Raw genomic sequence first — 71,197 nt, forward strand, 5'->3', positions numbered from 1 at the left:
TGCCCTAATGACCGTCCAGCTAAGTGCCTTCTGTTTCTGAAATTCTTTAAACCAAGAGCCCAGACTTGGGGTGAGAAGGATCAGCATCAGGGAATTGTAAAGACTAAAGCCCTCACCACTTCTTTTCCCCTTTGACTCAGAAGTCAGCTATTTTCCTCCATAAGATGGAATCTGCCTCATCTGATGGAATAGTTTTTGTTTTTGGAGTTTTTGGAACGTGTAGGGGACAATTTCCTGGTGCAAGTGCTGGAGGAACCAACTAGGGGCAGAACTTTTCTTGACCTGCTGCTCACAAACAGGGAAGAATTAGTAGGGGAAGCAAAAGTGGATCGGAACCCGGGAGGCAGTGACCATGAGATGGTCGAGTTCAGGATCCTGACACAAGGAAGAAAGGAGAGCAGCAGAATACGGACCCTGGACTTCAGAAAAGCAGACTTTGACTCCCTCAGGGAACAGATGGGCAGGATCCCCTGGGTGAATAACATGAAGAGCAAAGGGGTCCAGGAGACCTGGCTGTATTTTAAAGAATCCTTATTGAGGTTGCAGGAACAAACCATCCCGATATGTAGAAAGAATAGTAAATATGGCAGGTGACCAGCTTGGCTAAACAGTGAAATCCTTGCTGATCTTAAACGCAAAAAAGAAGCTTACAAGAAGTGGAAGCTTGGACAAATGACCAGGGAGGAGTATAAAAATATTGCTCAGGCATGCAGGAGTGAAATCAGGAAGGCTAAATCACACTTGGAGTTGCAGCTAGCAAGAGATGTTAAGAGTAACAAGAAGGGTTTCTTCAGGTATGTTAGGACCAAAAAGAAGAAAGTCAAGGAAAGTGTGGGCCCCTTACTGAATGAGGGAGGCAACCTAGTGACCGAGGATGTGGAAAAAGCTAATGTACTCACTGATTTTTTTGCCTCTGTCTTCACGAACAAGGTCATCTCCCAGACTGCTGCACTGGGCAGCACAGTATGGGGAGAAGGTGACCAGCCCTCTGTGGAGAAAGAAGTAGTTTGGGACTATTTAGAAAAACTGGACGTGCACAAGTCCATGGGGCCGGATGCACTGCATCCGAGGGTGCTAAAGGAGTTGGCGGACGAGATTGCAGAGCCATTGGCCATTATCTTTGAAAACTCATGGCGATCGGGGGAGGTCGTGGATGACTGGAAAAAGGGTAATGTAGTGCCCATCTTTAAAAAAGGAAAGAAGGAGGATCCAGGGAACTACAGGCCAGTCAGCCTCACCTCAGTCCCTGGAAAAATCATGGAGCAGGTCAAGCCACTATAGGACAGTGTGGATGATGAGTGCCCTCTACTGGCTGGTTCCCCACAGGTTTGAGTTTCTTACTATTTCCCACTAATGGATTTAGGGACAGATTTTTAATGGTAATCAGGTGACTACAGATTGAAAAATCCTTCTATCAGCATTTTTAGGTACCCAAATGCCTCTACAAATTTCCACTTCAGACAGCTAAATTCAGTGCCCTGCATGGTGTCAAGTATCAGGGGATAGCCGTGTTAGTCTGTATCCACAAAAACGAGGAGTCCAGTGGCACCTTTAAAGACTAACACATTTATTTGGAAAGCCTATGCAGGGGACTGTAACAGGCAACAGAGTAGCTGGAAGGAGGCCACTATATGCCATGACAAAGGGATTTGCAGTGGTTCTCATGGCATCACCAGGTGATGGAATATTTCCCGAGTCGTCAGGAACTTCCTGGAACCCTCTTCTTGCAGGCTCCTGTTTGCAGCACTCCCTTTGAACCTGAGAGGCCAGAAGCAGTTATTTCCCAACAGAGCTGTTAATTCTGCTAGGGCATTAAAATAAAACATTTTTCACTTCAGTCCAGGGCCAACCTTGGGTTCAAAATGTTCTAAGGCACTTAACCCGGCACTCTGCACAGAGGTGAGCTTCGCTCACCTGGCTTTCAAGGAAACTGGGCTGCCAGGGTTAAGGACTCACGTAGATTCAAGTTTCTCTAGCAACCATACTTCATAAATATAACCTGGCGAAAACACACAGAGCCCAATCAGTTTTTTCCTATGCTATGATTTTCAACCTCAGTGTTGCAAGCTCTGTTTCCCACCATGGCATGGAGATAGATTTTTAATAACTTTAAGTGCCAGTAAACTATGCAAATAGACAACATATTTAAATAGGGTTACCATACATCCGGATTTTCCCGGACATGTCTGGCTTTTTGGGCCTCAAATCCCCGTCCGGGGGGAAATTCCAAAAAGCCGCACATGTCCGGGAAAATAGGGAGGTAGGGCGCGGCGGTGCGGGGCCGGCGCGTTGCTTGGCAGGGGCTGGGGCCGGGGGCGCGGGGCCGGCGCGGTGCTGGGCCGCCCCGGGGGTGCGGGCACTTGGCCGGGGGCCAGGGTCGGGACCAGGGTAGGGCGCGGCTGGGGCCGGGGGCGCGGGCACTTGGCCGGGGGCCGGCGCGGGCGCTCGGCCGGGGACACGCCACAGTGCTCGGCCGGGGCTGGGGCCGGGGTCTGGGGCGCGGGCACTTGGCCGGGGGCCGGGACTGGGGTCGGCGCAGTGCTGGGCCGGGGGCCGGCGCGGGCGCTCGGCTGGGGTCTCAGCACAGTGCTCGGCCGGGGCTGGGGCCGGGGGCGCGGTGCTGGGGCCTGGGCACTTGGCCAGGGGCCGGGACCGGGGCCGGTGCGGTGCTCGGCCGGGGCCCCAGCCGGGTGGGAGACACCGGGGCCAGAGCCTCTTGGCCTGGGCCAGCCGGCCGCCAAAGGGAGCCGCTCGGCCAGGGGGGCCGGACTGAGCTGCGCCGCGCCGTACCCTGCCCCAGCTTACCTGCTGCCTCCCTGTTTCAGGCTTCCCGCGAACATTTGATTCGCGGGAAGCAGGGGAGGGGGAGGAGCAGGGGGCGGAGCGTTCAGGGGAGGGGGCAGAGTTGGGGCGGGGCTGGGGGCGGAGTTGGGCAGGGCTGGGGCCGGGGAATGGCCGGAGTTGGGGCGGGGCCCCATGGAGTGTCCTCCTTTTTAAAAATTAAAATATGGTAACCCTATATTGCGTGAGGATAAAGTCACAGAGCTCAGCAATAAGTTGTGCTGTGTCATCATCAGGGATACTGTTCCTGACAGCTTGTAGCTTGCAGCTTGTATCCCTGTATCCCTGATGATGACACAGCACAACTTATTGCTGAGCTCTGTGACTTTATCCTCACGCACAATTATTTCAAATTTGGTGACAATATATACCTCCAGACCAGTGGCACCGCTATGGGCACCCGCATGGCCCCACAATATGCCAACATTTTTATGGCTGACCTGGAACAACGCTTCCTCAGCTCTCGTCCACTCACGCCCCTTCTCTACCTATGCTACACTGATGACATCTTCATCATCTGGACCCATGGGAAGGAGACCCTGGAAGAATTCCACCATGATTTCAACAACTTCCACCCCACCATCAACCTCAGCCTGGACCAATCTACACGGGAGGTCCACTTCCTAGACACCACCGTACAAATAAGCGATGGCCACATTAACACCACCCTATAACGAAAACCCACCGACCGCTATGCCTACCTTCGTGCCTCCAGCTTCCACCCCGGTCACACCACACGATCCATCGTCTACAGCCAAGCACTGAGGTACAATCGCATCTGCTCCAACCCCTCAGACAGAGACCAACACCTACAAGATCTTCACCAAGCATTCTCAAAACTACGATACCCACACAAGGAAATAAAGAAACAAATCAACAGAGCCAGACATGTACCCAGAAGCCTCCTGCTACAAGACAGGCCTAGAAGAGAAACCAACATAACTCCACTGGCCATCACCAACAGTCCTCAGCTTAAACCTCTCCAACGCATCATCAGTGATCTACAACCCATCCTGGACAATGATCCCTCACTTTCACAGACCTTGGGAGGCAGGCCAGTCCTCGCCCACAGACAACCTGCCAACCTTAAGCATATTCTCACCAGCAACCACGCACCGCACCATAACAACTCTAACTCAGGAACCAACCCATGCAACAAACCTCGATGCCAACTCTGCCCACATATCTACACCAGCAACACCATCACAGGACCTAACCAGATCAGCTACAACACCACCGGTTCATTCACCTGCACGTCCACCAATGTTATATATGCCATCATATGCCAGCAATGCCCCTCTGCTATGTACATTGGCCAAACTGGACAGTCACTACGCAAGAGGATAAATGGACACAAGTCAGATATCAGGAATGGCAATATACAAAAACCTGGAGGAGAACACTTCAACCTCCCTGGCCACACAAAAGCAGATGTAAAGGTAGCCATCTTACAGCAAAAAAACTTCAGGACCAGCCTCCAAAGAGAAACTGCTGAGCTCCAGTTCATTTGCAAATTTGACACCATCAGATCAGGATTAAACAAAGACTGTGAATGGCTATCCAACTACAGAAGCAGTTTCTCCTCCCTTGGTGTTCACACCTCAACTGCTAGCAGAGCACCTCACCCTCCCTGATTGAACTAACCTCGTTATCTCCATACTGATTTATACCTGCCTCTGGAGATTTCCATTACTTGCATCTGAAGAAGTGAGGTTCTTACCCACGAAAGCTTATGCTCCCAATACTTCTGTTAGTCTTAAAGGTGCCACAGGACCCTCTGTTACTTTTTACAGATTCAGACTAACACGGCTGCCCCTCTGATTATAAAGAGATTGCACTACGGTACTTGTATTAGGTGAACTGAAATATAATATTTCTTTTGTTTTTTTCCAGTGCAAATATTTGTAATAAAAATAAATATAAAGTGAGCACTGTACCCTTTGTATTCTGTGTGATAATTAAAATCAATATATTTGAATATTTAGAAAACATCCAAAAAGATTTAAATAAATTGTATTCTATTATTAACAGCATGATTAATCACAATTATTTTTTTTAATCACGTGATTAATTGCGATTAATGTTTTTAATCACTTGACAGGCCTCCTTCTAACCCTATGGTTCTATGAGTCCTTGTACCTTAATTACCAGCATTTAAACGCATCCTTTATTTTCCTGTGCTGAAAAGAACCAAGCACCTGATGCTGTTCTATCTTACTCCATGTTAATAACTAATTAGTGGGGTTACAGTGGTACAAAATCAGACTGAGATGAGAATCAGGCCCCAAACTCTCAAGTAAAAGGTGCACACACTCACATTTTCTTGTAATTTCAAAGAGATTAAATTATAAAACTAAGAGTTTTAATCTGGATTTTTAAATGATTGCTCTAATAACCACCCACTGAAATTGATGGGACTTTTACCATTACATCTAACTACTACTATAAACATTTCTAGACTATTTCAGCTCATTGTTATGCCAGCCCATGACTTCACCAGAAGCCCTGCAGCCCCTTCACAGGCTTTGTTTCTTTGTTGTTTTTTAACCTAAACAACTCAGCTTGTCCCAGTCTATGCGTCTTTAACTTCTGCAGCCAACAGCTGCGTGGAACCAACTGTGTTGGACTTGTTACCTTGGGCACTGGAGAGACCAGGCCTCGGCTCAACAGTGCCCATCTCCCCGTCAGTTTCACTTCACGGCTAGCACAGCCCTGTCACAAAGGCCAGAGAGGCCGAGTCTCCCTCACCTCGTGGAACCCATGCCTGCTTGGAGTGGTGCTCTGTCCCCCTCAAATGACACCCAGCCCAACTAGCGACTGATGAGTCTGCTACAGCTTTGGCTGAGAGCCACATGGCTTTTACCTCATGCAGTGGAGTCTCATGCACTGAGCTTCAGAGATCCCATGTTCTATCTGGCCCGCCAACGACCGGGGTCTGTCAGCATTACATTCACACCTTGTGCAACCAACTGCACCAATGCAAAGTGCAGATAATACTAGGGGCTTACACTTCTCAGTTTATATAGGCCAACCTCCATTCCACCTGCACAAGTCCCCTGCGTGCCCCCTTCCATCCCCCTCCATTTCAGGGACTCTCTGTCACTCCCTGCCAATTTCTCCCCTGCTAGGGATTCTATGCCCCCCATTCCCTCCTCCTCCCACATGCCAAGCAGCTCTGTGTTCCCCCTCAATCTCACTTCTTTCCATGCGCTCCATCCCCATTCCCCCAATGTCTGCAGCTTGTGTGCAGCCAATACCACCACTCATTTAACACCCACTTGGCACAGGTATACATACTGGCAGAAAGTTCCAGCCAGTGGAGAACCAGGCCCTTTCTCTCCATCTCCCATGCCAATACAGACCACCAGCAGATTCTGTAGTGAGATTTCAATCATTTCCCCCACATTATGAAAATTTCTCAACCATGATCAAACCATGGATGTATTTATCCAGGAGCAGCAAACTCCTCTGAGCCATGCAGCACATGTGACAAAGGGCTTGTCTATACCAGGAAGCTATTGCAGAATAAGGTACAATTTGAGTTTAGCGCTATCCTGGAATAACTCCCCATGTGGATCCTCTTATTCCAAAGTAAGAGTGCCTTTTTCTGGTTTAGCTTAATCCAAAAGTGGATTAAGGTAAATGCAGCAATTCCTGAATAAGAGTGTCCACCTGGGCTGTAGTCCACGAAAGCTTATGCTCTAATACATTTGTTAGTCTCTAAGGTGCCACAAGTACTCCTGTTCTTTCCACACAGGGAGTTATTTCAGAATAGTTTATTCTACAATAGTTATTCTGGTCAATTTCCCCATGTAGAAAAACCCTAAGTAGCTAAATCAAACCACTAATTTGTTGAAATACTTCACCAATGGGAGCTGCAGAACTCGCTCTCAGGGCGGGGGCAGTGCGCAAAGCCTCCTGACCGCTCGTGTATCCTGGGGTCACAGGGACATGGCAGCTGCTTCTGGGAGCAGTGCCCTGGGCTTAGCTCTTAGCCCTGGGCCCCCGCTGCACCACCAACCAGACTTTTAACGGCCTGGTCCGCACTGCCGACCAGAGCTGCCAGGGTCCCTTTTCAACAAGGCATTCCAGTCGAAAAACAGGCACCTAGAAACCCTAGCTACACATGGGTTAAGGTAAGTATTACTATGTCACTCGGAGTGGGAAGGGATTTTCCACACCCTTGAGTGATGTAGTTATACAAAAGTATGTAGTGTAAACCTAGCCTTACATGGGTTTAACTGCTTGACTCAGGGCTGTGAGGTGGGGTTTCCAAGTCTCACAAGATAATAAAGCTACACTGCCTTTCAAAACAAGCCCAAGCCACCCAAAACAAGCCAATCCCATTTCGATTGCCGCCGGGCTACGTCCACAGTGCCACCAGCCGACTGCCGGTACAGCCATAATACCACCAGACCCCCAAAAGACACACATGCACCCCAGTGGTGTAGCACATCACCAGAATGCCCCAAGAGTCACTGACCAACAATGGTGGCATGGTGCCACTCCACTCCCCCTCCCACAGCCCCTTGGAGCCCCCCACAACCTGCAGGCCCCGCAATGCCACTACCCAACCCTCCCCCCTGACTTGCCCCAAGTTGTGCTGCAGCCCCCCCAGCTTTGCCACCCCCTGCCTCCGCCCCCACACATATCTTCACAGCCTGCATCCCCCTACCCTCGCAGCTCCCCCTACAGACCTCCCCCCCACTGGTGCAGCTGCAACAACAGCACCAGAGATGCCCAACAGAAAGACCACCGACCACAGCTGAGCTTTTAATAATAATTAACAACAACAACAAAAAAGCACAAGCATTGCAGAACCGCACCAGGCAAAGGCAGGCAAATAGCAGGCTGCTGCTGCTACAGCCTGCCAACCTACTGCTATCAGCACCCCGCCCCCAACCGCCCTGCACCCAGTAGTACAGGCAGGAGGCAGCCCGTGGAGAGAGAGGAGGCACACCAAAGCAGGCACAAACAAGCACATACAGCAATCTCGCGGAGAGAGGCAGGAACCCAACCCAAGCTGATCGCAAGACAGAGCGTAGACATGCTTCCTTCCTTCCCTCCCCCAACCCTGTTCCCTCACTGGCCTGAGTTCCCTGTCAATCTGGATGACCTGGGGCATTGGCCTCTTCCCATTGGCCCGCGGGACTGTCAATCTCCAGATCCTGATTTCTTCCCATCCCCTTTCTTTTGGCGTTGGGACAAGGATTGTGCAACCGGGAGCCAATCACGCTCTCCGGCGGGAAATTCAAAAAAGAAGCAGCTCCCGGAAGAGCGCGAAATATCAACAAGATATTTAAAGGTTTCAGTGGTAGCCCTGTTAGTCTGCATCTGCAAAAAAACCCAACCAAACAAATAAACCAAAAAAAAAAAAAAAAAAAAAAACACCCACAAAAGAACGAGGAGTCCCTGTGGCACCATAGAGACTAACATGTATTTGGACATAAGCTTTCGTGGGCTAAAGCCACTTCATACATCTGATGAAGTGGGTTTTAGCCCACGAAAGCTTATGTCCAAATACATTTGTTAGTCTCTAAGATGCCACAAGGACGCCTCTCTTTTTTTTTAAAGCTATTTAAAGACCCGGAAAAAGCCAGCGTAAATTGGCTTTTTAGCCCGGGCTTCATGTAGACCTGTCCTAGAGCCCTGCCGTAGGGGAGGAGCTGGGACTTGGAAGAGCAAAGGGAGGAATTTGGCAGTGGAAATGATTCACTGGTGACTCTAGCAATCCTGGCCACTGCCCTAGGGTTGCTATTAGCCGGGGTAAGTGTATGTTGCTTCGGGTACAATTTAGATTCGGATCCGCTATTGGTGGTCTGGCACGTTCCTGTCCCGGCTGCCAGCTCTTTGCTGGGCGTGTCTTTAACTTTCGGTTTCACTCTCAGTCCAATCACCCCGTCCCGAGCTGGGACTTTGCACCCCCTGGTAGGATCTTTTATACCCAACCCCGCCGCACCCCACCCTCGCATGGGACCAGCGCTGGGAAGAGGGTGATTTGAAATGTTTCTTTGGTGCTTTTCTTCACCTGCTCCCGGCCGTGCAGGAGACCTGCGCCCCCCAGAACAAAGGTAAGAAGAAATCCGCACGGAGCGCTTCCCTCTGTGGGCCAAGCCTCCGGCCCTTTCACACAATGATCTGCCCCAGCGACCCTTCTGCGGGTTCCCCCTGACGGGGGGGGGGGTGCACCCGATCCTTGGCAGGCGCAGGTGACAGAGGTGTGGGCCGCACTGGGCAGTCGAGAGTCAAAAATCACAGCTTCCCTTCTCTTCCCCCCCCCCCCTCCTCCCAGCAGAAGGGCCCGCCGGCTCTAGCTTTTTTGCCGCCCCAGGCAAAAAAAAAAAAAAAAAAAGGCGGCTGCACTGTTGAAGCAAAAAAACCAGCAGCCGCAGGGAGCGCGTGGGGGGTGGCTTGCAGGGGGGTGAAAGGTGGCGCCCGCCCACTCCCTCCGCCCGTGGGTAGCCAGGCTCTGCAGCCAGCTCGCAGCCAGGTGAGGGACTCCCCCCTCCGGCCTTGGGGTGCCTCTCCCGGGCAGGCAGAGGCTCCGGGGACTGCAGGAGGTGCTGGCTCAGCCGCTCCTTTAAAGGCGTCGGCCTGGCCAGGCTCAGAGCAGCAAGGGAGGCGGAGGCCAGTGCAGGTGGTGGGGAGTGGCGTGGCCCGGGGAGCCCGGCGGCATGGTGAGTAGCGGGGATTGCTAGTTCGTGCCCCTGCAGGGCTGGGCTGGCCGCCCCAAAATTGGCTGGAATGCCACCCCTTACAATGTGCCGCCCCAGGCACGTGCTTTCTCATCTGATGCCTGGAGCCAGCCCTGCCCAGCAGCCCAGCCTTGGAGAGCCCCACCTAAAAGCATGTGTGCAGCTTTCTGGACTCTCCGGTTGATGCGGTTCAGTGAAGATTCAGGCTTGGAGCAGAGGGGTGCACCAGGGAGAGAACACAGAAGCAGCCTTTATCTCAGGGGTTGGCAAACTTTTTGGCTCGAGGGCCATATCTGGGTTGGGAAATTGCATGTAGGGCTGGGGCAGTGGGTTGGGGTATGGGAGGGGGTGTCGTGTGCAGGAAGGGGCTCAGGGCAAGGGGTTGGGGCACACAAGGGGTGTGGGGTATATGAGGGGGCTCAGAGCAGGGGGTTGGGGCACACAAGGGGTGTGGGGTATATGAGGGGGCTCAGAGCAGGGGGTTGGGGTACAGGAGGGATGTGGGGTGTGACAGGGGGCTCAGGGCAAGGGGTTGGGGTGCAGGAGGGGTGCGGGCTCCAGGGTGGCAATGGCACGCAGCGAGGCTAAGGTGGGCTCCCTTCCCTGGCCCCGTGCTGCTCCCGGAAGCAGCTGGCAACATGTCCCTGCGGCCCAGGGGCGAGGGGCAGAGGGCTCCATGCATTGCCCTTGCCTGCAGGTATCTCCCCTGAAGCTCCCATTGGTTGCGGTTCCCTGTTTCCAACAAGTAGGAGAGAAGGATTTTTCAGCAATTGAGTTAGATCTCTTGTAGTTGCGTCTCTGCCCTAGTCTAGCCTTTTACTGGTGTGGATGAGTATCTAAGGCCCAGATCCTCAAAGATATCTGTGGAGGTTAATGGAAGAAGGAGGCACACATCAGGACCCTAATGGAGCTCTGGGTGATCGCTAGTTCCCACCACCCAACACAGATGTAATGAGGTTGAGTAGTGTCCGCAAAAGAGAAACTAAACAACTAATTATTTCTCAAGAAACGTTTCTAATGACTTATGACTATAAAGGCAACACAGAGAGAATGTGCCTAACGACTTCACGTGTACTGTAACCATCCCCAACCAACATAAATTCATATGCAATACTAATACATTAATCAACCATACTTTATTAATTTTAACCTACCTATTACCTTATTTAACAACTTATAAACTTTTACTGACTTTTATGATAAACTTGATGGTCTCTTATACTGAAGACAGGCACAGCGACTTGTAAAGCCTTTATGATTTATAAGCTACTAACTTCACCAGCGCTGTACCTGCTTTCAGCAAGGCACAAAACATATACAGGTTTCAGAGTAGCAGCCGTGTTAGTCTGTATCCTCAAAAAAAACCATATACAGTTACTATATATTGATTAACTATTTACTACTATTTTTAAACAACTTAAGCAATTTACTAATATACTTAAACTATAGTATTAATACAGATTTAAGGCCTTGGCTACACTTGCGTGTTACAGCACTGTAAAGGCTCCCCCAGCGCTGTAACTCACCCCCCGACCACACTGGCAAGGCATTTGCAGCGCTGTATCTCCATGGTTGCAGCGCTGCATGTACTCCACCTCTCCGAGAGGAATAGTGAGTATTGCGCTGCAGCTCTGCGGCGCCAGTGTGGCCGCCCAATGTGCTGTGAATGGCCTCCAGAATTATTCGGCAGTATCCAACAATGCCTGTTCTAGCCACTCTGGTCATCAGTTCAAACTCTACTGCCCTGGCCTCAGGTAGCCAACCATGTGACCCACCCCTTACATTCCCCGGGAATTTTAAAAATCCCCTTCCTGTTTGCTCAGCCCGGCGTGGTGTGGAGTGCTATCAGCGAATCTTTCCAGGTGACCATGCCTCCACGCGCCAAGCGAGCCCCAGCATGGAGCAATGGCGAGTTGCTGGACCTCATCAGTGTTTGGGGGGAGGAAGCTGTCCAGTCCCAGCTGCGCTCCAGCCGTAGGAATTACGATACCTTCGGGAAGGTATCAAAGGACATGATGGAAAGGAGCCATGAGTGGGACGCCTGCAGTGCAGGATTAAAGTGAAGGAGCTGCAGAGTGCCTACCGCAAAGCCCGCGACGCAAACGGCCGCTCAGGTGCTCCCCCCACGACCTGCCGATTCTACAAAGAGCTGGATGCGATACTTGGGGTTAACCCCACCTCCACTCCGAGCACCACCATGGACACTTCAGAGCTGGTGCGGGGGGGAGGAAAATGGGAGTGATGGTGGTGGGCCGGATGGAGACACCCCGGAATCCCTGGAGCCATGCAGCCAGGAGGAAGGTAGCCAGTCGCAGCGACTGGTACTTGGTGGAGGACAAACAGAAGAGCAGGTTCCCGGTAAGCTTTTTTTTTTTTTCGGGAAGGAATTTTTTCGGTGCGGGCTCTTTGGGAGAGGAGGGTTAGGCATGCATGCCTAGATGTGGAATAGTGCATTGATGTGGTTTATCACATCGCGGTAATCGTCAAGCTGCATATGGGTCAGGGCGGAAGCCGCATTGCAGTAGAAGACCCTCCCTTGCTTCCCAGGTCACCCTCAGCAGCGAGATACAAAATCAGACTGAGATGAGAATCAGGCCCCAACAGGTCCCTCTTATCGCCTGCTCAGAGACTGCAAAGACTCAGGAAGAGACTGTGAAAAAGCAAAGAAGACATGCTGCAAGAAGTGATGCGTCAATCTATTAAAGAGAATGAGAAAGCACAGAACTGGAGGGAGAGAGAAAGCAGGATCTGCCAGGAAAATGCAGTGCACCGGCGGCAAAGCACCGCGCACCAGCAGCAAAGCACTGATAGGCTCATAAGCATCCTGGAGCGCCAAGCAGATGCTATCCAGGAGCTGGTAGCCATGCAGAAAGAGGAGCAGTACCGCAAACACTCCCCACCCCCAGCCCTTGTCCCAAAACTCTTTCCGTTGTGCCCCACTGTCACCTCCAACCCACTTTCCCCAACTTCTGTGTTCTTCATGCCACCCACTGCCTCCAACACCAGTATCTTCACCACCCAGCCCTGAAAACCACGACCCTTACCCTCTGCAGTCAACCCCCATCATCATGCAGTATAGCTGTCCTGAAGTGCAGCACTCACTGCACAGCACACCAGACAGGACATACGCGAATCTGTGATTGTATTGTTCCCCACTCCACCCCCTTGTTTCTTTTCAATAAATTTTTTTTTTCTTTTCAATAAATGGATTCTTTGGCTTTGAAAACATTCTTTATTATTGCATCAAGTAAAAGATTCCTTAGCCCAGGAAATAAACAGGCACTGCAAGTCAGCTTAGCAGACACTGATTCCTAAAGATTGGAACTACTGCACTTCACTCCCGTGCAGGGCACCAGATATCACTGCTGGTTTTCAGCCTCAAATTGCTCCCTCAAGGCATCCCTAATCCTTGCAGCCCCGCGCTGGGCCCCTGTAATAGCCCTGCTCTCTGGATGTGCAAATTCAGCCTCCAGGTGTTGAACCTCGGAGGTCCATGCCTGAGTGAAGCTTTCACCCTTCCCTTCACAAATATTATGGAGGGCACAGCACACGGATATAACCGCAGGGATGCTGTTTTCGGCCAAGTCCAGCTTCCCATACAGAGATCGCCAGCGAGCCTTTAAACGGCCAAAGGCACACTCCACAGTCATTCGGCACCGGCTCAGCCTGTAGTTGAACCGTTCCTTGCTGCTGTCAAGGCTCCTTGTGTAGAGTTTCATGAGCCACGGCATTAACGGGTAAGCGAGATCTCCAAGGATCACAATGGGCATTTCAACTTCCCCTACCATGATCTTCCGCTCTGGGAAAAAAGTCCCGGCCTGCATCTTCCTGAACAGCCAAGTGTTCCGAAAGATGCATGCGTCATGCACCTTTCCGGGCCAGCCTGTGTTAATGTCAATGAAACGCCCACGGTGATCCACAAGCGCCTGGAGAACCATAGAGAAATACCCCTTCTGATTAACATACTCAGATCCTAGGTTGGGTGGTGCCAGAATAGGAATGTGCGTCCCATCTATCGCCCCTCCACAGTTAGGGAACCCCATTTGTGCAAAGCCATCCACTATTTCCTGCCCGTTACCCAGAGTCCCGGTTCTTCTGAGTAGGATGCGATTAATGGCCTTGCAAACTTGCATCAACATGATTCCAACGGTCGACTTTCCCACTCCAAACTGGTTTGCGACCGACCGGTAACTGTCTGGAGTTGCCAGCTTCCAGATTGCAATAGCCACCCGCTTCTCCACTGGCAGGGCAGCTCTCAATCTCGTGTCTTTGCGCCGCAGGGTGGGGGCAAGCTCCTTACGCAGTCCCATGAAAGTGGCTTTTCTCATCCGAAAGTTCTGCAGCCACTGCTCGTCATCCCAGACTTCCATGACGATGTGATCCCACCACTCGGTGCTTGTTTCCCGAGCCCAAAAGCGGCGTTCCACGGTGCTGAGCATGTCCGTGAATGCCACAAGCAATTTTTTGTGGTATGCAGCTCGATAGCATCGTCGGACTCCTCACCCTCACTCTCACTGTCACTTTGGATCTTAAGGAATAGTTCGACTGCACAGAAACCGTTGAAAGATGGAGCCAAAGGTGGATGGAAACAAAGGGATTTCTGGGATGCGAAGCGATGCATCACGGGGCATTGGGACAGGACCCAGAATTTTTCGCACCCACGCCCCCTTCCTACAACTCACGGCGCCAGAATGGGAAAAGGTGCTCTGTGGGATAGCTGCCCATAATGCACCGCTCCCAATAGCACTGCAATTGCCGCAAATGTGGCCACGACAGTGCGCTGGGCAGCTGTCAGTGTGGACAGACTGCAGTGCTTTCCCTACTCAGCTGCACGAAGTCAAGGTTTAACTCACAGCGCTGTACATCTGCAAGTGTAGCCAAGGCCTAAGGTTAACCAGCTCGAGCACAACCAGACCTCTTCAGTCCAAAATCTTACCCTGCATTCTTCTAAAGATACATTACCTTTCAGTCGACCGTTTCCTGCATTGGCCAGGCACAGATAGTCGGTGAAACGCAAGTCCCTTTGGTTCAGGGGGTGTATGTGAGCCTGACAAAGAGTGATTTCTTTTAGGTCAACACACACGCACACACTTGCGTCTTTACACCTATTTTATACAGTATTTGCTGGCCGTATTTCAAAACAGGTAAACCAATCAAAGGTGGCCAACTGTTCTAGGGTGGTATTTGTGGTTGTCTTGATCTTACGAACTGTGCACCTGTGCTCAGCTCATCTCTTCTCTATGTGGCTAATTGTGGTCAATTTGCTAGACTCAAAAATGCTCGAATCAGGTAAAAGAGGTATTTGGTTGCAGAGCATAGTAACCACAAGTCTGTATCTATCTTTACAGAGTAGGGTGACCAGACGTCCCGATTTTATCGGGACTGTCCCGATATTTCCTTGTTTGTCCCGCGTCCCGACCGACATGCGGTCGGGACACTGGACAAACAAGGAAATGCCCCGGAGCCTGGAAGTGCTCGCACCCCCCCCCCCCCCCGCCCCGACTCTGCCCCCTCCTCCCCCGATTAGCTCCCTCCCCGAATCCCCGCCTCTTCCCCAGGCTCACCATTCCTCCTCCCTCCGCAAGCGCTCAAGGGAGGCCCGGGAGACGCAGGGGAAGCGTGGGGCCGGGGTGAGTAACAGTCCGGCCTGGCCCCGAGCAGGCAGGACTCAGTTGGGTGGTTGGGAGAGGAGGAGGGGGGCGGCCGCGGGGCCAGGCGGCGGCGGCGGCTGTTGTTGTCCCCCCGGGCAGCGGGACTCGGGAGCAGCCGCTGCTGCAGCTCCCACTGCCGCGGGGGAGGAAGCGGCCATGGCGCTCCGCGGCTGCGGCGCCTCCGAACCCCCTGAGCCGGGGCCTGCTGCGGGGACCCAGCAGCGCGTACGCTGGGCCCAGCCCCTGGCCAGCGTCTGGGCTGCTGCCCAGCTGGTGCTATCCCGCGGCGGCCCCGGGGTGGAGGCATCAGCCGCCCAGCCCCGTTCGTTCCCCTGCGGGACGGGGGGGCTGGGGCCTGCTGCCCCCACTCCGGGGCCGCCGCGGGATAGCACCAGCTGGGCAGCAGCCCAGACGCGACTGGCCAGGGGCTGGGCAAAGCGTGCGCGCTGCTGGGTCCCCGCAGCAGGCCCCGGCTCGGGGGGTTCGGGGGCGCCAGAGCTGCAGCCGCGGAGCGCCATGGCCGCTTCCTGCCCCCGCGGCAGTGGGAGCTGCAGCAGCGGCTGCTCCCGAGTCCCGCTGGCTGGGGGTGAGAACAGCCGCCGCCTGGCACCGCGGGCCGCCCCCCTCCTCTCCCTACCACCCAACTGAGTCCTGCCTGCTCGGGGCCAGGCCGGACTGTTACTCACCCCGGCCCCACGCTTCCCCTGAGTCTCCCAGGCCTCCCTCCAGCGCTTGCGGCGGAAGGTTTTTTTTTTTTTTTGGCCCCGCCCCCCGCCACACCCCCCCCCCGCGTCACCCCCGCCCGCGTCCCGATATTTGTCTTGGGTGATCTGGTCACCCTATTACAGAGTTTCCTTTTTAGTCTATAAAGCTTCCTAGATAAATTATGCTTATGCTTGCAGGATTCAACTGTACCCGCTTCTTACAACTTCTGGAAGGTTGAGGCCTACCAGTACTTGACAAGACTTATGCACAGTAATCACAAATATCAATCAATGGCAGTTAGGCACCTTACAATCTTTGAGGAACTGGGTGGCAAACCACCTTCTGTATGTCACAGAAAAATAGAATTGTGTTTCTTCCTTGAAAATTACTTTGGTTTCTTTAATGTTTGGAATTCAGTTTTAAAGTCACTAGATGGTTAAACAGTTTTTCCTTTCACAGATGCTGATCTGTTTCTTCTTGGAGATTCTGGGTAAAGGCTGCACATTCATTACAGGTAATGTGCCTTTGAACTAGCTTCAGTCTGGAAGCAGCTTTAGTGAGCTTTTGAACTATATTTTATAAGTGTGTTTTAAAATGTATAGAAAGTGATCAGGCTCTTTGTTCTTGAGTCTGGAAGACTGTTTGCCTAACTAGAGATTATTATTATTATTTTATTTTTTAATTTTTCTATGTTGCTGAAAACAATTGTTTAATGGTTCTCAACTTATATGCGGTCCACAATGTGTTACCTGGGCCTCAGGGGCACGGTCACGGAGCTCATGGAGCTGGGTGGGCTGCAGCTGTGTGCTAATTGGGCCATATGCGGGCCATGTCCTGAAAACTGCTGAGGTACTATATAGTGAATATATTATGTGTGTCTATATTATAATGCAGGGGTTGGCAACCTTTCAGAAGTGGTGTGCCGAGTCTTCATTTATTTACTCTAATTTAAGGTTTCGCGTGCCAGTAATACATTTTAACATTTTTTTAGAAGGTCTCTCTCTGTCTATATTCTATAACTAAACTATTGTCGTATGTAAAGTAAACAAGGTTTTAAAAATGTTTAAGAAGCTTCATTTAAAATTAAATTAAAATGCTGATCTTATGCCGCCAGCCTGCTCAGTCTGCTGCCGGCCTGAGCTTCCATTCACCTAGGCCAGCAGCAGGCTCAGAATGGGACCGGCGGCTGGGACCCCGGCTGGCAAGGGGCCAGCAGCCAGAAACCCAGACCGGCAGCGGGCTGAGCGGGGCCGGCGGCCGGGACCCCGGGCCGGCAGTGGGCTGAGCGGCTCAGCCCGCTGCTGGTCTGGGGTCCCGGCCCTGCCCACATACAGTTAGTACCTACCTTCTTCCTGGTTTTAGCCCATTTTCTTCCTCTCTCTCTGCACTGAGCTGACGGTGGGAGTGTACTGAGCACAGGGCTGGGGGTGAAGGAGTAGGCTGGGGGTTGGGGTGTAGCCAGGAGCTAGAATGAAGGAGGTGGCTCAGGGTTGGGGCAGAAGGTTTGGGTGTGGAGTGCTTACCTGGGCAGCTCCCATTTGGTGCGAGGGGTGCATGTGGGAATGTGGGGTTGGGGGTGTAGGAGCTCCCGTTTGGTGCTCAGGATGGGGGTGGGGATGTGGGGGGTGCAAGAGTCAGGGCATGGGGTGTGTGGGGGCTCGGTATGTGGTTGGGTGCAGGAGTCAGGGCAGGGTGCTGGGGGTGTGTGAGGAGGGTGCAGGAGTTGGGTGAAGGCATGTGAGGGGGTGCAGGAGTCAGGGCATGGGGGGCTGGGTATGTGTGTGGGTGCTGGAGTCAGGGCTGGGATCGTGGGGGGGGTGCAGGGGACTGGGTGTGTGGGAGGGGGTGCAGGGGTCAGGGCAGGGGGCTGGGTGTGTGTGAGGGGGGGTAGAGCGGGGTGGGAGTTGGGATTCCTGGGCTCCGGGAAGGGGCTGGTGTCTGACGCTCGGGGGAGGAGTGCTGGGAGTAAGGACTCCAGATTCCTAGGTTTCCAGCTGGGCTCTAGTTGTTCGAGGGGGTGGGGGAAGACGGAGACTAGGGCTCCAGATTCCTGGGTTCTGCCCTCAATGCCGGAGGGGAGCTGGGTCCAGTGACCTGGGGTGGCGAAAGAGGCGTGACCCAGCTGTTCCCAGAGTCCAGCAGGCGGCGAGCCACAGCCCCCGGGCTCGGGTTCAGGTTCGGGCTGTGGGACGCAGCCTGCCCCAGTACAGAGCCAAGCTCAACCCGGCACCGGGACTCCAACCCTGGGGCAGCCTGCCTGAGTCCAGAGAGCAGGGCCGGCCGTGCTCAGGGCGGGCAGGCCACGGTGCAGCTGGGACCCAAGACCCTTCCCCACTTACAGGCCTCTCGGGTGCTGCAACTCCTGTGGGGCTGATCCCTTTTTTTGCCCCCGCTGGGGCACTTCCCAGACACGCTAACCCGGAAACACAACCTCCTGCTGGAAGTGACAGAGGTCAGCAAAGCATGTGCAAATGCCAGCGGGAGGGGCGGAGAAGAGCAGGCCGGGCAGAATTTTTAATGGCACGCTACTGCCTGCCAGGGTCCCGGCCGCCGGCAGGCAGCAGCGTGCCATTAAAAATCGGCTCGCATGCCGTCTTTGGCATGCGTGCCAGAGGTTGCCGACCCCTGTTATAATGCATCATGGATGGGAAGCTAAAGCAATGTGTAATTAACTATTTTGTGTTAATTGTTACAGTTCATCATTATGTATTATAGCGGGGTCTCAAACATGTGGCCCGCCAAGCTCCCCGCGCCCCCCCCATTACTTCCTGTCGCTGCCAAACTCCCCTCCCCCCTGGCCTTCCTCCCCCCCCGAGTTATTTTCTGTGGCAGCTAAGCTACCTGCGCACTGCTCCCCAATGTTTGGGGCCGGGTCTCTCTCCCTGCCTGCCGCCCCCACGCGCCTCCCCTGAGTGTCTCCCGCCCACCACTTGCTGTCCCCTCACCGCCCCGGATCCTGCAGCTCACCCTGACTCCGCTCTGCTCCGGCATCACCTGCTGCCGCAGGGTTCTAGTGCCCCCCTTCACTAGGGCCAGGCAGGCTGCCCTTCTGCCCTAGTCCTGAGCCTCTCCAATGCCCCAAACCCCTCATCCCCAGCCCCACAGCCCTCACCCCTGCACCCCCTCCTATCCCCAAACTCCATCCCAGAGCCTGCAACCCTCACCCTGTCCTGCACCCCCTCCCCAGCCCGGAGCCTGCACCCAGCACCCAAACTCCATCCCAGAGCCTGCACCCCAGACCCGCTCCCCCACCCAAACTCCCTCCCAGAACCTTAGGCAGGTGGGGGGCTGAGTTGGGGGGGGCAGGTTCTGGGCACCACCAAAATTTCTACAAACCTGCCACCCTTGGAAGAAGCGGAGCAGAGGTGGAGTGGTGGTACAGCCCAGTGCAGAGGTGGGGCTTTAACAGAAGTCAATCTAACGAAGTGCGTGTTTTGTCCTTTGAGTGAGGTGCATTACTGAGGGTATGTCTACACTACGAGAGTAGTTCGATTCTACTTAAATCGAATTTGTGGAACTGACATTACAAAGTCGAACGTGTCGACTTTGTGAGTCCACACTAACGGGGCAAGCGTCGACATTGGAAGCGGTGCACTGTGGGCAGCTATCCCACAGTTCCCGCAGTCCCCGCAGCCCATTGGAATTCTGGGTCGAGCCCCCAATGCCTGCTGGGGCACAAAATGTGTCGAGGGCGGTTTTGGGTAACTGTCGTCATTCAACCGTCACTCCCTGAAAGTGCCGGTGGGCAATCATTTCACGCACTTTTCTGGTGAGTGACAGTGCCACAGCACTGCGAGCATGGAGCCCGCTGCGATCATCACTGCAGTTATGGCCATTGTCAACACCTCGCACCTTATCATCCACCTTTTTCAGAGGGAGATGCTGAGAAATCGGGCGAGAAGGCTACAGCAGCGCGGTGAGGACATGAAGTCTGAGAGGGGCACAGACCTTTCACAAAGCACGGGACCCCGCGCCGTGGACATCATGGTGGCAATGGGTCATGTTGATGCTGTGGAACGGCGATTCTGGGCCCGGGAAACAAGCACGGACTGGTGGGACCGCATAGTGCTGCAGGTCTGGGATGAATCACAGTGGCTGCGAAACTTTCGGATGCGTAAGGGAACTTTCCTGGAACTTTGTGAGTTGATGTCCCCTGCCCTGAAGCACAAGGACACCCGGATGCGAGCAGCCCTGACTGTCCAGAAGTGAGTGGCCATAGCCCTCTGGAAGCTTGCAACGCCAGACAGCTACCGGTCAGTCGCGAACCACTTTGGAGTGGGCAAATCTACCGTGGGGGTTGTTGTGATGCAAGTAGCCAACACAATCGTTGAGCTACTGCTCTCAAAGGTAGTGACCCTTGGAAACGTGCAGGTCATCATAGATGGCTTCGCTGCGATGGGATTCCCAAACTGCGGTGGGGCTATAGATGGAACTCGCATCCCTATCCTGGGACCGGACCACCAGGCCAGCCAGTACGTTAACAGAAAGGGCTACTTTTCAATGGTGCTGCAAGCACTGGTGGACCATAGGGGACGTTTTACAAACATCAACGTCAGATGGCCGGGCAAGGTTCATGACGCTCATGTTTTCAGAAACTCTGGTCTGTTTAGACGGCTGCAGGAAGGCATTTACTTCCCGGACCACAAAATAACTGTTGGGGATGTGGAGATCCCTATAGTCCTCCTTGGGGACCCAGCCTACCCGCTAATGCCCTGGCTCATGAAGCTCTATACAGGCGCCCTGGACAATGAAAAAGAACTCTTCAACTACCATCTGAGCAAGTGCAGAATGGTGGTGGAGTGTGCTTTTGGACGTCTGAAGGGGAGATGGAGAAGCTTACTGACTCACTCTGATCTCAGCGAAACCAGTATCCCCATTGTTATTGCAGCTTGCTGTGTGCACCTCAATCTCTGTGAGAGCAAGTGGGAGACCATTATGGCGGGGTGGGAGGTTGAGGTAAACTGCCTGGCTCCTGATTACGCCCAACCAGACAGCCGTGCGATTAGAAGAGCCCAGCGGGACGCGCTGTGCATCCAGGAAGCTTTGAAAGCTAGGTTCCAGAGTGAGCAGGGTAACCTGTGACTATTAAGTTTGTTTAAAGAGAAGCTGAACCTGCCCCCATTTCTTTACCCAGTTAATGTTGACTATCCTCTCCAGTTACATACCCCGTTCACCCCCTCCCCCCCGCTTCCAACACACGTTTAAAAATAAAATAAATGGAACTTTGTTAATGAACACCGTTTTCTTTATTACGGATTTCGCGGTAAAGTGTAGAAACTGGGATGCAGACTGTGGTGGGGAGCGGGTGTAGTGATGGAAAGAACGCTTCTAAACTCGAGGAATGACAGGCTCCAGCTCCTAGAGAGGTCCGCAGTGGTGGACTGGTTGGTTCAACGGAGCCTGCCACCCCTCCTTTTCGGGACTCTGTGTGTGGGGGCTATGTGACTTTGTGGCGGGGGAGGACGGTTACAGATCCCCTGCTGCATGGCTCTGTGATCCAGGCTAAGGACCGCTGCATAAGATCTCTAACCGCCCTCCCCCGCCACCAAGTCACATAGCCCCCCCCACACAGAACATGAAAACCACCTCCCAGACTGACCAGGGTGCCTAGTGACTGCAATGTGTGTGTGACCTTCTGCTGAACCTGCCCCTGTGTCTGTACCCTGGTAAAGGTGACTGTCCTCTCTAATTACCAACCCCCTTCCCCCCTTCAAACACACTCTCCTCTAAAAGAACATGACGGAAACAGTAATTAACAGAAACCTATTTTTTATTAGCAACTACACAGTTAGGGGATGAAACTGGGACGGGGGCTTGGGTGAGGCGGGAAGGAAAGGACTTATCAAATTTTTTGGAATGAGAGCCTTCTTTTACTTGAGCAGTCTGCAGGGATAGAGTGACAGTTTTCACGGCTCCTGCCGCCCGTCCTTCTTGGGACTTTGGGTGAGGGGGGTATGGGACTTTGTGGCGGGGGAGGGCCGTTAGAGATAGACTGCAGGGGGGCTCTGTCCTCCTGCCTCCGGTCCTGCAGAACATCCACAAGGCACTGGAGCGTGTCCGTTTGCTCCCTCATTAGTCCAAGCAGCGTTTGAGTCGCCTGCTGGTTTTCCTGCCGCCACCTCTCCTCCCGTTCGCTGTGTGCTCGCTGGTATTGCGACATGTTCTCCCTCCACTGGGTCTGCTGGACCACCTCGGCTCAGGAGCAGCCCATAAGTTCAGAGAACATGTCATCCCGTGTCCTTTTCTTTCTCCGCCTAACCTGCGCCAGCCTCTGGGAAGGGGATGCCGGGGTAGGTCGGGAGACAGTTACAGCTGTGGGATGGGAAAAAAGGATTGAATTCCTCACAAAGATACATTTTTGTGAACAACGAACATAGTCTTTCTCTGTGAACAAGACCATGCACAGCACCTATCACATGCGCACTCAGGACAAGGTCGAATTTTCAGCCTTCGCATTCAGTGCCTGGAGTCTTGCACTGGATATCAGACAAGCAGGGCAGGACAGCGGAATTCGGGTAGCAGGCTGACATGGTAAGCTGTAGACTTTTGGCTGTTTAAAACTTAAATTATAGCAGTGCCTTCCTTTCACGTTCAAAGCAATGCTCCTAGCGTTTGCCAGTTCCTGCTGCCGGCAATCCGGCAAGTATGAACTCTGCCCCTGTCCCACCCCCTCGTGGCTGTCCCCGGGAAAGATCCCTGTATGCTGCCCCTCTCCCGCCTCCACCGCGTGGCTGTATACCGCTGGTTACAGTTATGTAAGGGAACAGGCAAGCAATCCCAATACTAACATTCCCCTAATTCAAAGCAGGTCACCATGAGTGACATCACTCTGATGAGGATTTCTGACACAGATAAAGACCGCATGCTGCGTGTAAGCCAGCAAAAACCAGGGCCGTATGCCGCCATGCTCTGCGAGGCAATGATCTCAGAGTACTTGATGATAGCCTGGCACGGAAAAGTTTCCTACCACGGAGGACGCAATAAGGCAATAAGGCCGCTCTCCCCAGGAACCTCATGCAAAGGCTTCCCAATTACCTCAAGGAGAGCTTCGTGGAGATGTCCCATAAGGATTTCAGCTCTATCCCTGGACATATAGGCCTTATTTTCCAGTAGCTGCACTGGAAAGGACTAAAAAGTAGAGCGCCTAGGGGAAACTAATCATGAAAAACCCATTGTTAATATTCCTGTTCTGTTCAAAATAAATGTTTACATGTTTAAAACACTTACCGACTGATCCTTCCCCTGATTCAGGGTCTGGGTTAACACTTGGGGAGGGTTGGTATGGGATCTCCGTGAGGGTGATGAAGAGATCCTGGCTGTCGGGGAAATCAGGATTGTAAGCGCTGTCGACTGCCTCGTCCTCCTCATCACCTTCCTCATCTTCCCCGTCCGCTAACATCTCCGAGGAAGCGGCCGTCGACAATATCCCATCCTCAGAGTCCACGATCAGTGGTGGGGTAGTGGTGGCGGCCGCACCTAGAATGGAATGCAGTGCCTCGTAGAAACGGCATGTCTGAGGCTGGGATCCGGAGCGTCCATTTGACTCTTTGGTCTTCTGGTACCCTTGTCTCAGCTCCTTGATTTTCACGCGGCACTGTGTTGCATCCCGGCTGTATCCTCTCTCTGTCATGGTTTTTGAGATCGTCTCGTAGATCTTCACATTCCGTTTCTTGGAGCGCAGCTCCGAAAGCACGGACTCCTCGCCCCACACAGCTATCAGATCCAAGACTTCCCGATCAGTCCATGCTGGGGCCCTCTTTCTATTCTGAGATTGCATGGTCACCTCTGCTGGAGAGCTCTGCATCGTTGCCAGTGCTGCTGAGCTCTCCACGGTGTCCAAACAGGAAATGAGATTCAAACTGGCCAGACCGGAAAAGGAATTCAAATTTTCCCGGGGCTTTTTCTTTGTGGCTGGTTAGAGCATCCAAGCTCGGACTGCTGTCCAGAGCGTCAACAGAGTGGTGCACTGTGGGATAGCTCCCGGAGTTATTAGAGTTGAAATCCATCCACACGTACCTTAATTTGACATGGCCATGTCGAATTTAGCGCTATTCCCCTCGTCAGGGAGGAGTACAGAAATCAAATTAAAGAGACCTCTATGTCGAACTAAATAGCTTCGTTGTGTGGATGGGTGCAGGGTTAATTCGATTTAACGCTGCTAAATTCGACATAACCTCCTAGTGTAGACCAGGCCTGAGTGTATATATTTTATTAAAACCACTTGGAAATGACTTCGTCAAAAAAAAGAACACTCATTGAAGAAAAGAGTTTTCCAAGACAAATGGGAGAATTTATATTTTTTTCACAGAGGCAAAAGATAGAATTCAATGCTTTATTTGTCAGCAAATGATTGCTGTTCTCAAGGAGTATAACGTGCGTCGGCACTGTGACACGATGCACTGTGAAAAATATGATGCATTCACCGGAAAAATCCAAGAGGAAAAAACTTCAGCAACTTAAAGCAGCATTTGCCAGGCAAAGACATTTCATTTCGGGAATTAACAAGTCTAGCGAAGATTCAATAAGAGCAAGGTTTGTGATAAGCGAAATGATAGCTAAATCATCGCGACCTTTTACAGAGGGCTTATTCGTAAAAGAATGTCTTATGAAGGCCAGCGAAATTTTATGTCCTGATAAGAAGAAAGTTTTTGAAGGCATAAGCTTGTCTGCCAATACGCTTGCCTGCAGGATAATGGATTTAGCCGCTAATGTACAAAAACAATTGATTCAAATGGCAAAAGACTTTGAAGCATTTTCAATTGCTCTTGATGAGAGTACAGATGTATCAGATACTGCACAGTGTGGAGTGTTCATTAGAGGTGTGGATTGCAATTTGAATACAACTTAGAATTGCTAGACTTAATGCCACTGTAGGGTACCTCAACGGGACGTGACATATTTCAAGGACTGGAAGAGTGCATTAAAAAAGCTGCGCTGCCATGGAACAAACTCATATCTTTGGCTACGGACGGTGCACCATCATTGTGCTCTGAAAACATTGGTGTGGTTGGATTATTGAAGACCAAACTGAACAGCCTCAATATACCAGAAATTAGCTTCCCAGTATACATTGTATTTTGCATCAAGAAGCCCTGTGTAGTAAAAGTCTACAAATGAAGGAAGTTATGGATGTAGTTGTTAAAAATGTTAATTTTATACCTGCACAAAGGCTGAATCACAGGGAGTTCACTTCTTTTCTAGCAAGTATGGACAGTGAATATGGGGAACTTCTGTATCACACTGAGTTGTGGAAATGTTTTGCGTTTTTTTGCACTGAGAGAGGAGATTGATTCCTTCATGAAAATGAAAAACAAGGAGGTTCCACAGCTTGCTGATTCCACTTTTATCTGCAACCTTGCTTTTCTAACAGATGTAACTGATCACCTGAATGCACTGAACTTGAAACTTCAGGGTAGAAAACAGATGATAACACAGATGTATGACAGTGTTAAGTCATTCAAAGTCAAGCTTACTTTGTGGGGGAAACAGCTGACTGCTGGAAATTTGGTCCATTTCTCGACTCTGAATTCCTTAGGAAAATTTGAACCCAAATCCTTGAAAGAATATGCAAAGATCATTTCTAACTTACTGAAGTGCCGTTTAAAGATTTCAAGGCACTTGAACCACATTTTCAACTTTTTTCCACACCATTTGCTGTTGAAATTGACTATGTTGCAGAGGAAATGCAGATGGAGTTAGTGGAGCTTCAGTGTGACACCATTAACATATACAGATGTTAAGTATCAGAGGGGTAGCCGTGTTAGTCTGGATCTGTAAAAGCAGCAAAGAGTCCTGGGGCACCTTATAGACTAACAGAAGGTGGGAGGCGTTGCCAATTCGGAGGAGGATAGGGATATTCTGCAGGGAGACTTGAATGAGCTTGTGAATTGGAGTATCAGAAATAGGATGAAATTTAATAGTGAAAAGTGTAAGGTGATGCATTTTAGGGATGACTAACAACAATTTTAGTTACAAGCTGGGGACGCATTGGTTAGAAGTAACGGAAGAGGAGAAGGACCTAGGGGTTCTTGTAGACCGGAGGATGACTATGAGTCGACAATGTGACGTGGCGGTGAAAAAAGCCAATGCGGTCTTGGGATGCATTAGGCGAGGTATATCTAGTAGGGATAAGGAGGTGCTGCTTCCGTTGTATAAGGCGCTGGTGAGACCTCATTTGGAGTACTGTGTGCAGTTCTGGTCTCCCATGTTTAAAAAAGATGAACTCAAATTGGAACGGGTGCAGAGAAGGGCCACTAGGATGATCAGAGGAATGGAAAACCTGTCGTATGAAAGGAGACTGGAGGAGCTCGGGTGTTTAGTCTGACAAAACGAAGGCTGAGGGGGGATATGATTGCTCTCTTTAAATATATCAGAGGGATAAATACAAGGGAGGGAGAGGAATTATTCCAGCTTAGTACTAATGTGGACACGAGAACGAATGGATATAAACTGGCCGTGGGGAAGTTTAGGCTTGAAATTAGAAGAAGGTTTCTGATCGTCAGAGAGGTGAAATATTGGAACGGCCTTCCGAGGGAAACGGTGGGGGCGAGGGACCTGTCTGGTTTTAAGATTAAGTTAGACAAGTTTATGGAGGGAATGGTTTAATGGTAAAACATATTAGCTGAGGAATACCGAGCAATGGTAGGTAAATAGTATAATGGCTAACAAGGGTCAGGCTGGAGACTCTTGCCTACATGCTCGGGGTCTTACTGATCGCCATATTTGGGGTCGGGAAGGAATTTTCCTCCAGGGTAGATTGGCTGAGGCCCTGGAGGTTTTTCGCCTTCCTCCGCAGCATGGGGCAGGGATCTCTAGCAGGAGGGTTCTCTGCCAATTGAAGTCACTAAAACACAGGATTTGGGGACTTCATCAGCAGAGTCAAGGAAAGGGTAGGGACGGTTATGTGGCCTGCAGCATGCAGGGGGTCAGACCAGATGATCATAATGGTCCCTTCTGACCTTGAAGTCTATGAGTCTATGAGACTCTTTGCTGCATATACAGATGTTGGAATTCCAGAATTCTACAGGTTTCTTTCACAAGAAAGATTTCCCATGTTATTCTCTGCTTCCGCAAGGATAATGGCAATGTTTGGAAGTACATATATATATATATATATATAACAGTTTTCTCTTCCATGAAGATTAACAAATCTTTGTTAAGGTCAAGGCTCACTGATGAGCATTTGAAAGCAACACTGAGATTGGTTTAGTCTCAAGATATCAAACCTAATATTGATGCTCTGGTTGATGCAAAACGCTGCCAGCTAAGTGGCCAAAAATGAAATGACTGTCAAAATTAGCACTTCTTCACATTACAGTTAAAGAAGTTAATAAAAAAGTTAATAAATTGACTTTTAATAGCATATTATATTTTAATACTATACTACTATATTACTATTCATTTTTTTTCTGCCTACCTCCGGGCACTTCACGCCGCCAAGCAGCTGTTGGTGGCGCTTAGCACTTTCCAGGGGGGAAGGGGGAGGAGAGGGGAGCCGCGCGCTCAGGGGAGGAGGTGTAGCAGAGACGGGGCAGGGGCGGGGCCTCATGGAAGGGGTGGAGTGGGAGCGGGGCTGGGGCTGCGAGGGGGGATGTCAGTGATGTGGCCCTTGAGCCAATGCACTAGTCCTCATGTGGCCCTCATGGTCATTTGAGTTTGAGACCCCTGTACTGTAGTAACAGAGGGCAAAGAGATCCTCTGCATACATGTAGGTAGAGCAGAAATCTTAGATCCACTCTGCTGGAGAAATTGGCTCAATATTTGGTGTTCCCTTTTATGACAGTGAAAGTGTGTTTTCCCCCTTCCCAACTACAATGCCTAAAGATCTTCACATATTACAATGGACCTGAGGCATGCTAGTGGTCACTAACAAAATAACATTGTGGTGGAGCTGTAGCTCCTCCATAGTTTAAACTAAAATCTGTAATGCACGCTTTAAAGATTTATTTTGTAGAAATCTAATTGAAATGGCAACCAATCATAACAACAGAGGATGTAAACTTTGAGAACTAGTTTCAAATGATAAAAAATTTATTGATAAAGAGAATCATAAAGATAAAAACCATCCCTTTTGGCGGGAAAGCTAAACCGCTCTGGGATGTGTCATTTGTTTACATTGTTGTTCCTCAAGTGATTCTGTCAGTTACATATCGATAATGTTTGTCTAAGGAACATTTTATAACTTGGTAGTCATAATGGCAAATGGCAAATTTGTGCACCAAGCCAAACCCTCCAAGATATCTGCTGTGGGGTGAATGCTCTCACTAAATTCTAGTAGACAACAAAATGACCAAAAAATTCCCTCACCAAAAGCCCCTGTTGCCTAGGGAAAACATCCCTGAGCTGGGCAAAAGATTGGAAGTTCAAATCTCACCTTTTCTAACCTCTGTTTTCCCATACAATTCGTTGTATTAATAAAGGCCATAAACCCACAACCTGAGGGGACAGGGAAATGCTATTGGACATCCCCGTCTTTTAAAATAAGTTAGTAGAGGGCTTGTGGAAGGTCACAGTCAGGAGCAGGTTTCTTAGATGACACATTCCAATCTTATCGATTGAGTAAGCCAGTTTTGATTTTCCCCTGTCTCTAACCACTGTAAAATTACACTCGTGTTTCAGAGCCACAGATAGAATCCAGGATTCCTCATCATCAGTATTCTTCCACTGACTAATAGTTGTGTAACCTAGTGGTGAGCGTATGTGTCAAGTCCTCCTCCAATGGCTGATCTACAAAGGTGTTAGCAATTACTCATGTAGCTCAAGAATTAAGGATTTATGCTCCTGTTCTGAAGGTCAAGGTGTTCACAGCCCCCTGCTAATCTATGAATAGGCTTGGAAGGATTAGATTTTTATTGTTATATATCAATTTTATTGTACACACACAAACCAAAGAAAAAAATATTTCCATGGATGATGATATAAACGTACAGATAGGCAAAGTAAGAAATATGCTGCCTGAAAACTTATTAGAGTTTAAGGATATTTACTTTGTATTTTTGGCATGTAATGTTGATAATTTGTGTTTTTAATGGTTATAAAGCTTTTACTTTTTGAATCTCAGTGTCTACTGCAATTAAACAATTTTTCTTTGACCCCCACATTATTTCCTGCAAATGTGAAAATGTAAATCAATTAAAAAAAATTTGAAAAAATGCTTTACAATAAACATTGATATTATTAGTCAAAACTAGAACTTAAAAAAAAAAAAATTCTTCCAAGCCTGTCTCTGAGGCTTGGTCTACACTAAACCCCCAAATCGAACTAAGGTACGCAACTTCAGCTACGTGAATAACGTAGCTGAAGTCGACGTACCTTACTTCGAACTTACCGCCGTCCAGACCCGGCAGGCAGGCTCCCCCGTCGACTCCGCGTACTCCTTGCGGCGAGCAGGATTACCAGAGTCGACGGGGAGCACTTCTGAGTTCGATTTATCGCGTCCAGACAAGACGCGATAAATCGAACCCAGAAGTTCGATTGCCTGCCGCCGAACCAGCGCGGTAAGTATAGACAAGCCCTAAGGGATATAGTGGTTGCACGTCATTCATACTGTGATTTTGCCTCTTTGAATCAGGTTTTGTACTTAAACTATGATAACCTGTAAATTATGGTGTGAATTGGCAAAATACATCTTTTTCACCATTCAGTCATTTGACACAGTTTGGTATTGTAGCCTACTAATCACCATATCTGTTGTCCTGCCCTGTGCCCAGTACACAGAGAATATGAGGCTGTAAGAATATTTCTCTTGAGAGCCTGCCTCTTTAACACAGACTATAAAGACTTATCTTATGCATTTAGCTCTGTAAGTCATTAGTTCAGGTCCTGGTGTTGGCCAGAATGGTGGTCATTACACTTGCAAGTGTCATGCATTGGCAGTTGAAAGGTACGTGACGTACTGCCAAGAACTAGAAACCTGGAGGAAAGATGAGTGCAATCAGCAGACCTGCTGGTGGAATACAGGCATGCGCCATGCTGCTGCAACAGCATCTAGGTGTATTCAGTTTACGTAAGTTGATGGAGTGGTTTTTGAAGTTATTGATCACACAGACCCCTTTGTGAAGGTTCCCTCTGTCTGCCATGTGCTGTCATCGCTGCTAAACATGGAGCATTGTTCTTGATGTATGTACTTTCAGTAACTTTTAAATGAGAATAAGATATAGTCACAAAGAACTGACTGCATTGTGTCACAGTCTCACACTCTTTAGAAGCGTCGACATAGTCATCAGCTTCAGTAGCACAACTTCTCCCTCTGATTCCCAGGCAGGTGCAAGATCCCTGACTCTGAGGATCTCAACAATGAGGTACACCATAGCTGTATGAACCCCCAAAACTACATTTAATGACCGTTAAAGTTGCATCAGGCCACACCCCATGTATCCAAAACGTAAAAGCATGGCAGTTAGAAGGGGAAAGGCTTGTGCATTCCTGTCTACCTTCATATTGCCTATTGTGCTGTTGAAAACAGGCTGCATAAGGCTTTCATTTCTTTCTCCAACAGCCACTAAAAAGCAATACATAGTCCAGCTTTTTCAAGCTTGCATTCCAATGCAAAATTTTAACAGTGACCTCAGGAGTGTTAAGGCATAACAACCTCTCAAATGCGTGGTGTGATGGGTTGGATCACAGAAACCTCCTTGGGGCTGCTACCTGATGTGCCAAAACTACTTCTGCCCCTGCTTTCCCTGCCCGCTTGGGACCCCAGCACCCTGTCTTGCTGAGCACTCCTGTCTGCTCCAACACAGACCCAGGGTCTGAACCACATGCCCCAAAGCTGCAGGCTTACCTGAAAGCAGCTAACAGAAGTGTTCTCATCGTTAACACTCAGATGCCCAACTCCCAATAGGGTTTAAAACCCAAATAAATCCGTTTTACCCAGTATAAAGCTTATATAGGGTAAACTCATAAATTGTTTTCCCTCTATAACACTGATAGAGAGATATGCACAGCTGTTTTCTCCCCCCTCCCCCCCCCCGCCATATTAATACATACTCTGGGTTAATTCATAAGTAAAGAAGTGATTTTATTAAATATAGAAAGTAAAGCATTTAAGTGGTTCCAAGTAGTAACAGACAGAACAAAGTGAATTACCAAGTAAAATAAAATAAAACACGCAAGTCTATGTCTAATACAGAAAGAAACTGAATACAGATAAGATCTCACCCTCAGAGATGTTTCAATACGTTTCTTTCACAGACTGGATGCCTTCCTACTCTGGGCACAATCCTTTCCCCTGGTACAGCCCTTGTTCCAGCTCAAGTGGTAGCTAAGGGATTCCTCATGATGGCTGCCCCTCTTTGTTCTGTTCCACCCATTTATATATCTTTTGCATAAGACAGGAATATTTTGTCCCTCTGAGTCTCCCTACCCCCGCCACGCCCTTCTTAATGGAAAAGCACCAGGTTAAAGATGGATTCAAGTTCAGGCGACATGATCACATGTCACTGTAAGACTTCATTACCCACTTGCCAGCAAACACTACAGGAAGGCTTACAAGTAAAACAGAGCCATCTGCAGTCAATTGTCCTGGTTAATGGGAGTAATCAAGATTCTAAACCACCATTAATGGTCCACACTTTGCATAATTACAATAGGACCTCAGAGTTATATTTCATATTTCTAGTTTCTGATACAAGAGTGGTACATTTATACAAATAGGATGATCACACTCAGTAGATTATAAGCTTTGTAATGATACCTTTCAAGAGACCTTTTGCATGAAGCATATTCCAGTTATATTAGCATATTTTCATAAAATGATATAGAGTGCAATGTCACACATGGAATGTGTAACAATAAGGTGCTGATCTGTTGATATAAAAGCATAGGAGGTCACTGTTAGGTTTTGTATTCTCGTACAAATTTGAGAACACTGCAGGTTCCCATTGTGACCTTTCTATGTTCTAACCCAAACACAAACAGAAATCTCCTTGGAGCAGGGACTCTTCATTTTTTTGTATTGTCCAATGCTGAGTGCATCATTGGTTCTTAACTAATAATAATATAGGTGAACGGAAAGCCTTTAACTTTATATTTAGATGTCACCTCTTGTCCCAAAAGGGATCTTCACTTAGCTACTATTGAGAAGGAAATGGCACAGCTATTCTACTGCAGCAAATATAGTTTTTAAGGTGGAGTGTAAACCTCCAGGTGAATGACAAGGAGACTCGTGGGCAGTGTGTAAGTAATATATTAACCCGAGAGCAGCTAAAATAGGGGTGATCAGGGATTTGTAGTGATGGATGATTGGTTGGTGTCATTTCTTCCCTTATGCAGAGGGCCCTATTAATTTCTAGAGGATATTCTTTATAGGCCTATGGGAAGATGTTTTGAATCCTTGCTTCCCCATGTAACAACAGACCACATTAAACAGAAGGTGGGAGCAGGCTGGAATATTGTTGACCAAGTCACTCCGTCACTAGCGTTATAAATATTCTTGCCATCAGCAACAGGGACTGCATCACTCAGGGGTGTTTGAGGATGATTCCTGAGAAGAGAGAGAAGCTGGGAGGAGGGGCGTGAGTGTACAACTAGGAGATTCTTCTTTAAACTCTGTGGCATGGCCAACCTATGGCGTTACTTGGTTGGGTTCTTCTCTCCCCTCCCCACATGCCTCCTAGATGACATCTGTGTGAATTAATAATTCACTAACAAAAACTTGAACACAGAGTTAAGGTTGCTTAATCTTCTAGAACATGGAGGGCGGCTAAACTTAAACCTCTGCACACTTACAAATACAGAGTTAATGTAAAATCACACCCACAACCCCCAACAACAACAGTTTTAACTGTCCCTGAGGAGAAAGTAATAAGCAGTCTCTGTGCACTCAGCACAGCTCCACTTCATCACTCTCATCAGAGCTGTGTCTGCCGTTATTGCTCTGGGAAGTACTTGCAGGATGGCTCTCACTGCCACCTTCAGAAACTGGCATGCCACTTAAGGATGGCGAGAAGAGAAGGGAATGTAAGAGTACTTGACTACATCCTAACAACTGCTGGCCTCCCCATCATCCCAGCCTAACAACCTCAGTGCCTACCAGTATGTCACATTTGCTCTAGCCTTGATACACTCCCATGCAGCCTCTGTCTCCAGGCTGCACTATTGCTCTTGGAACTACTAGCAGTGTGTTGGCACACATCACTGGGGACCACAAGGTTCAGTCAGGGCTAACTGAGGTGATGTGCCAGAGGGATTCCTTAGAACAGAATGAAAGGGTGTTAACACCTACAAAGTCTTTAGGGGAGTGTGTCTTGCCTAGGAAAAGTGGTTAAGTTTAGTCATGCTTAGGTGGCTTGTGTTCACTAAGACTGACCTCAACAGCTCAACCATTTTCCTAGTCAAGATAAGGCCTAAGGCTTCCTGCACACTTCCTGGTTGTCCTCTAAATCATCGGTTCTCAACCAGGGGTCCAAGGTCCTAGGGGATCCGCGAGCAGGTTTCAGTGGTCTGCTGAAATAAACCAGAGAGCAGGGCTGGCATTAGAGTTAGCTAGCCCCGATGTGTGAGGCTGAAGCCAAAGCCTGAGCATCTTAGCTTTGTGGGGCTCCCTGTGACGTTGTGCCTGGGTAATTGCCCTGCTTTTACCCACTAATGCTGGCCATGGCTTTTAATTTACTGGATATGCAGAAAAACAGTTGTTGTGGCACAGGTGGGCCGTGGAGTTTTTATAGCATGTTGGGTGGGCCTCAGAAAGAAAAAGGTGGAGAACCCTTGCTCTAAATGCTCAAGAACGCTGGCGTCCTATGGTGTTTGACAGGAAGGGATGGATGAGGTTGTGTGTGGAAGACATTACCTTAACTTTGTAATTCCTGATTTTCAGAGGATTATCTTTAGCCACCTTCATGGGCCAAAGTGCACCAGGCAGCACTAGGCAACCGTAACTCAGTAGCAACTTTTTTTTAGCAGTGAATTTCCCTTTTTTTAAAGTGAGGGTGGGGTATATATTTATGGGGCAATTGTGGGGACTACAAGGAGGCTTCCTGGGCACACTGCATGGCCCCTCAGCTACCAGCTCTGCTTTCTCCATGCATGTGGTAAGGCTGCAGGGGACATGGGGAGAAGGGAAAGTTGTAGCTGAGGGGCTGTGAGGAGAACATCTACCGGCTGGGGTCAGTAAAGAATCCCCCGAGTCCCTTTGCCATGTCCGAGGTAGGAGTAGCAGGCTCAGCACACCCAGCTACAGCATAGAAGCTAACAGAATACCCTGTGGAGTAGAATATAGTCTGAAATGGTACGCCTGAGAACTGTGACCTGCCCATTCATCTCAAGAGTGTTCTTGCTCTCCCAATCTCCACCCTGTGGACACGCATTGACCATATCTGTTCTCTGTACTTGGCACAGACCCTGTCCATTATGTCAAGTGCTGCCCAACAGTAAGAATTGTCCTGTCCAAGATTCTTGCACCAGCCTCTATGCTGTCATTTTTCATGTGCCAGCAAGTCCCTCCCATATCAGCCCAGCTCCAGACCACTATACATGGCATCGTAGCCCACACACAGTGCTGCCCACCATCTCTCTGGGGGCAGGACGTCGATAGACAGGTAGAATGCATTGGGGATACATTCTTGGGGTGATGAACTTCCTCACACTCATGCTCTTTGGGTTGAAGAACCAGTCCCCCCCTTAGCCACCAAGGCTAAGTGTTCACTGCAAAGTTACCTTGAGTTATTGATTCTCAAATTACTTCTCTCGAGTTAGCTAAGCCTGAATGAGAGCAGACACACTGCAAAATAACACTTGAGTTTCTGTACCCACACTGGTACTTCACTCACATGTGTGGTGGTAAAACTTCTGCGGGCGCGTCCCATGGCTTTACAGATTAAGGTCAGAAGGGATTTTTATATCATCCTCTATAACACAGGCCAAAGAATTTTGCCTAGTTACTGCTGCACTGAGCGCAAATACTTATGTTGGGCTAAAACAGATCTTTCAGAAAGGCATCCTGTCTTGATCTGAAGAATTCAAGAGACGGAGAAACCTCCACTTCTCTTGGCAGTTTTTTCCAATCGTTAATCACTGTGATCCAGGAACCTCTTGGTGTCAACTGGTTTTGAGTCATTAGCTTGGTGTGTGGCAGAGGAGGAGGGGTGTGAGGGAAAGGCCAGGGAGGTAGATTACTAGTGATGATCTTACAGTTTTGTCAGGCTGTGGTGACATTGGCTGATGTGAACTTGCTGGAGATCCCTGGCTGGACAAGAGAACAGTTCTTCCAGGTCTGTAGTAGCAAACCATCCCCGTGTGCCATGGAACTGTTTCATTGTCTGGTGACAGATGGGAAGATTAATTATTAGAGATGACTAGAGAGCTACAGGCTGTGGGGCATGGGGAGTTTGTCTTGCCCAAAAACCTGTCTGACGGGAGTTCCTGTAGAATGAAAAATTCTTCTGCCTCATTCCATAAGTGGACCAAAATTTGCACCATCATAAGCAGGATATTGATCTAGGATGCAGCAGCATAGAACCACCATAAATATGCCTTTGCAATTCCCCCTCCTCCTTTTGCCTTACTACCACTAAATAGCTCAGCTCAGGCAGTCCTGTAATGTTATATGAGGATCAGAGCCCTCATTTTTTTTTGTTCCCCCTAACTCTGTGAAAAAAAGTTATAAAACTCTGAAACTTTTTGAAAACCGCCCACTTTCTTGCAAGGGGAGGCAGTATTTTAGGAACATTTTGACCAAATGTCCTCAAATTTCCTTCAGTCTGGTCAACCCTTCTTGTGGCATAACTATGCAAGAAAATCTCCCCATGCGGGTGAATTTTTGAGTACTTTGGATATTAAAAGCAGCTTATCTGTGTTTTGAGGGCAGGAAAAGAGTATGTCTGGGGAACCCGTTAGCCAAATGACTCCATACTGTCACTACTAATGCTACCTCTGGTCCTGGTGAGGCATCACAATCTTAAAGAAACCTTGAAAAATTGGCTCTGAAACAGAAAGCTCTGCTCAGTGTTAACTATGGAGTCACTAGTGCTCCCTAATATTTCAAATCACTGCTCAGACAGAACTAATGAACACTAACAGCAACCGTGTGAGGAAGGTAAGTCCTTTCATCCCCATTTTATAGTTCCAAAAATTTCCCGCAAAGTACAGTTTCACAGAAATTTGTTTTCTAAGAGATGATGCCTCCTTTCTTGGGTATGAGAGAGGATATTTGTTTCAATGGGCAAACACATCAGTATGTTCCTTGTCCTCACCCCAGAGCATGAAGTTTCATCACAAACTGTTGGTGGGATTTTCCCCTTGTGAAAATATAAGCAGCACAGCTCTGCTTACAGTATTATGTTAGAGGCATAAAACATACTGGAGCTGTCCACTGCCAGGGTAAAACTTGCCTGTGCGGGAGATGGAGCTTTCACAGGGGCAATCCAAGGCTGTAGAATGAACTCCAACAAGATCTAAGACTTGACTCAAATGTCCTCACTTTCCATTCCAAGTGCCAGGCATGCTGCTTTGACCTTGCCTTCCCTAACAGACATAGCACAGCAGAGATAATATTAAAAATAAACAACTATAAAACCCTCAGATAATTGTCTTCAAGAGGAAAAAGAAGTAAGGGGAAAAACCCTTGACAAATGCTAGTCCTCTTGTGCAATGCACTTCTGGAAGGTGCTCTGGTGCTAAAGTAATGAGGATGGTATAAGCCTTTGAATGACCTGTTACGGAAAATGCCCTTTGCACTTTGCTTTATGACTGACTCTTTTTTTTCTGCTTTTTCACTTCTCTTCCCTGTCTGGCTAGTGCTGCTCGTGGTTTTCCAGTGGACTTCAGAAGCAGTAAGACCTCTAGAAAGAAAAGCTGCAGCCGTGGGATCCTCAGTGCTGCTGTCTGCCCCAGACAACATAAAAGACATCAACTTCATCCAGTGGGAATATCTAAATGGCAACATATCAGACTTCATTGTGCAGTACTACGTGGGGTCACTGGAGCCAACTATCTATGCGCACTATGGAGACAGAGTTGTTTTCTATTCAACTAATGGCTCCCTCTTGCTGGAAAAACTACAAGAGACAGACAGCGGGGTCTACAAAGCCAGTATCAATCTGATCGAGAGCGAAGCTAGGACAACCCTTCTGAAAGTTCTCAGTAAGTGAGAGACACTGAGGAGATGGTCTTACTCTTCCAACGTTTACAAATCAGTACATTAGAAGGATCCATTCAATCCAGGGTGTGAATGGGAATAGTCATAATGGAGGGGGATTTTCAGCAAGCCACAAAGGAGTTGAGAAAGTCAAGAATATAACAGGGTTCCAAAAAGAATTATAAATCGATGGAGGATAGGTCCATCAATGGCTATTAACCAGGATGGGCAGGGATGGTGTCCCTAGCCTCTGTTTGCCAGAAGCAAGTGGGTGACAGAGGATAGATCACTTGGTGATTACCTGTTCTATTCATTCCCTCTGAGGCACCTGGCATTGGCTACTGTCGGAAGACAGGCTTCTGGGGTAAGTGGACCTTTGGTCTGACCCAGTATGGCCATTCTTATGTTCTTATGAGCCAGACTAGGAATGCTGATGGGTGCACTGGAAATGTCAGGGAGATCTGCGAGCCCCGGAATGGGGAAGGCTGTATCTGACTCTGCACTGGGAAACGTGTGTATATGGAAGGGTCTCTGAACCCCCAGAATGATGGAGACTCGATGTGTCAGTGAGGTGTTGTGTTCAGTCTGAATGTGCTCTGTGAAACTGCTCTCCACTCTGGTGGCACCGCGCCCCTTGCTGCCCATGCACAGAACAGCTTTGATGCCCCTTGTAGGGGAAATCACTTGGGAGTGACTGTTGAGCATGCTACACAGGGAACATATGAATGACACCTATTGTTAGTAATGCTTCAGGGTTGAATGCCTGTGCTTGCTCGTTAATGGCCAGCTCTATAAGCACGGAGCATCAGTTAGAACAGAGCTGAGGGAGGTAAAAATGTACTGGCAGAAAACCCTGGATACATCTCACCCGAGGATACAATAGCTCAGCACATCACCCTCTAAACAAAAGCTCACCCTGAGCGTTGTGCTTCCATTGTTTATTTTTTGCTTTGTCGGTGTACGGTAGCTATTCACGACAGAGGGTTACTATAGCGAGATTTCCTTTAAACTGGTCATAGATGCTTATCATCTACAATGTTAATGCAGTGTTAGTGTATTTGTGGCCCATAAATCTGTATATAATATATTTATATTTGTTTTTATTTTTGTAAACATATTACAAGGGTCAGATTCTCTATGGGCAATTTGTTTAAAAAACAGAGGAGGATAAATAAGTTAAAATAACTAAGAATTATAACATCTGGGTATATTAAAAGTCCATCTCAGGAAGTCTTCTTTCAGGACTATTCTCTCTCCAGAGATGTTGTACAAGAGAAATGGCATAGCAATAATATTGAGAACATATGAATCCCCATACCAGATCAGACCAGAAACCCGTCTAGTCAGGTATCCTGTCTGACAGTGGCCAATACCAGCTATTGAAGAGGAAGGTGCAATGAACTCCTTAGTGAACAGTTATGGAATGGCCTGCCCATAGAGGAATTTTCTTCCTAACCTCCTCAGTTAATGGCTGTCAACCTGTGGCCTGAGTATTTATATTCCTTCTTTTTTAAAAATGTTTGTTTAAGCCTATCTAGTGTCACGGTGAATGTTCTCATTATTAATGTAAATGTCTAATCCTCTTGTGAATCTTACTAAGCTCGTGGCCTCACTGATATCTGGTGGCAGTGAGTTCCACAGGCTAGCAGCGTTTTGGACATTCAGTGCACTGTGCAGCCACCCTGATTTATCCGCTGCTGCTCTTCTCCTTCCATAGTTAAATTGGGGGCTGCTCGGAATGGGAATTAGGCTGGCCTGGGGTTTAATCTGTAAATTGGAAGCTAAATCCTTTATAGATTACATTTAAATTGAATGCTAGTTCTGTATTCATTTACTTCATTACTATTTTATTATAAACAACAATGGCAGAGTTTATTTGACTTTAGCCCACTAACACGTAACCCTTCTCCTGAGTGATGAACTTCCACCCAGTCCAAACTCCCCAGGGCTCATTCTGGCAGGGACCTGTCCCTGCTCAGCTTATCTCAGGTGTGATCCTGAACCCCTGTAACTCCAGGAAAGAAGCACACGTGTTGTTAAGACTGGTGCTACACCAGTGTTGTGTATTTTTCAGGGCCTGTGTCCCAGCCTCAGATATGGAGCAATTCTAGCCTGGCAGGTTCACTGATTGAGTTATTCTGCAACGTGCCGGAGGGAACAGTGGAGAACATTCACTGGGAGAAAGAAGGATGTCCTCTCCCCCAGGAAAGATGTTACCTTCTTTCTGAAAGTCCCAGTGTGTTGCACATCAGGGAAGGGGGAAAATCAGACTGTGGCTCCTATTCCTGCAATGTCAGCAATGATATCAGCTGGCAGGAATCCTCACTGAACTTGATCATTGTCGGTAAGTGTTGCATTACTCCTGGGCTTCAGTTTATCGTGGGTAATTCTGTAGCTGCCCTGTTTCAGAATAGCTGTTACATTACTAGGGGCTTGTCTATACTTACCGCGCTGGTTCGGCGGCAGGCAATCGAACTTCTGGGTTCGATTTATCGCGTCTTGTCTGGACGCGATAAATCGAACTCAGAAGTGCTCCCCGTCGACTTCGGTAATCCTGCTCGCCGCGAGGAGTACGCGGAGTGGACGGGGGAGCCTGCCTGCCGGGTCTGGACGGCGGTAAGTTCGAAGTAAGGTACGTCGACTTCAGCTACGTTATTCACGTAGCTGAAGTTGCGTACCTTAGTTCGATTTGGGGGTTTAGTGTAGACCAAGCCTAAGATACCCACGGGCCACATGCAGCCCATCAGGGTAATCTGATTGCGGGCCACGAGACAATTTGCTGACATTGACCATCTGCTGGCACGGCCCCCTGCAGCTCCCAGTGACTGCGGTTCACCGTTCCCAGCCACTGGGAGCTGTGGGAAGCAGTAGCCAGCATGTTCCTGCAGCTCCTATTGGCTGGGAACGGCGTACGGCGGCCACTGGGAGTTGCGGTGGGCCATGCCTGAGGATGGTAAACGTCAGCAAAATGTTTCAAAGCCTGCAACCAGATTACTCTGATGGGCCGCAGGTTGCCCACCACTGATATAGAGCCTGTCTGAATACATTTCTACTTTGGCCACTAGACAGCAGATTATGAACTGAATTTGTAGTTTCCCAGTGGTTGGTAGATGTGTTGTATCAGGTCAAAGGTGGGCAGTGTAACACCCAGAACTCTCCTATCTATTGATGTGCTATTTGAGTACATTTACTTGAATGAACACAGTAATGATCTCACTTCTTCCTGCTATCAGTGCAGCTCTGCAGAAGAGGTTAGAACCCAGCTGGAAGGGTTTGTCTTTGGGACCAGGTGCCATCACTGGCAGGGGGTAGCAATTGTCTCATGCCCATCCTCAAGCAGAAAACATCCTGGCTCCCAACAGCTTTCTCAGCAGCTCCCAATCTCCCTGGGCTCCCCACAGCCTCTCTTCTGTTCTATTCGTTGGTTATTTCTCTTCTGCTTCCCCATAAGACTGGGATTTTTTCTCTCCACATACCAGGTATCTCACCTCCTCTAGAACATGCTCTGAAAATGTCTGCTGTTGCTGTGGCATTTGCTCTGGCCTCTGGGATGGGCTTCTTTGTCTTGTGCTGCCAATCAGGAAAGCAAAGAATCAGTAAGTATTTTAAGTCCCTGTGGATCATGGATAGTGTCTGTTGTACACAAAATTAAACCCTCTTCTCTTCTTTGCTTGAGATTAGATCAGATAATGGCAGGCAGCATTGGCCGACTACTTTCCCTTTAGCCTCCCAGGGTATGTCTACACTGCAATACAAAGCCCGCAGCGTGGTCGTGGCTGGCCCAGGTCAGTTGACTCGGGCTGCAGGGCTATAACATTGCAGTGTAGACATTCAGGCGTGGGCCTGATTCAAAGGCCACTGAAATCAGTAAGAGCCTTTCCACCAACTTCAATAGGCTTTTGGTCAGGCCCAAGATGAGGGTCTAACCAGTGCAGCAAGATCAGTCTGTTGGTTCTGATCAACCCTGTGTGGAAATCCTGGGGAGCGTTACCCAGTTCTAAACAGCAGCTGCAGATGAGGGGGCGGGAGAGCACAGTGGTTTGAGCATTGGCCTGCTAAACCTAGGGTTGTGAATTCAATCCTTGAGGGGGCCACTTAGGGATCTGGGGCAAAAATCAGTACTTGGTCCTGCTAGTGAAGGCAGGGGGCTGGACTCAATGACCTTTCAGGGTTCCTTCCAGTTCTATGAGATGGGTATATCTCCATATCCCAGCTCCACGCGCTTACTCAGCATAACAAACAGGATTGCAACTCTTCAGACCCTCTTCTGTCTTGATTCCTAAACATTACCGCCATTTGGGGGCCAGATTCTTCCACCTTACTCCTGGAGAGTAGTACTTCGCTCTGCACATCAGCACTCACTGACAATGATGCTTAATGGATTATTGTTCACCAATGGCACAGCCTCTGTTTGCTCTGATATAAAATTTGTCATGTCCAACGTTTTAGGAGCATGCAGCTTAGAGAAAATACACACATCAAAAATGATAAATTAACTAATAATTAACTTACCCCTACCCATCCAGACTCCACCCCCACATCCCAACCAACACAACGCTCTAACCCACCTGCACTCTCCTTATCCCATGTTTCAAAGCAATTGGGAATAGCTATGCCTTGCAGTCTGCCTGTTTAGTCAACAGGCTTAAATTCTGTCTGACCAAGGACGGAGTTGGCAGCTCTGTCCTGAAAACACTCTGGCACAGTCCTCTTCTTTTAAGCCAAGAAGCTGCCAGCTGCTGAGAAACGATGGAAGAAACAGCTGTTTAAGGCAGACAGGGCTCTAACCATTTTGGGCTTTACAGGTGAAAATTGATTCTGTGAATGACACCCAGGATATGCAGTGGGTGCAAAGTGCTCCTGAACCGGAGCACCGCTAAGCAAGTGAACGGATGTGTTCTGCATCTATAAGGTGTGGTTGCGGCTCCTGTAGACATACGCAAGCTAGCCTTAATCTAGATAGCTCAGGTATCAGCAGCAGTGAAGCCTCAGCACCATGCTTCAACGTGGGCCAGCCCCAGGAGTAATTACCCAGAGTTGTGTGCAGGCTTTTATAGCCCATGCTGAAGTGTGCATTGGTGTGGCTTCACTGTTCCAGGATCTGAGCTAGCTAATTTAAAGCTAGCTAGGGAGTGTCTGCTTGAGTTGCAGCCACACCCTGTGACTGCAGTGTAGACATACGTAAGGTTGCTTCGGATACTGCCGACCCCCCCTCGCCCAGCCCCCACCTATACAGAGCCTGTTACGGTAATGCAGTCTGAGTGTGAGAAAGGCCTGGGTAACCAAGGTGAAGTCCCACAACTGAACTGAAAGGTCTTCAATGTGTGACTGTCTTTTAACTATTGCGGTGGGAGGCTGGAAGCGTTGCAATGTTAACTCTTGGTATTGAAGCTTCTCTGTTCTCCCCTTTGAGTCTTCCTAGTTTGCTGTTTGTGGAGAAACCCTAGAGCTGGGTGAAACTTTCATAACAAAACATGAAATGGACGGGTTTCCCCTGGATTGCAGGTTCTGTTACAAACTCAACATTTGGGCCAGGTTTCTGAACATGGGCTGAGTTTGTAACAAACCTTCATTGTCGTCTGGTTCAGGAGGAAACCAAGTGGTTTCTCTAGTTTTCATCTGAAACTAGACAAATCCTTTGTGGCTTTGGCTAAGTTTCTCTTTGAGTTTTGGGGGTTTGTTTGACGCTCAGGGGGAATAAACCTCAGGCAAACCAAAGCTGAGAATAAGTTTGCGCCACCCCTTGCAAACAGAATCCACGGAGCCTGAGGTTTCATGCAGCTCTGGGCACTCACTGTTTGTTGTCTATTGTTTTCCTAGAGGGGGAGACCTGGAGATGGATGATCATATTCCTTCAGGGGCTTGTGTGTGTCTCTTCCGTCTTGCAGTTTACTGCCACTGTCTTCTGGATGCAGGAGGAAGGTAGAGTCTCCCTGGCTCTGATACTAACAAATGTGTCTGCTTCAGATTGTAAGGAGATGATGTTACCAGATTTGCCATTACTTTGGAGTATACTTATTTATTCGGGTTACTCATCTCGGGGAGGAAGGGTTCTGTAATTCTATCAATATACTGCTTGTCACTTGTGTTTTCATATGGAGCTCTACTTCTCCCTTCTGCAAGTCCCCTCCCAATGGAGCTATCCTGCGGGACCTAGGTTCCCTAGGGCTGGGTTCCTCCAGCCCCAGAACTGGATAAATGAACACACACACACATACATTAGCAGAGCAAGTCTGAGTGGACCAGGTCAATCAGCACTTTCAACCTGACCCCTTATATGTACCTGGACTCAATGGGCTGGATCAAGCAGCACTTTCAAGCTGCCCCCCCTTATGTGCCCCTGGGCTCAATGGACTGGGTAAGGCAGCACTTTCAAGCTGCCACCCTTATGTTTCCCAGATTCAGTACACCCCTATCCCAACTCTCAAATCACAATTGTACTGGTAGTAGCCTACTTGGTGAGCAAACCCCACAGTATTTTGGGTGTTGCAGGGATCTTTAGCTTAGGTAAAAGAAGCATTGCTACAGAGTAAATGGGGGAAGCTAAAAACACAGAAGAGTAAAGTTCAGCAAGAGAGAGAGAAGCAATCGGCTTAACCATATAAAAGTCATTTATTGAATAAGGGTATGTCTACACTACGAGAGTAGTTCGATTTTACTTAAAGTGAATTTGTGGAACCGATATTACAAAGTCGAATGTGTGTATCCACACTAAGGACAATAATTCGACTTTATGAGTCCACACTAACGGGGCAAGCGTCGACATTGGAAGCGGTGCCCTGTGGGCAGCTATCCCACAGTTCCCGCAGTCCCCGCTGCCCACTGAAATTCTGCGTCGAACCCCCAATGCCTGCTGGGGCAAAAATGTGTCGAGGGTGGTTTTGGGTAACTGTCGTCATTCAACCGTCACTCCCGCCCTCCCTCCATGAAAGCGCCGGTGGACAATCAGTTCGCGCACTTTTCTGGTGATTGACAGCGCGGACGCCACAGCACTGCGAGCATGGAGCCTGCTGCGATCATCGCTGCAGTTATGGCCGTTGTCAACACCTCGCACCTTATCATCCACCTTTTTCAGAGGCAGATGCTGAGAAATCAGGCGAGGAGGCTATGGCAGCGCAGTGAGGACATTAAGTCTGAGAGGGGCACAGACCTCTCACAAAGCACGAGACCCCGCGCCGTGGACATCATGGTGGCAATGGGTCATGTTGATGCTGTGGAACGGCGATTCTGGGCCCGGGAAACAAGCACGGACTGGTGGGACCGCATAGTGCTGCAGGTCTGGGATGAATCACAGTGGCTGCGAAACTTTCGGCTGCCTAAGGGAACTTTCCTGGAACTTTGTGAGTTGCTGTCCTCTGCCCTGAAGCACAAGGACACCCGGATGCGAGCAGCCCTGATTGTCCAGAAGCGAGTGGCCATAGCCCTCTGGAAGCTTGCAACGCCAGACAGCTCCCGGTCAGTCGCGAATCACTTTGGAGTGGGCAAATCTACCGTGGGGGTTGCTGTGATGCAAGTAGCCAACGCAATCGTTGAGCTACTGCTCTCAAAGGTAGTGACCCTGGGAAATGTGCAGGTGATCATAGATGGCTTCGCTGCGATGGGATTCCCAAACTGTGGTGGGGCTATAGATGGAACTCACATCCCTATCCTGGGACCAGACCACAAGGCCAGCCAGTACATTAACTGAAAGGGCTACTTTTCAATGGTGCTGCAAGCACTGGTAGACCATAGGGGACGTTTTACCAACATCAGTGTCGGGTGGCCGGGCAAGGTTCATGACACTCTCGTTTTCAGGAACTCTGGTCTGTTTAGACGGCTCCAGGAAGGTATTTACTTCCCGGACCACAAAATAACTGTTGGGGATGTGGAGATGCCTATAGTCATCCTCGGGGACCCAGCCTACCCGCTAATGCCCTGGCTCATGAAGCCCTATACAGGCTCCCTGGACAGTGAAAAAGAACTCTTCAACTACCGTCTGAGCAAGTGCAGAATGGTGGTGGAGTGTGCTTTTGGACGTCTGAAGGGGAGATGGAGAAGCTTACTGACTCACTCTGATCTCAGCAAAACCAATATCCCCATTGTTATTGCAGCTTGCTGTGTGGTCCACAATCTCTGTGAGAGCAAGTGGGAGACGTTTATGGCAGGGTGGGAGGTTGAGGCAAATCGCCTGGCTCCTGATTACGCCCAACCAGACAGCCGGGCGATTAGAAGAGCCCAGCGGGACGCACTGTGGATCCAGGAAGCTTTGAAAGCTAGGTTCCAGAGTGAGCAGGGTAACCTGTGACTATTAAGTTTGTTTAAACAGAAGCTGAACCTGCCCCCGTTTCTTTACCCAGTTAATATTGACTATCCTCTCCAGTTACCAACCCCCTTCCCCTCCTTCCAACACACCTTTAAAAATAAAATAAATGAAACTTTGTTAATGAACACCATTTTCTTTATTAAGGATTTTGTGGTAAAGTTTTGAAACTGGGATGCAGACTGTGGTGGGGAGCGGGCGTAGTGATGGAAAGGACGCTTCTAAACTCAAGGAATGACAGGCTCCTGCTCCTAGAGCAGTCCGCAGTGGTGGACTGGTTGTTTCAATGGAGCCTGCCACCCCTCCTTTTCGGGACTCTGTGTGTAGGGGCTATGTGACTTTGTGGCGGGGGAGGGCTGTTACAGATCCCCTGCTGCGTGGCTCTGTGATCCAGGCTAAGGACCTCTGCATAAGATCTGTAACCACCCTCCCCCGCCACAAACTCACATAGCCTCTCCACACAGAACATGAAAACCACCTTCCAGACTGACCAGGGTGCCTAGTGACTGCAATATGTGTGTGACCTTCTGCTGAACCTGTCCCCGTGTCTGTACCCTGGTAAAGGTGACTGTCCTCTCCAATTACCAGCCCCCTTCCCCCCCTTCAAACACACTCTCAAGGAGTGCTAAACCAACATAACATACATTATTAAAGGTTAATACCCAAGGTAGAAAGGAAAACAGAGAGAGAGAGAAAGAGGGGGATCTCACCCATTCCATGAGGCTTGAACTGGTTGGGGTTCCCAGGTGATGGTGGTAGCTCAAGGTTCTGAGTGCTGGAGACAGGCAGAGCCCCCAGCACGATCAGTCAGGAGAAGATGGAGTCCTAGTGGAACTGATGCATAGTTTGGATCTAAGCATCAGAACACTTACTTGAACATAGGTAGGGGTTTTTGTAGAGAAACAACAATGGTTCAAGGGAGAACACTAGATTTTTTTTATGGGTAAGCTGATGACTCAAGGGTTTTCTTGAGGTTAGACAATAGGAGCTGATCACTCTTGGATATTTGTGGTGTTTTCTTTTCAGGGAGCTCACAAAGCAACTAGGCTGCTTCAGTATTTTGGATATCAATCAAGGTTTCATTACTAGAATTGGTCTGATAACTGCTGAGCTGGGTGTGGGCAGGCATAGGTTCATTAACATCTGGAGTGGAGATTCCCATGATGCAGTGCTTCCCTGCTTTTTCTGGTCCCAGAGTTCAGTGCGGTTCTCTGTTCTTCATTCTGTATGCTAATCCCTGTCCCATCTTTCATGCAGATGAGGCTCAGGGAGTTGTTTCTGCTCTCCATTCAGTATGCAAATGGAGATGTCTTAATCTTGTCACCCTTGTCAGGAGGGGTCTAGGTGTGTCTCCCAACGCATGTCACTGCTCTCTGCAAGTTTTTTCTCTGCTCGGTCTTGGTTCAAGCAGAGACCGGCAGGGAGTATCCCTCATGAGTCAGACAGGCCAGACACTGCGCCCTGGTTCCCCAAAAACACAGAGCTGACTGGTATCAATGAATGAGGTGAATTGAATGAGTCTATGAAGAGAGAAGAAACCTACAGTTAATCAAAGGGAGGGTGACCAGATTCAGAGTCACATCTGGAGCTAGTGTAAATCGACATAGTTCCAGTGGAGCTACTCAGATTCACTCCAGCTGGGGATGTGGCTGTCAGTGAAAAACTAGGACAACTGTAGCATGCAGGGGCAAGAGGCATATACTAGAGGCTTTGGGCATTTGGGGATGGTGGAGGACTCATACGGGGGCGGGGGGTATGGTGGCTCAAAGGAAGGCCTCATTTCAGGGCAAGGAGGGTAGTGCAACTATTTGTGGCAGGATTGGCTGGGGTGGACCTTCAGATGCATGTGCACTCAGCCATCCTGTTGTCAGTTTCACTGGCTGACCTAGGTAGTGGCCTGATCAGGTGGCCTGGGTCAGCAGGGGTGACAAAAGCTAGGATATTACACCATATTTCAGAAACCTTCCAGAGACATGCATGAATGCCAAATCTGGCCGACTGAGAAATAGGTTGTGTGAAAAATGAAGGCAAGCTTTAATCTTCCTATGCAACCAGAACTGGACACCTACAATGGCCCCACGCAATCCAGCTGGCTGAGACAAAGTCATGGAAGTAACACTCTTTTAGCAGCAAGGTCTTGGAAACTGGTATGTATCCGAGATCGTAGATACTGGTTGTCACAGTTGAGCAGGAAACGGGCACATCTTGTAGATGTTGCAGAGTAGCTTAGGATGGAAGAAGAGGGAGCAGCGGGGTAGTTGATGTATGATAAGAGTGCGAACTATATGTTGATGAAGGTTTTGGTTAATAGTGAATTCTACCCAGTGTCGCCTCTTAGGATGAAACTGCAACCTCCTTTAAGCTGTAATGCCTCAGCCTGCAGCACTCAGCACTATCCCTTTGCCAGTCACTTTTCCAGTCCACAGGTGCAACTGTTTACCCACTATAAACGTCACGTCCAGCCCGGGAGCCAAACTCTGCCATCTGCTATGCCCCTGCACCCCATTGACTTCACTGACCTCAATGGGGTGTCACTGGTGTAACTGAGGCCAGACTGTAGCCCCATCTGTATAGTGCCCAGACCCAATAATGATCTCTCGCTGACATTCACCTTTACTAAGCCAGATTAACCATATCAGTCTCTCTAATTCTGGTTTAATTCTCCCAGGTCCCTCTGCTGCCTTCATATTGCTTGAGATATTGCTTGTATATGTGATAATAGTAACAGCCTTTGTATCAGCAACGTTGGTGTGTCAGCCTGCAAAGCTCAGTGGATTTAAGACCAAACCATGTGAGTCATTCTATTTATGATTCAACTCTTTGGGGACAGGTGGTGAACTGATTTATTTCCTAAATGGGATTGAGGAAAGACCCTGATAGGCCTCACTAAGTTAGAGGAAAGGGCTGTATAGGGGGTTTTTACTGGTAGTAATATACACACACACACACACACACACACACACTCTGCAGCCCATTCCCTGCAAGACCTATCCGACATCTAACTCTTAACCTGCCCTGCCCCAAACACATGACTTTAAAAGGTGGAAATATGGGCCGAGGAGAGGGCAGCATGAAAGGACATGAGATTCACTTCTGAGACCTCTGGGTCATGAATCAGCATTTTCGATGTGTCAGTCACTTTACTGCAGCAAGCGGTGAGATAACACCAGGTATGCGGAAGGGATGAGTGAGAGACTGAAGGTATAATCAGGTGGAGCTGAGCAGCTTGATGGTGACCAGCAGAGCTGTAGGATGGCTTGTCTGTCTGCGTAGCTGTTGAATTTGCACTGGCTTTTTAAAATATCAGCTGCCAATAGAAGAGATTTGATTCCCAAACTTCCTGTCTGTTTCTTTCCATAACTCTGGTTTGTAATAGAACGCAAAGCCCCATGATCTGACCCGTTTACTGCATGAGGCATTCCTTGGAATCATGCTCTTGTACAAAGCAGAAATGTCCTCATACAGAAACTTTTATAACACATTTGCCTCTGCCTTCATATGTTTCCCTCCCTGTCCCAGGGCAGTGTGTCATCCTGGACTCTGCAGCCCCTGGAGCAGTGATATTAGTGGTCCTGTTTGCCAGCCTCCTACTCCAGAAAATCTCCCAGCTCCAAGGTGAGAACAGACCCTCTAGTGACCTATGTTTACGCTACATGTTTCCCTGAGAACAAACCCTCACTTCTGAGAGCTGGAGGTTCTGCATGGGCGGTTCTTGCTGCAGAGCCTGGTGTAGTGACCCCCCCATCACTGGGAGTCGCTTGTATCAAGACCTGGGGACACTGCACATGAACGCTGAACGTGTCTGTGCTGCATGAGTATCCACACACAGCACTGGCCTAACCCCCAAAGTCCCATCCCGCCGTGCCCTTGGCTCAGCAGAAAACCTAGGAGGGGTTTTCAGGAGGTCTGTCTCACCTTTGGTCACTCAGAAGTCCTGGTCAGGGATCTGGCGTGGACGACCCCAGGGCAGCACATTTGAATCTCGTGTATTATTATAAAATATAGATGTTCCGGTTCTCTCCTCCCACAGACATGTCTTAGCCCTATAGAGGTCTGGATTAAATACAAGTTTATGTCCTACATTTTAGCTCCACTATGATTTCTTTGAACAAATGAGCAAGCTACTGACAAACTGTAACTTTCTCTTTTAAAAAAACAACAACATACAGACAGAGGCTGCTCACAGACTGTAGATCTGACCGGCTACGCAGTCACCCCAGCTGTAATATCTCTCCTTGGCCTTCTAACCCTCTTCATTTGGTGTGAGTATCCTTCTGGATTCATTCCAGTCGCTGTGTGGTCATAATTTACTGCCTCTCTCTTTCCTGGGTAACTTTGTGTATGGCTCTCTCACTTCCCCATGCTCCGACTGACCTGGCTATAGTCAATGCCCTGGGAGATGTCTTTGACTAGGGGACAGGTTTTTGAAGGTATTTAGGCACCTAACAGTTCTGATAGGTGCCTCATGGAGTTTTCAGGGCCCGGGGCACCTAGCTCTGTTGTGCACCTAAATACCTTTAACAAGGTGACCCTAAATGAAGTGCTCAAGCAGGTACCTCTGTCCCCCTGGGACTGAATGTACACTGCTGGCAGGAAGCAGTGGTAACTGGAAGACTGCAGGGATACCTGCGCTAATCTCGCTAGTTTGGGTACAAATAGTGACGCTGCAGCAGCACAGGCTGCAGCACCAGCTGTACAAGCCAGCCCGGAACCTAGCGTCTATGCTCAGTCAGTGCTGCTGCAGTTTCAGTGTTATGGGAATCCAAGCTAGCTCCATTAAAGCTAGCTCAGGCGTGTCTACACATACTGCAGTCACACCTCCAAAACCTATGTCCACATTGCAGTTGATCTCCTTCCCTCGAGACCGTCCGGCCAGGGATTGTCCCTACCAACAATTATCCATCCAGTTGCCTTGAAATAAAAGCAAGGTTTTATTCGGCATAGAAATTACAAGACTAAAATTGGACTAAATGTTAAACAGAACAAAACTAATGTAAGGACTGAATAACTGCTTAGCTCACCAGGGAAATTATTCAGCTGTCCTGTATTAAGAGTTGTTAATGTGTGGCATCTTAAATGCCATTTGTCTCTCCCCCGCTGCTCAGACTGCCTGGTTACTTTGTGCGTGTCTCTTAGGCCTTGGCTACACTTGCAAGTTAGAGCGCATTAAATCAGCCCCGGGTGCCCTAACTCCTGAGGTGTCCACACTGGCAAGGCACGCAGAGCGCTTGGACTCTGCAGCTGGAGCGCTCCTGGTAATCCACCTCCACGAGAAGCATAAAGCTTGCTGCACCCTGGTTCAAACGCCTGGGTGTTAGTGTGGACGACGTGTTGCATTACTGCGCTGTGATTGGCCTCCAGAAACATCCCATAATCCCTTGAAGTCAAGTGGCCATTCTCGTCATTGTTTTGAACTTGGCTGCAGGCATGGGGATATCCCCTTTCAAAGCTCTGTTTCTGACAGCCGGCATGCTTATCTGCTCTGGGACAAAGCAAACCATTACTGTGGAATGCTGCCGCTGCTGAGGCTGGTATGTGTGAGAGGGCTGGGGGAGGGTGGGCCGGGGGCTGATGTTGGGGTTTCCCCCTGCTGCTCTCTGAACTTATAAGAGAGCATGCTGACACACTCTCTGCCCCCCAAAACACACTGTCTCTCCCCCCACATACACGCAACACACTTCCTGTCACACTCCACCCCTCCCCCCATTTGAAAAGCACATTGCAGCCACCTGCACACTGGGATAGCTACAACAATGCACTGCTCTCTGTGGCGTTCCAAGAGCTGCTAATGTGGCCACACCACTGCACTTACAGCTGACAGTGTAAACACACGGCAGCGTTTTCCCTGCTACTGTCTCTGAGGGCTGGTTTAACTCCCGAAGCTCTACATCTGCAAGTGTAGCCGTGCCCTTACATTCCTCCCCCCAGGTCTGTGTATTTATAGTTCTTGGATTCTGTGGCCTGTTGTTGTGTCACTTTAGATCTTTGGGCAGATAAAGGTATGTCTCTGTTACAACGCACTCGAGCAGGCTAGATTTCCTTCCTTTCCTACCCCATCTACCAGTTCTCCTGGGATGCTGGTCTCAAGATATGCAACTTCTTGTGCCTTTTTCTATCGTTCGCCTGGTTATCTCAATAGCTCTTCCTCTGAAATACCAGCAAGAGGAAATGCCGCTGGAGATTCTAGTAAAACAGATTAGAACCAGGTAATTAACAGAGGGTGAAGTGCAGGTGATGGGGAGTATTAGACAGGAAATTTCATTTTCCCACTCACATTCATGCCCTTGACTCTAAAATCCCAAAATTTCCACCTTATGGTGGAAAGGGAGGATCTGACAACTCGTGCTCTCCAAAAGACTCTGATTTGCACTCCTCTCTACAGCTGGGCTCCCTTAAAATGCCACACAGAGATGCAGTCACCCTCTACACGAAGCGTGACTTATATAAAACACAACACAGGAGCTAACCAGTCTCTCTCTACTTTACAGATCACAGGAGCCAAGGAGACCAAAGAGAAAATAAACGACATGCCAAAGAGGAAGCAGACCAGGAGGTAGCAGGCCTTGTAACTCACTTTTTATTGTCTATATGTTGAGTTTCCTCTGCCTGTTCAGTTGTAAATTATTATGATCATTATTATTTAACTTACAACCTATACCATGCAGGGGAGGGGCCTGGCTTTAACCCACAGAAGGCAGGAGACTTGGAGCCAGAGCTGAAAAGCCCGGCAGTTGTGGTTCTGCATAATTATATAATCCATACCAGAGTTTTAGTTGGGCTTTTTTTCCCTCCCACCCAAGAACATGAAGAGTGCTGAACCTTAACTTACTTTCAGCTTTGAGTTGAGCCCCATTGTCACCCACAGCCACGGGGCTTCTCTACACTCCAAAAACTAACAGAACTCGGGTATTTTAAACTTGGAATGTTATTTTCCCCCAGTTATATAGCCATGGTAACAGGGTGCAAGCCGAGCATTGAAACTTCTGGTTTACCTGGCTGTTCTGAAGCAGAATATGTCTGTCCATAAGCTAACTCCAGATCTTTGTCAACAAGCTGGGAGCTGAAATAGCCACCCATTCAACAGGGCTGCCACCCATTCAAGCACAATGGGGGGAAGTCTGATTTTAGGAAGTCTTTAGGCTGTCAAACTTATTTTAAAATAATGATCACAATCCCGTTATTTGCAGTGGTGGTGTAGCCATGCCAGTCCTAGGATATTAAAGAGACAAGGTAGGGCAGGTAACATATTTTATTGGGCCAGCTTCTGTTGGGGAGGGAGACAAGCTTTCAAATTTACTCAGAGCTCTTCTTCGGGTCACTGTGTAGCTTGAAAGCTTGTCTTTCGCCAACAGAAGTTGGTCCAATAAAAGATGTTCCCTCATTCACCTTGTCTCTCGTACTCCTGTTAACACTCCTACTGCAGTGGCTACTGAAGGGCCTCAACCATGGTCTGGGCCCATCGTGCTAGGCTTTGTACATACACAGAACAAGACAGTCCTAGCCCCATAAAGCTTACAGTCGAAGTGGATGCAGATCTACCCTCTCCCCACAGGGTTTCCATGCTGCTCTTGTTTTCCAGCAGAGATGACCACGGCCCATCAAGTTCTCCAAAATGCCAGTTTTAGTAGTCAGGGCTGCCCAGACCGGGAGGGGGGGGGGAAGGGGGGAAGAAAGTGGGGCAATATAGTATTCTATGGTATTGCAACTTTTTTTTATGGAAGGGGCCCCCAAAATTGCTTTGCCCCAGGCCCCCTGAATTCTCTGGGTGGCCCTGGTTTAGTCACACGTTCTCTCAGTTCTCTCCATTGCCCAGGAGCTGCTGGCATCCAAGTAGCAATAAGGGGGTTTGAAATCTTTTCCCCTGTCTGTGCAGGGTCCTGCCACTGTTCTGAATATTTTATGGAAGTTCTGAGTTCCCCTGCGCCCCATGACAAGGCTGGCACTGAGCCCCAGCAGTGGGATGCGGTAGGGCACACTTCATGCACATACATGTGTTGTGCAGGTGCGGCAGGAGCTTGGGGAAGACATGCTGCAGCGGTCGTAAAGAGCATTACCTAGTCTCATGCCACCAAGAATGATCCAGAAGAAGCTACAATCAAATTTGGAAACCTGTCATCATTATGGCCAGCTCTCGGTAACACCCATACCTAAGTCTGGCTAAGGCTTCCTCTTGCAAGCCTGTGTGGTTGGTTGCTTATAAACTTTGCCAAAATTTAAGCACCTGGGCTGAAATTTTCACTGTCAGGACTCTGCTCACTTTTTTGCTAATGTTAACTGAGTATTTTTCCACCCATTTCTTTGAAGCGCTCTTGTTCCTCTGTGTTTTTGAAGCAGGGATTTGAAATTGGACAAAGTGATGGGCTGGGGTCAGAGGTGCCTTTTACGGTTCTCATGAAAACACTTAGGGCTAGTCTACACTACAAGCACTACAGCAGTGCAGCTGCGCCGCAGTGTGTCTGGTGAAGACGCTCTATGCCGAAGAGAGAGAGCTCTCCCGTCACCATAGCGCTGTTCACAGCAGCACTTAGGTCGGTGTAACTTATGTCGATCAGGGGGGTGGCTTATTCACTCTGCTTTTCCACTGCCTTGGGTTAACAATTCTCTGCACATCAGAGCTTTTATTAGCGGGAGAGGCCTCTGACTGGGGGAGTATCAGTCTAACTCCCTCTGCCCCCATTCATTTGCAGATGTCTGTAACTAAGAGATTACACAAGGTCACTCCTACCAGGACTGGTTGTAGAATTCAGCCCTGTAGGGTAACAAAGTGATTGGGAGTTGGGTTTGCCATCTTAGTTTTGTTGGCGATGGAAAAAGCACACAGAGGTAGCATGACTAACCATTAGCCCCAGGGCCGCCTTAGGGCCAGGCAAACGGGACCCATGCCCAGGACGCTGTAGCCGGAGGGGCGACAAAAGGGGCTCGGGCTTCCCCTGGCCTGCTGTGTCCGGACTCCTCTCTTCTCCATCCCCTCCTTCATGCTGGGCTGGCGGGCTTCTCCCCGCCCCCCTGGCCATTCCCTCATTTGCTCCTCAGCTGGCCGGCTGAGGGCTCCGCCTCTGCCCCAGCCCCGGGGAGCCCAGAGCAGCATGGTTGGGGCTGGTCACTGGCGGCGCGCCCCACCACTCACTGCCCAGAGCAGAGCCGAGTCCCTCCCTGCCTGCAGCCCTGCGCTGCTCGGGTCTTCGGCGGGGGCCGGCCAGGCTAGGGCCAGGGGGAGCGAAATTTCAAGGTGAGTGAGGAGCGCAGGGGGGACTTAAAGTGACAGTGCGCTCACTGTCTATCAAACTTCCCCAACATACACCCACACAGGCTGTCACACCCACATACACTCTGCCTCTCACAGTCCCCCAACACAGATTGTGTGTGTGTGTGTGTGTGTGAGAGACAGAGTCTCACACTCCTCAACACACACTGTCTCTCACACAATCCCCCAACACACAGTCACACACACACTGTCTCTCTCACACACACAGGCTCTCACACCCACATACATTCTGCCTCTCACAGTCCCCCAACACAGATTGTCTCACACACACACACACACACAGTCTCACACTCCCCAACACACACACTGTCTGTGAAAAGGTTATGATTTGCTGAATATGTTTATGCTATCTGTATGCATGTATCATTTTTATATTTGAAGTAATGAGTATTGGCTCTATACCTGGATGTCAAATGTTTGTTCCTAGGGTAATTCCCACAAGGTAGTTAGCCAGCACATCTTGAAGGGACTAGTCAAAGTAAGTGGCTCACCAAGGAACACTTAATTCACAGTGGACCATGGGAGATGCCCATCTACATTGAATGGACTTTCCATATGAAATGTAGGTAATGGCCCGGAGGTGGGGTGCCATAGGAGCCAGGGGTGATGGAGGGAGCACCATCAGACAAGTTTGCCCAGGGCACCATTGTCATAAGGCCGGCCCTTATTAACCCTCAATGCACAAACCAGGAATAGTGCCTGATAGTATCCTGATTCCCACCATTCCTCTACTAGCTAGCAAATAGTCATGTAAGCCATTCCACTGTACTGCTGTTACTATTAAATAGCTTTATGTTGTACACATAAAAGGTATTAGTTCAAACCCTGCCATTAGTTCACCTGGCTGTCAATATAGCTCAATAGGATGGCAGGATTGTGTTTGTTTTAGACACTAGAAAATGACTTGCAGAAAGCTACATTAGAAGAATATTAAGGTTGCAAAGTCAAGCACTCAAATTAAAAAATACTAGTAGGAAAGATTGCCCATGTAATCACAAATCTGCACCTCAGGCATAGGTTTTTAATGATGCCGTTTTTAATTGCATCATCACCTACAATTTAGTCTATGGGACCCCTGCCTCAGTCAATGCTCAGGGTAGACACTACATGAGGTGATGAGTGGCAAGAAAAAAATTGTTGTCTTGTATTGAAGGCCTGAGGCTGAAGCGAGACAGATTGTATTTCAGACTCTGTCACAGATTTCCTGAGGTTTATTGTGTGTTTACAGAAGTGTGTGTGGGAAGGGCAGGAGTGGACAATCTCTGTTTGGGCATTTCCTAACTTTTCAGTGCTGGACTCTGCAACTTTAATGTCACTTCTACAGAGTATAACTCCAGTGTCATTCAGCTGATTAGGGCAGAGTCGAACCCAGCTCCTTCAGACTGCCATGCAAACCCTTCTGAGCTCTGTTTCCTTTCCCTCCAGAGGTAAATGGCATCCTCTTTCTCACTTCTCTACTGAGAAGTTGATTGACCAAAGTCAGAGACAAAAGGTAGATGATTTGAGTGCAAACCACAAAGGTACTTAGCTGCCTAAACCCCAGATTTAGGCATCTAAATTCCAGTTTGGGCTCCATAAAACTCCCACCAAACCCTGTAGGTGTCTTAATTCATTGAGCACCCAAGTTCTCAGGGTAAAAGTTCCCTCAGTGCATGTTTTTGTCACTGGGCTGCCTCCCTGTACGCAAAGGGGGAGGTTGGACCTGTCTACCACATAAGCTCCAGACTGATTCATGAACTGTGGGGAGAAAGGTCGGGGCCTGATCCAGTCGGTAGCCTCTGAGCATGCTACTCGATCAAGGTCCATTTAGAATCTGGCAGCAAGGTGGTGGTGCCGCCTACCTTATAACTTAACTTATAGCCCGGAAATTACAACACTCTCCTGGGATGTGGGACACTGCGTCATGGTGGATAAATACTTATATAGTGCTCTAACTACTGGCTAACACTTGTACAGGTAGACAGCACTACCCCTTCCTCAGGAGAGGATGCCTGAGCTGTGTGACTGCAGGTGGCTGGTTCCTATTCATGCTTCACGAAGCAGAGCTAAGTCCCTAAATTTGGGTTGCAGGGAGGGCCTACCTTCAAGAGCGGGACAAGGCGTAGGACACGCTTTCTTTCAGCATTGCCCATTAGCTAGCTTAAGCAGCTCCCCACTTCTGGCCTGCACCTGGACTCCAGCCGCAGTACGGTTTTGGCGTGTCTACGGACTGTGATCCTTGTTCTGATCCCCGCCTGTCCAAATATCTTGGTTTCACAGCCCTCCCTTCACAGATATCGTTTAAGATTTTACCCCTATTAGCAGCCTTCACTCCTCCTTAGGCCATATTCCACTTGTGGCTGGAAAATATATTCCATGAGTGCTTTTTCCAGCCCATTAAAACAAGGGAGGTCCAGGTGGGAGAGAAACTTCTTGCCTTTGGCTCTGACAGTGAAAGTTTGGGCTGCTGCTTGAACCACTCACAGACAGGGCCGGCTCTAGGCCCCAGCAAACCAAGCACGTGCTTGGGACGGCACATTTTCAGGGACGGCATTCCAGACATCTTTTTTTTTTTTGCTTTGGGCGCAAAAGCCTAGAGCCAGCCCTGGCAGCAGCAGTGCGTTGGGGGCACTCTGGGGCTGCTGCAGTTTGTGCTGCGGGGGAGCAGCACCCGTATCTTGTGGCTGGGCTGGGCAAGCTCCGAGCAGGGGACACTTGGGCTGGGGGCCGCCCCGCGGGGCATACGGAGCCGCCTGCAGGTGCTGCAGAGCGGCCGCCCCCCAGCACCACAGTCGGGGCTGGGCGAAGCAGCCCGAGCCACCCAGGGACTGTGGCAGGGGGGCCAGAAGCAGCAGCAGCGGGGCCATAGAGGACAGGGCGCTGCCATGTGGGGCCCGCGTCCCGCTCTCCAGGGCTCTGCTCCCTCTGGGGCTACCCTGCCCCAGCTCCTCAGCCCCCTACCGGGGCAGTCCCCCGGCTCTGCCCTCCCGGGTCCTGGCTGGTCCTGGAGATGGGAGCTGGAGGGACCCTGGGATGAGGTGCGGCCCAAGAGCCCCACTGCTTACCCCGACCCTGCCAGTGCCAGACTGGCTGGAGGCGAGGGGTGAGCGGGCGGAGTCAGCACTGGTGGGGGGGAGCCCAGGGCTGGGGCGGCAGGGGTGTGGGTGTGGTGGAGTGGAGAGCCCAGCGCTGGGGCAGTAGGGGGTGCGAGTTGGGGGGGAAGAGAGAGCCCAGGGCTGGGGCGGCAGTGGGGGCGGGTTGGGGAGGTCACTGGTGGGGAGGGTGAGAGCCCAAGGCTGGGGTGGGGAGCAGCCAAAATTTATTTTGCTTGGGGCAGCAAAAAACCTAGAGCCGGCCCTGCTCACAGATCAAACGGCGGGAAGTTTTCCCCGAGTTTTGTTTTTTCAAACAGATACATAATGTTTATTGCAGTTAGAGAGCAGCTATTGGCCATCTCAAGGGGCAAATGCACCCAACAGAGATGTAGAAAGTCTGGGAATGTTTTGATTTCTCAGAGAATCGGTTCCTAGTGCCCCCCTGTATGCAGACTTAAAAGCTGCTTTCAGGAGGAGGTTGGGGAAGGGCTCACAATATCCCGTGACCTTACAAAACAGACCTGCTGTGACACTGAGCACAAGCCTTCTGGATCCCCATTTGAGTAGGAACAGATGAACTACACACTGGTCTCCTCCTGCAAGTTCTGCAACACATGTTATCCGGCAGATAAAGTGTTAGACTGGGTTTAAATGTAAATTTGTTATATCTTTCTCCAATACATAGATCCAAATCCCCCACCACCACACTCCCTAGGCATGGAAAGCCTATGTAGGGGACTGTGACAGGCAACTGAGTAGCTGGAAGGAGGCCACTATATGCTATGATTAAGGGATTTGCAGTGGTTCTCGTGGCATCACCGGTTGTTGGAATATTTACCCAGTTGTCAGGTACTTCCTGAAACCCTCTTCTTTCAGACTCTTGTTTGCTGCACTCCCTTTGACCCTGGAAGGCCAGAAGCAGTTATTTCCCAACAGAGCTGTTCATTCTGCTAGGGCATTAAAATAAAACATATTTCACTTTGGTCCAGGGCCAACCTTGGTTGCTAAACGTTCTTAAGTGCACTTAACCTGGCACTCTGCTCAGCGGTGAGCTTTGCTCACATGGCTTTCAAGGAAACTGGGCTGCCAGGGTTAAGGACTCACGTAGATTCAAGTTTCTCTAGGAACCATACTTCATAAATATAACCTGGCAAAAACACACACAGCCCAATCACTTTTTCCCTATGCTATGATTTTCAGCCTCAGTGTTGCAAGCTCTGTTTCCCACGGTAGCATGGAGATAGATTTTTTTAAATAAATTTAAGTGCTAGTATACTATGCAAATAGACAACATATTTAAAGAGAGAATATAAGTCTGAGAACTTATAATCTTAAAGCATGGGTGGCTAAAGGGCAACTTTTTCACAGTTAAAGTGCGGCTCCCAGAGAACCCCAAGCCCCTCCCATTCTCCGCCTACCAGACTGGGGGCTGAGAACTTGGGGCTTCTGCCCTGTGGTGGGGCTAGGGGCTTTGCAGAGACAATTGGTGCCTGCTGAGAGTGGGGGGCACAATTTAAAGATTTGCCCCCCATCCCTCTCCCCAGCAGCTTTTCCCTGCAGCTCCCAGGTGTTAGCTCCACATGGTGAGGAAGCAGCAAACAGATGGGAGCTGCAGAGAGGGCCCACTGCTTTAGCTCTCCCTGCAGCTCCCACCTGTTTGCCACTGCCTCTCCCCATGGCTGCAGGTCCCAGCTTGCAAGCTCCACCAGCTGCTGTGCAGAGAGAGGGCCTGGTGGCACCATGAGACTGAGTTGGGCCAGCAAACCCTGGCAAAACTCTGGGGAGGCACATGACCCCACATGCCTCCCCCCACGCACCACCTCTGGCAGTGGGGAGGGGAAGCCTTGGGGCTTCAGCCCTGTGGGTCGTTCCTGCCTGCTCTGCAACTTCTGCAGATTGTCATATGCGGCTTGGAGGGGCAGTAAGTTTGGCCACCCCCTGTTATAAACACACCATGAGCATCCAGCCAGCCTCAATAAACCAGGAGTCATCAAGAAATAAATTACTCCCATGCATCCCAGCCAGCCATCCCGTCCCAAAAGCACAAACAAAGAGCTACACTTCCAGTCTGCCCCAGAGCACGTTAGTCTGGAAGCAAGAAAGTGCGTTCCAAAAATCAAGTGGCCTGATGGAACATGCACTGCTTGCCTGTCTCTCTCCCTTAACAGAGGACAAGCCAGCTGAAGCAGCTCTGAGTGACCTCATCTGTGGCAAGCCTACACTGGGAGAGCAAAGGGCTCTCAAGGCAGCAGGTTCAAGGCCATTTAGGATTTGGTATCAAAGCCAGTACAATAAACTCTATGCAGAAGCCAACCAGAAGCTATGGAGTCCCCGAGTCAACAGTCTGTATAGATTTCAGCAAGGCACATAAGACTACGGTTTGCTGAATCTGAGCCTGCAGCCTCATTTTGCAGCCATTTCAGCTTCTGAATAGTCTTAAGAAGTAAGCACATTTCAGTGGTTAGATCTGAGGTGACAAAGGCAGGGATGCTGGTGGCGGCAAATTCCACATTCTGGGCAGCAGATATCGAAGGCCCGGGAGGCTAAGCTGCTCCTAACCCAGGCCCTGTTCAGTGTCAAGGCCCTGCCCTCACTCCCCCTCGCCCTTGAAGCTGGCAGGGGTTCAGCTCCAACCAGCAGCCTGGAGCTTGGGCAGCCAGGGGCGGCTCAGGCTGGCCCGGAGGTTGGGCCAGCAGCCTTGGGCCTCAGGTGGAGGGAGCAAGCTAGCCTCCTCAAAGGCAGGGGTTCACCTGCCACCCATGGCCACATGTGAAAGAAAAGGCTGTGCTCTTCCTGAGTATAGCCACTGCTTCATAATTTAAACACGACTGTTGGCTCAACCAATATCCTCTTCCCCCCCTGAATTTATATACTTGGGTAACAAATAAGGATGGTGATCATAAAGGCTGATAGAAAGTTCTACCACAGCTGCTAGTTGTTTTCCCAGCCAATCAAGGTCAACACAATGTCTAGCAAATACTCACCAGCAACTACACAGCACACCACAGAAACACTAACCCAGGAACCAATCTCTGTAGCAAGCCTCGTTGCCTTCTCTGTCCCCATATCTACGGTAGTGACACTATCAGAGGACCGAACCATATCAGCCACACCATCAGGGGCTCATTCACCTGCACATCTACTAATGTGATATATGCCATCATGTGCCAGCAATGCCTCTCTGCCATGTACATTGGCCAAACCGGACAGTCCCTACGTAAAAGAATAAATGGACACAAATCGGACATCAGGAATAGTAACATACAAAAGCCAGTAGGAAAATACTTCAATCTCCCTGGACGTTCTATAACAGATTTAAAAGTAGCCATCCTTCAACAAAAAAACTTAAAAAATAGACTTCAAAGAGAAACTGCAGAGCTACAATTCATTTGCAAATTTAACACCATTAATTTGGGCTTGAATAGGGACTGGAAGTGACTGGCTCACTACAAAAGCAATTTTCCCTCTCTTGGTATTGACACCTCATCATCAGTTATTGGGAGTGAACCACATCCACTCTGACTGCATTGGCCTTGTCAACACTGGTTCTTCACTTGTAAGGGTAACTCCCTTCTCTTCATGTGCCAGTATATTTATGCCTGCATCTGTAATTTTCACTTCATGCATATGAAGAAGTGGGTTTTTTACCCACAAAAGCTTATGCCCAACTAAATCTGTTAGTCTTTAATGTGCCACCAGACTCCTCATTGTTTTTGTGGATACAGACTAACATGGCTACCCCTCTGATAAGTAGCATAATAGCACCTGTATAATTAGCGCAGCCAGTAAAGTAGCTCAACACTGCAGCCCTTGCCCAGCTCAAAAACTCTCATATGCTCAGTCCTTCCTGTATGGCCTAGCAAACTGTGTAGGGCATTAAAGGCCAACAGCCTAGTTCTGGACGTGATTGCTTCCTTTTGGGCCAAAGGAACCCCTAAGGCCCCATCTGTACTGAAAAGAGACCGCTGAAAAAAAATTTCACATCAAAAAACAAAATTGTTACAAAAAATGATGGGTCAAAGAATGCAAACTGCATCATGAACCATCGTGAGTTTTTCAACAGTCTTATTTTTGTCAAAAAAAAAAAAAAAAAAATGAAAACCAGTGTGTAAACGTCCGGTGCGGGGGGTCGGGCCCTCTCAGGGGCCGTCGGGGGCCAGGCCGCCTCACTACACGGCCTGGATCGGTCTCAGGGTTCCGCCCCTCTGGCAGGGACTAGGCCAAAGGTACATGGCCTCTGCAATGAGCCCCTGCTCTCCGTCAGGGTCCGGCAGTAACTCAGGCCCGGGCTCCGGTCCTCACTGCCGGAGCTGGGGATTACAAAGTCGGTCAAGCCCCCGCGCTAGCTCAGGGCGGGGCAACAAACAATAGTTCGGGCGCTCAGCTCCGTGGATCCGGAGCTGAGCCCTGACAAACTCAGGACGTCCCAGGCCCTTATTCAGGGGAGGGCAACCCCCAATAGTCCAGGGCGCTCAGAACCTTCCTTCAGGCTGAGCAGTAAAGTCAGGAGTTCAGGCCCGGCCCTCAATCAGGGCGGGGCAACAAACAATAGTCCAGGGGGCTCAGGACCTTCCTTCAGGCTGAGCAGTAAAGTCAGGGGTTCAGGCCCGGCCCTCAATCAGGGCGGGGCAGCACACAATAGTCCAGGGGGCTCAGAACCTTCCTTCAGGCTGAGCCCAGGCAGGGTTAGTAGCCCCAGGCCCTCAGTCAGGGCGGGGCAACAAACAATAGTTCAGGGGCTCAGGACCTTCCTTCAGGCTGAGCCCAGACAAAGTTAGTAGGCCCAGGCCCTCAGTCAGGGCGGGGCAACAAACAATAGTTCAGGGGTTCGGGTTCAGGTCTGGGTATCAGGAGCTGAGCACGGACAAACTCGGGACGCCCCAGACCCTCAGTCAGGGTGGGGCAACAAGCACTCGTTCAGGGCAGCAAGCAATAGCTCAGTGGCGGTGCCAGAGCGCTGGCTGGAGGGGGAGACTGCCACCCGTTAAGTGGGGTGGCAGGGGGGACACAGGCCCACCCACTCCACTGTGTCCCAGCCCGGGGCCCTAAGAGCGGCAGTCAGTCTGCCGCTGTGTTGGTGGGGTCCTGACCGCAACACACCAACATGGGTTCGCTCTCTGTTGTAGCTAGACTGGGGTCAGCTACCCCCGGGCTGATTTCCATTTCCTCCTCCATTTGTACCTGCTCCCCGCTGGGCTCGGCAACGGGGTCCCACACCATGGGTTCCTCACTTCGCAGAGGGTCGTCCGGGTCGGGTTGCTCCTCCGGTCTCCGGTCAGGGGGGCGCTCGGGCCCCTCCTCGGGGTACCGTGCTCGGGGCAAGGGTGGCCAGTCTACCTCGGGGTACCTTGCTTGGGGAAGGCTTGGCCAATCCGCGTCGGGGTACCTGGCTCTGGGGAGGTCCGGTCGGTCGGTGTCCGGGTATCTGGCTCTGGGGCAGCTCGGTCCGTCCGTGTCCGGGTACCTGGCTCTGGGAAGCCTTGGTCTCGCCGGAGCTCACACCGGCACGTCTGGCCTCTCCGGCTGCTGGGCTCTAACTGAGGGCTGGGGCCTGGCTCTTATACTTCCTGTCCCGCCCCTTGACTTCCGGGGGGCGGGGACAGGTGGCGGTGGCTCCGCCCACTTGGGTGCCAATTCAGGCTCCTCTCCCTCAGGGGCCGTCGGGAGCCGGCTGGAGTTTTCTGTGCTCCCTTCTCCCTCCGTCCTCCCTGGCCCCTTTCTGCTGCTGCTGTTGCTGCTTTTGCTGCCGCTGCTGCTGCTGCGTGCGTGAGTGAGGAGTGCGGAGGGGGGGGCCTTGCCGGCCTGCCCCCCCCCTCGCCCTCGCCTCCGGAGGGAGAAGCATCGGCCCCCCAACGCCAACACCGATACCATCTGGGGGCCCACCCGCCTGCTTGCTTGCCTGCCTGGCCGGTTGCCCGGCCGGCTGACTGCCGCTCGCTGCTGCTGCTGTTCCTGTGTGGGAGCCGCTGCCTCCGTCGCGGAGTGCGAAGAGACTGCGTCCCTGGTTCGGGAGATTGTGGAGGGGGTTGTTTGAGGACTGTGTTTTGAGTGACTTTGCCATCTTTGCTCCTGGGGTGGTGGTGCCCCTAGTCGCGTTAGGAGTGTGGACGGTACTGAGCCTCTCGTTTGTAATTCCTCGAACTGGAAGCCGTCGCTTGCCAGGAAGCTCCGAGGTCGACTTGGGATCCTGCTGTCCCGTCCCCCGTAGCGGACTGTTGAAGGGGGTGCGGGGGGGGTGCGGTGCCCCCCCCTTCGTTCATCTACTCCCCCTCTACCACCACCCCCACCGCCGACAGCTGCCGACAACCCCTCCACCGCCCCGCGTGCCACCTGGACCTGCTTTTCGCCCCTCGGCAGGGCTGTTTGCTCCCCCCGCCATTTCCATCGTCCGGGACTGTTTACTTGCAGCAGTGAACGGCGGAGCCTGCGCTTCGCGAACGCTGTGGGTGCACCTTTTCCTTCGCCCTGGACTTCTCCTGCCCCCCAACTACGTTTCGCTGGTGGGGTCCCCTCCCTGTAGCCCCCTTTGTATTAGTTGGCCCTACCCTACCCCCCTCCTTTTGAGCCCCTTCGGTTTATTTTGTTTGGTGCCCATTCCCCCCCCCCTCGGTTCCTAGCCTGCTGGCTGTGTTCCCGGCCCTGTCCTTGGGCTGCGGCTGGCTGGAGTTTTTCCTCCTACCCCTCCTTGTCCTTGGGCTGCAGCTGGCTGGACATTCCATTCTGTTTCCGAGCCGCTGCTCCGGTGCACCCCCCCCTTCGCCCCCCCCGCGCGCGCTTGTGCCCCCGTTTTGTTGCCCCCTCCCCTTTTGCACTGTTCACCCCCCCCCCTTTGTGTTGTCTTTTGCCTAGAGGGGAGGAGCGGCTGCAGGTTGTGATGGCGGGGGACTCTGCCCCTGCCCCTGCCCCTGCCCCTGCCCCTGCCCCGTCGTCCCCGCCCACCCCAGTGGCCGGCCCCTCGGCTGGCCCTGTCCCGGATACCGCCGCTGCCACGGCTGCCCCCTCCACCGGCAGGAAGGGCCAAGGGAGGAAGAAGGGCAAGGGCCCCGCCCGTGGAGCCAGACCTCCTGCGGGCAGGGCTACGGTCCCCGCTGCGACCCCAACACCGGCCGCGGCCCCTCCCTCTCCTGCCGTCCCTTCCACCAGCTCTGGTGGCGCTCCACCTCCGGCCCCCAGAGCATACGCCCAGGTGGCCGCCGCCTCTTTGCGTGCCGCCCCGTCGTCCGCCCCAACCGCCGCCTTTGGGCCTGTCCCTGGTGACCACGGCCCCTTCCCCTCGCTGACTAGGAGGCATGGCGTCCGTTGCCATTTGGTGCCTGCCTCGCCCCACATTGAGACCTATGTGCGGGCCTTGGCGAGGGTGGTGGGGCCTACGGCCATCGTGGCGGCCTCCAAGATGTACGGGAAGGCCGTGTTCTTCCTGGCGTCGGTGGCCGCTGCGCAGGAGGCGGTGGAACGAGGCCTGGCGGTGGGAGGCGTGTTTGTGCCCTTGGAACCCCTGGAGGACCTGGGCGTACGGGTGCTCTTGACCTCCGTCCCGCCCTACCTCCCCAACGCCGCCCTGTTGCCGGCCCTCTCCACCCTGGGGAAGCCCATTTCCATTCTGAGCTCTCTCTCATTGGGCTGTAAGGACCCTGCCCTCCGGCACATCCTGTCTTTCCGCCGGCAGGTCCAGCTTCAGCTGCCACCGGCGGCGGGTGCCGGAGTGGCGCTCGAGGGGTCCTTCCTGGTGCCCTACCGGGGGGTCCATTATCGGGTCCACTATTCGACGGGGGAGGCCCGGTGCTTCCTCTGCCGGGCGCCGGGGCATGTCCGGAGGGACTGTCCCCTGGCCCGGCCTGGAGGGGCGTCCGAGACCCCCGGGGCCCGGGAGGGTGCCGGCCCTGTCATCGCCGGCAACCCTGGCGGTTCGGACACTGCTGCTGCCGCCGCCCCTCCTCCTTCTGCCGCGGTTCCCGCTCTGGCCGCGGAGACGGCCGGGCGGGCGGGCCTTGCCGTCGCCGACCCTGGATCGGCGGGGCATGTGGAGGAGAGGGCGGGGCGGCTTCCGCCGGCCGCGGGGAAGGGCCCGCCCCAGGGGGAGGTTTCCCTCGCCCCTGCTCCGACCCTGCCGCCCCGAGCCCCGGAGCCATCGCCCTTGCCCTCTGGCCCTGCCCCTGCTGACCGGCCCTCCACCTCCTCTTCCACCTCGGGGGGCTGGGTGACCGTCCGGGGGAAGCGCGGTGCCCGCAGGTCGCGGGCTCTCTCCCTCCCCTCTGATGAGGAGGGAGAGCAGGCCCCCCGAAAGATGCCGCGGGGGGCCGACGTTGTTAGTTCTGTTTCCGCGCCCCCGGACGGTGCCCAGCAGGAGGTGCCGGCCATGGAGACCGTGGATGCCGTGGCAGTGGCTGGGGAAACTTCTGTCCCCTTTGTTGAGCCCACACCTGAGGAGGCTTCCGTAGCGGTTCTCCCGGCCCTTGCTCCATCCGTGCCCCCCGCCGCCGCCGCCGATGCCGGGGCGGCCTTTGTCTCCGTGACTGGCGGGGAGGTCGCCGGGGCCGAGGGGACCGCTTTCGCCTCCATTTTCGATGAGATCGAGGCCCTGGGTCTGACCCCGGTTACCCAAGGGGAGGACGACCCTCTGCCAGCGGGCCCCGATCCGGGTGCTGGCTTAGTCCCGCCCCCTTCTCCTGCTCCCGGTTCCTCGCCCCACTCTGCCGCTCCCGACTTAGTCCTGGGAGAACTCTTAGCCCTACCCGCCAGCCCGGCCGCGACTACCATCTCGTGCACGGCCGCCGAGCCCCTCGGGGCGACGGCCGTTGCTGAGCAGCCGGTTCCTATCCCCGATCCTGCCCCTTCCATCGTTCCTGCCCCTGAGGCTTCCCCTGCCCCTGCTGCCTCCGTCCCCTCGGATGCTGACCTTGGCCGAGGGGAGCCGCAGTCTAGCGGCTTGGCAGCGGGAGATGGGGAGCCCGTTCCCGTTCCCGTCCCTGATCCTGTCCCCTCTCCTGCCCAAGTCCCTGTTCCCGTCTCGAGCCCCGCCCCTACTCCCGCCCTTGCCCCAGATCCTGTCCCCGAGGTGTCTCCTTTTGCCACCTCTGGTGTTACTGCCGCCCCCGGGGTTGTCGCATCTCCGTTGCCTGCAGACAACCCTCAGGGGGCGGTTTTCGTGTCTCCCCTTCCTGCCACTGTTGGGGCTGCGTTGTTCCCTCAGCCGCTCTCTCCTTTGCCGGGGATGGGGACGGGCTGCCCAGCGCAGCAGCGCCGGAGCTCGGCCCCTTGTTTGTCCGTCACCGTGGGCCGCGAGGACCCTTCAGGGGCCCCGCCGGAGGATGGCGGCGGCTTGGCCGCTGCCTCCCCCTCCGCGCTGCGGGATGAGCTGAGCCTCTTTCTATCGGATTCCCGTGGTTCCCAGGGTAAGGTGCAGCTCGCCCTTCAGCGCTGGGGGGACTTCCATCTCGTCCTCCGGGCCGTGAAGGCGCTTTTGGGGGAGGGGCGGGGGTCCGGTCGGCGGGACATCGCGGCCTATCGGCGGGCCCGCAGATTCCGCGACTCCCTTTTGACCTTCGGAGTCGAAACCGGGATCTTGCGGGGCCCGCTGGGGGCCGATGATCCCTCCGCCCGTGAGGATCTGCCCCAGCCCTCCGTATGACAGCTACCACCTTTGCGTCGTTGAACACCCGGGGCTGTAGGGTGGGTTTCCGCAGGAGCCAGGTGCTCTCCTTCCTTCGGGAGGGGGGGTACTCTGTGATTTTCCTGCAGGAGACCCACACGGCTCCGGCCGTCGAGGCTAGCTGGCGGCTGGAGTGGGGAGACGGGGTTTATTTTAGCCACCTCAGCGCCCATTCGGCTGGAGTGGCCACCCTGTTCTCCCCGGGGCTGCGGCCTGAGGTGCTGGGGGTCGCCGAGGTCGTGCCAGGCCGCCTGCTGCACGTCCGGGCCCGTGTGGAGGGGCTGGTTCTGAACTTGGTCAACGTCTATGCCCCGACCACGGGCTCGGAACGCGTGCCTTTCTATCAGCGGGCGGCGGCCTTCCTCGGCACTCTGGATTCTCGCGAGTGCCTGGTCCTGGGCGGGGACTTTAACACCACCCTCGAGGACCGGGACCGCTCCGGGCCTGAGTCTTCCCAGGCAGCCGCGGGCGTCCTCAGGGAGATCGTAGACCATCACTCCCTGGTGGACGTCTGGCGCGACCACCACCCGGACGACGACACCACCTTCACCTATGTCCGGGTGGAGGACGACCGGTCGCGCCACTCCCGGTTGGACCGCATTTATTTGTCCCGTTTTCATCTGGCGCGGGCCCATGCCTCCAGCGTCCGGCCGGCCCCGTTCTCAGATCACCACCTGGTGACCGTGACGGCCTCTCTCAGTTCCGAGCGGCCGGGGCCGGCCTATTGGCATTTTAATAATAGTTTGCTGGAGGACGTGGGCTTCGTGGCATCCTTCCGGGAGTTCTGGCTGGCCTGGCGGGGGCAGCGACGCGCCTTTCCCTCGGCGCGGCGGTGGTGGGATGTGGGGAAGGTCCGCGCGCGGCTCTTCTGCCGGAACTACACCCGGGGCGCCAGCCGGCGGCGGGATGCGTTGTTAGGGCAGTTGGAGCGGGAGGTTTTGGAGCTGGAGAGGCGTCTGGCCTCCGGCCCCGAGGATCCACCCCTCCGCGCGGCGTACCGGGAGAAGCGGGAGGAGCTCCGGGCCCTGGAAGACCACCGGGCCCGGGGCGCGTTTGTTCGATCCCGCATCCGTCTCCTTCGGGAGATGGATCGCGGCTCCCGCTTCTTCTACGCTCTGGAGAAACGGAGGGGGGCCAAACAGCATGTCACCTGCCTCCTGGCGGAGGACGGCGCCCCCCTCACGGATCCGGAGGAGATGCGTGGCAGGGCCAGGGCCTTCTACGCCGCTCTTTTCTCCCCAGATCCGACCGACGCCGAGGCCTGCAGGGTGCTCTGGACCGAGCTCCCGACGGTCAGCGCGGGCGGCCGAGACCGGCTGGAGCTGCCTCTTTCTCTGGCTGAGTTCTCGGCGGCCCTCCGGCTCATGCCCACTAACAAATCTCCAGGCATGGACGGGCTGACCGTGGAGTTTTACCGCGTGTTCTGGGACGTCCTCGGCCCAGACCTCGTCACCGTCTGGGCCGAGTCCTTGCAGAGCGGGGTCCTCCCTCTCTCGTGCAGGCGAGCAGTGCTCGCCCTGTTGCCGAAGAAGGGGGACCTCCGCGATTTACGAAACTGGCGTCCCATCTCGCTCCTCAGCACGGACTATAAGGTCGTAGCGAAGGCCATCTCGCTGCGGCTGGGGTCCGTGCTGGCGGACGTGGTCCACCCCGACCAGACCTGCGCCGTCCCGGGCCGGAGCATCTTTAACAACCTGTACTTGGTCCGAGACCTATTAGAGCTGGGGCGTAGGGATGGTCTGTCGTTCGCCCTCCTGTCTCTGGACCAGGAGAAGGCGTTCGACAGGATGGACCACGGGTACCTCCTGGGCACTCTGCGGGCATTCGGCTTCGGGCCCCAGTTTGTGGGCTTTCTCCAGGTGCTGTACGCTGAGGCGGAGTGTCTGGTCAGGCTCAACTGGACCCTGACCGAGCCGGTCAGCTTTGGGCGGGGAGTACGGCAGGGGTGCCCCCTCTCGGGCCAGCTGTACGCTCTGGCGATCGAGCCCTTCCTCTGCCTCCTCCGCCGGAGGTTAGCAGGGTTGGTGCTCCGGGAGCCGGAGCTGCGGCTGGTCCTGTCGGCGTACGCCGACGACGTGCTCCTCGTGGTCCAGGACCCTGAGGATCTGGTGCGGGTGGAGGCCTGCCAGGCCGTTTATTCGACCGCCTCCTCCGCCCGGGTCAACTGGGCCAAGAGCTCTGGCCTGGTGGTCGGGGACGGTTGGCAGGCGGGCTCCCTCCCACCCGCGCTTCAAGCCATTCGGTGGAGCGCGGGCCCGCTGCTCTATCTGGGCGTTTATCTTTCCGCCACGCATCCCTCTCCGCCGGAGAACTGGCTAGATTTGGAGGCCAGGGTGCGTGAGCGGTTGCGGAGATGGACGGGACTGCTCCGGTGTCTCTCCCTGCGGGGGAGGGCGCTGGTGCTGAACCAGCTTGTCCTGTCCATGCTCTGGCACCGGCTCAACACCCTGAGCCCGACCCCGGGACTCCTGGCCAAGCTCCAGAGGATAGCCCTGGAGTTCTTCTGGCCTGGACTGCACTGGGTCTCTGCGGGGGTTCTGAGTCTTCCCCTGGAGGAGGGGGGACAGGGCCTGGTCTGCCTTCGTAGCGAGGTCCATGTCTTCCGCCTCCAGGCCCTGCAGAGGCTCCTTTATGGTGAAGGTAGTCCGGCATGGAGCACGTTAGCGCACGCCTTCCTCCGCCGCCTCCGAGGGCTCCGATACGACCGGCAGCTCCTTTTTCTTCATCCGAGAGGTCTTCCGCGAGACCTCTCGGAGCTGCCGGTCTTCTACCAGGACCTTCTCCGGACCTGGAAGCTTTTCTCGGCGACCAGGTCCATTGTGGCCACCGAGGGCGCGGATCTCCTCGCGGAGCCCCTGCTGCACAATCCCGATCTTCGTGTGCAGGTGGCGGAGTCGCCCTCGGTGAGCCGGAGGTTGGTCCTGGCGGAAACCACCAGGGTCGGAGACCTCCTGGACTACACCAGAGGGGACTGGGTGGATCCCCGCGCGCTTGGTCGGCGCATGGGGCTCTCCACCCTCGTGACCCCTCTGCGTGTACTCCAGGAGGTGGGCGCTGCATTGTCACCTCCTGCTCTCAGCTTCCTGTGGCGGGCCCTGCGGGAGGGTGTTCCCCGCCCACCCCTCACCCCGGGCCCTCCGGACCTTTTTCTCGGGCCCCTGTTCCATGAGCCCCCCCGGCTCTCCCGCTCCCATAACCCGAGCCGGCTGCGCGCTTTGCAGCCGGTCCAGTTTCGAACCGCGCCTAGGGACTATCTGTACGCGCTCGTGCTTCACACGTTGCATCACCTCACCCTCGTGTCCCGCCCCGACACCAAGTGGAGGGACTATCTGTTACCTGTGGAGGGTGAGGAGCCCCGGTGGGCCAGCCTTTATTCCACCTTAGTTCCAAGGCCCGCCGGGGACATTGGTTGGCGGCTCCTTCATGGGGCCGTGAGCACGGGCGTGTACTTGGCGCGGTTCACCCCTATTCCTGAGGCCTGCCCATTTTGTGGCATTAGGGAGACCCTGGCGCACGCTTACCTTGAGTGTGCCAGGCTGCAGCCCCTTTTCCGGCTTCTCCAGAACCTCTTGTTGAGGTTCTGGCTACATTTTTCCCCGCACTTGTTTATTTATGCACACCCTGTCCGTGGCCCCACTAAGTCGCGAGACCTCCTCGTCAACCTCTTCCTGGCCCTGGCCAAACTTACCATCTATAATACCAGGGAGAAGATGTTGGACGAGGGGGTGCTTTGCGACTGTGGGGCCTACTTTCACACCTCTTTGGTTTCACGTCTCCGTGCGGAGTTTCACTGGGCAGCGTCCGCTGGCTCCCTTGCCACCTTCGAGGAGCAGTGGGCGCTGTCCGGGGTTCTCTGCTCGGTGTCCCCATTTGGTTCCCTGATTTTGAACCTTTGACCGTCACCTTGCTCCCTGTTTTTTTATTGGTTGTCCCACGTAATCATTT

The 71,197-nt window shown here is 51.6% G+C and overlaps 1 protein-coding gene across 1 annotated transcript; it reads left to right on the forward strand.

Moving 5' to 3' along the window:
• Window positions 1–9,494: 9,494 nt before the first annotated feature.
• Window positions 9,495–53,481, forward strand: LOC128842700 (uncharacterized). Its single transcript, XM_054038827.1, has 11 exons — window positions 9,495–9,518; window positions 16,352–16,406; window positions 36,626–36,970; window positions 39,040–39,309; window positions 40,445–40,561; window positions 42,786–42,887; window positions 47,933–48,055; window positions 48,784–48,879; window positions 49,434–49,526; window positions 51,753–51,817; window positions 53,267–53,481. The coding sequence occupies exons 1-11, from the start codon at window positions 9,516–9,518 to the stop codon at window positions 53,306–53,308; spliced, it is 1,311 nt and encodes a 436-aa protein (XP_053894802.1). The 5' UTR covers window positions 9,495–9,515; the 3' UTR covers window positions 53,309–53,481.
• The last annotated feature ends 17,716 nt before the right edge of the window (window positions 53,482–71,197 follow it).

This window comes from Malaclemys terrapin, chromosome 9 (genome assembly GCF_027887155.1).
Source record: "Malaclemys terrapin pileata isolate rMalTer1 chromosome 9, rMalTer1.hap1, whole genome shotgun sequence".
In the NCBI taxonomy this organism is placed as follows: domain Eukaryota; kingdom Metazoa; phylum Chordata; order Testudines; family Emydidae; genus Malaclemys; species Malaclemys terrapin.

Bases quoted from the DNA above. Each gene is read 5' to 3' on its own strand.
- LOC128842700 (XM_054038827.1), top strand. The intron at 42,888-47,932 runs GTAGAGTCTCCC...TAATTCTCCCAG, and splicing joins CTTCTGGATGCAGGAGGAAG to GTCCCTCTGCTGCCTTCATA. The intron at 48,880-49,433 runs GTGAGAACAGAC...AACAACATACAG, and splicing joins GAAAATCTCCCAGCTCCAAG to ACAGAGGCTGCTCACAGACT.